We start from the raw sequence: 61,621 nt of genomic DNA, 5'->3' as shown, positions 1-61,621 counted from the left end.
TGAACAGGGAGACTTAAATTCTTTGAGGGGCAGTCTGAAGTCTTTGAGGTCCTGCTGATCCAGATTCCCTCTGAAGCGGGCCCCTCGGAGCAGAGGACAAGCAAGTGTCCCTGCAATGTCCCAGCCTCCAGCAGAGACACGTCCCACCTACCGCCCCAGCTGCTGGTCAATGGCGGCTGTTTCCCCTACTCCAAATTAATGCTTGAGGACACAGCTGTTCCTAGACAGCCTTATCAGGGAAGGCTCTTAATTTTACAAATTAAAGTGGTTTGAATAGGTATTAAATGCACATAATTCAAAAATTTAAAGGTAGAAAAGGGTATATAGTTAAAACTAAGTCTCCCCCTCGCCCCTGTCCTTCCCTAGAAGCAAGGAGTGCTTCTAGTTTCTAGTGATTTCTTCCACAGAGAGTCCACGGACATACAAGCAAACCAATTTAGTGTCAAACACACACACACACACACACACAAATAATTCCTACTTGGAAGCACATAATATGTAATGTTCTCTGCTTTACTTTTTTCACTTAAAATATATATATTGGAGGTCACTTTGTACTGTTGGCATAACTCTACCTCAGTTTCTATAGAACATTCCACTGGATGGATGTGCCTTAATTCATGTAGCCAGTGCCCTACTGATAAAAATGTAAATAGTTTCCAATATGTTCCAATTATAACTGAGGCTCCTTGAATATATATCATACTGCTCATGCACACGTTCACCTTTGGGATGAATTCTTAGAGGCGGAGTTGCTGAATTACAGAGTATGTACACTTAAACTTTTGGTAAATATTGCCAAGTTACCCTTGGGGCAATTGTCCCCACCTGTCAGTAGGGCAGCATATTTATCTTTTCTTGCTTATTAATGCTTCAGCTCCAGCTGCTTGGCCACCTCCTCACTGCCTGAGAACATTGGCTCTGAGGTGGTGGAGAGCTGACCCCACTGAACCCACTGGGTTTTATCTTTGGGTCACTGTTCTGTTTGAATTCCTGTGGCCTGTGCATGTAGGGGGCAAAGGGTGGGTGATACTTCTCAATGTGGTTGATACTGCTCTCTAGGTGACATTTTGGAAATTTATGAGGAATTTTTGGGTGAGCACAATAGTGGGCAGTGCCTACTGGCATTTGGTGGGAGGGGGCCAGGAGGCAGGGTGTCTGGCAACCTGCTGGACAGACAAGCACATGATGTTGGATGACCCCCGGTGATTCATGTGGGTGAAAATCTTGTCTATAATTATTCAAGCCTAGAAGCTAACTTCATGTAACATAAAAAAAACCAAAGCATTTTGGCACAGTTTTAAGATAACTGAACTTTCCAACAATGTTAAATCTACTGAAGATTGTACTTTGTTTTGTTTGGGATTTTAACAGGAGATGGCCACCATTTTGAAAACTCAGGTCACCAGCCCCAATGTTGCTTGTGGTGTTTGAGTTCCCTCTGTGACACACCTCTATTGGCCCATGTAGCTAGTTGTCCCACTCGCAAAATCCTCTGTTTATATTGTTTAACCTTTATTTCAAGTTATCAAATGTAAAGGAAAAATGTCTATAAAATTCAGTTGCAAACTGAGTTGCTTGTTTTAAATCCAAACTTACTCATTCTAAGTAGGTACAAACATCTGACAACTGTCTTCTAGTTAACTGTGCCTGACCATTTACATATTGAGATACATATCATTGTATTCAAAATTGCTTTCCTTTTATATTACAGAATATACTTTATATTATATTATATGTTATAATATGTTATATTATATTGATTTTTTAAAAATATTGTTTGTATAGGTATAAGAGTTATAAATGGTATTTTATTTTATTTTTTTTAATAAATAAATAAATTTATTTATTAAAAAAAAATAGTGTCAGGTTTTTTCATTTTAATTCTGTTAGTTTTTCTTTATGTATTTGGGACTTGCTTATACTACATTTGTCTTTTAAGTCACATAGGAGAAAAACTGAATTACAAACAAAAATACATTTATACTGTCTTTTGTATTTACTTATGTAGTTACCTTTAGTACTTTTTTTTTTTTTAACATCTTTATTGGAGTATTATAAATGGTATTTTAGGCCAATAAAGGGAGAATGTGAAATATCTATTATCCAGAGTAGATGTAGAGTCAGATGGGTTTGGGAATCCAGGCCTTCAGAACATGGATGTTTAAGGCCTAATCTTGCTCCACCTGTTTCTTGCTATCCTAACTCAATCTGGGGAAAATAGGAGGGCAAACATTGGGAGCAAGGATTAAAGGCAGGGACTCCAGAAAGACGGGGTGGAGTGTGTGGAGGGCAGGGAGTCAGGACGTGGTCACCGAAAAAGAGAGATGGTGCACAAACAGTACTGAATACAAAGTTCTTCTTCCTTCTCACCAAGCTACTGACCATTGGGCCTGACCACGGCATCCCATCTGCACTAGCTTCTCCTGGACAAGCCTGAGACCTGAGGGTGGAAAGGGAGATGTCAGATTTCAGCACAGAGATGGGCAGAGCCAGCTGAGGTGCTCCAGAGGTTCAGGGTTTTAGGAAAAGCAAGTTTGGGGCTACTTTGCCTAGGGATGCTGTTGAGCAATGTGCAAAGGGCGTGTCGATGGGAAAGGGAGCAAAAGGAAAAGAGAAAATCATTCAGTGCTAAAAAGCAGAGGGAATTTAACCATGAAAGTAAAAGTTCTATTTAGATTTTCACGACATCCATTCCTTAAGGAATGGCACGAACCTGCAGCATGTGCGGAAATTGGCAGCCCGGAAATGAGGGATCTGTGCACAGATTTTCCTAGCACGCATGATGATGAGTGAAGGAAGGAGTTTGTTTACCCCATTCTGAGACTTCCCTGGAGACGCTGGCAACAGACAGGCCTCCAGCTGAGCGGGGAGCGTCAGGGTGCTGGGCCCAGGGTCGCCGAGGACGTGCAGAGGAGTGAGAATATGATGGTGGCTGCCAGATTGGGTTTCTTATGTAAGTTTCTAGAGCTTGGAGTGGGGAGGAAAAAGAGACTCAGTCTTCAAGCAAGAATGTTGGCTTATATTTTGAGTCCCTTAGTTTGGGGCTCCCTGTAAACAGACCCTGAGACAAAGTCCAGATGCAGGTGGTGTGTTTGGGAGGGCATCCCAGGAAGCTGAACTGAGAATGTGGGAAGAGAGAAAAGTTGATACAACGTGGGTTAAAGAACAGGTTACTGGGACTTCCCTGGTGGTGCAGTGGTTAAGAATCCGCCTGCCAATGCAGGGGACACTGGTTCGATCCTTAGTCTGGGAAGATCCCACATGCTGCGGAGCAACTAAGCCCACGCGCCACAACTGCTGAGCATGCGCTCTAGAGCCCGTGAGCCACAACTACTGAGCCCACGTGCCACAACTACTGAAGCCCGCGTGCCTAGAGCCTGTGCCCCACAACAAGAGAAGCCACCACAATGAGAAGCCTGCGCACCGCAACAAAGAGTAGCCCCTGCTCGCCACAACTAGAGAAAGCCCACACGCAGCAACGAAGACCCAACGCAGCCAAAAATAAATAAAATTTAAAAAAATAAAATAAAGCAAAAAATGTCTTAAAAAAAAAAAAAAAGAACAGGCCACTGCTGGGGCCCACTGGGGTTCAAAGAAGCTGTATAGAAATCACTTCAAAATTTTCCCACTAGAGCGTTTATCCATGACTCCTATGTCCTATTGTTTGAGGGTTTCTGTAGCAGGTGTGAAAGAGGGGGACCTAACAGGCAGAGAAGAGAGATGCAGGTGTTCGGCGTGGGAAGCCATCAGCTGGTACCGGAAGTGTCCCCCACAGCTGCAGGTGAATTCAGGGAGGCAGAGGGGATATCAGGCGAAACATCAACAGCAGCTTCTGCAGCCCCTAAGTGCAAATCTCAGGAAAGACCCCGTTACATTCTTGAACTGTGAAAACACACAAATCTCCCTATTTTGTTCTTGTTTTGGGGGGAACACGTGCACCAATGTGTACAAATATTTTGACCTGGAGAAATGTTCAAGGAATATGTCCTCTTTCACGGTGGGCACTGTTCTCTTTCTTCTCTGACCCTGGGAACTTCATAGTGGAAATGATATTAGTTCTGAGTCTCAGGTCTCACACCCACTGTCCGTGTCACGCAGAGCAAGCCACTTTGGTTTCACGACCCTGCGTTTGCACAACCATCCAAGGTGGGGGAGAAATCACTTCCTAGAAGGGTGTAAACCGTCAGTGGGATAAACCTTAGCCATGTGAGGTGAGGGCTCGGGGACAAGAAAACTCGCACCTCCGGCCCTTTTCCACATTCAGCAATTTTGGGAACAAAAAAATTGATCTCAGAACGAGCTACTGAGTAGGACACAGCCCCTGGAAGGGAAGAGCAGAGGTGAGAGGAATCTTGGGAGTTTTTCAGTTTTACAGATCCAGGGCTCCTGAGTTCTATCAGTTACTCGGAGAACAGCAGCTCCACTGATGTCAAAGTGACAGAGAACAGCCCTCACGTCCACTGAAACCGTCAAGTTTTAGGAGGTTTATTCTGGGCTCCCTGGGGACGACCCCTTGTATAACAAGATGCTAATTTTAACGGGAAATCATGGATGCAGGGAGCAGGAGTGAACGTGTAGCTATTTCTTGGCAACCCTAATTGCCGCAAGAGTTGCCAGGCTGCTAAAGGCATTCGCCTGTGCTGTACACACAGCTGGGAAATCAGAAGCGAGGAGCTGGGTTTGTTACCAGCCAAAGCCCTGGAACTCACAAGGCAATCTGCTCTCCTTGAGAAGGTACAGATGGGTCTCAAGGATCTGTCTGGAGAAATGCTACTGGTTTCTTGGCGGTGGTTGTGTTTCTTTTTCTTCCGCCCATAACAATTTGCTTTCTTGCTTTAAAAAGGCCCACGCAATAGGCACTGTGATTGGAAAGAACTTGCCTTCACAGACCAGGCTCTCACATATTAGTATAGGTGCTTCATCAGATGGCAGGGGTGCCCTGCCCATGTCTCTTTAGCACTCACTTTCCTGTGTGGGTTGTTCTGACTTCCAGCTCCCAGCCCCCATGACTCTGCCAGAGTGCTGCCTCTCGTAGAGGGGAGCCTGCTTCAAGGGCTAAGGAATGAATGCCCCGAGGAGCAGCCCTCAGCCAGCAACTAGTGGGAAGTGGTGACCATGTACCTCAAGCTCTCTCATGCTGAACCATGTTCCGTGCTGGCTTCATAGGTCCCTAGCACAGTTCAGCCCTAATGGCCCTTGGTGGTATCATGCTCAGTAATGCAACCTTTATTGGCTGCCTTCCCTGCCCTGTCTCACTTCCTTATTTCCATCCCTGTGCTTCCTGGGATCACCTCCCACATTAACCTCTTGCCCTCAAAGCCTCTGCTTAAGGTCTACTTCTGCAAAAACCCAAACTACAATGGTTGAATTTTCAGCTTCCATCAACCTGAGTCATATTTCAGGGTTAAATGTATTCCTCCTGCTTTTTTACCCCTGTCCATAGGCTATAGACTCCTGCTGGCTACGTGGCTAAGAGACCTGCACAGTCCTGGGATGCTGTGGTTAGTAGGGTGTAGTGTTGGCTTCGAAGAGTCTACTTCTCCCAGGCGTCAGGGGCTGACGTGTAGATGTGAACACGAGGGTTTATCTTGGCAGGTTGCAGAAGCTTCCTTTTGCACAAGTTGGCAAAGCATTTGCTGAATGTTTCATGGCCCCTAATCCACAGAGGTGGCCTCAATCCAGCATCCAGACTTTCACGCTTTCTTAGGACCATCAAACCACAGGGTAACCCCCAGGTATATATTTCCTTGAGTCTGAATGCCATGTTTTGGACTAATCATTCTCCATGTGGAGTCCATGGATCCATCCCCTACTTCACAATCATCAGGGATGCCTATTAAAAAGGCAGAGTAGGGGGTCTCCTCTCAGAGCTACTGCAGCAGAACCTCTGGAGATGAGTCAGAGGCCTGCTTTTTAACAAGTTCCTGAAATGTCTTGGCTGGGCTTCCCAGAAGCCAATCTGAGTGATGCAGCAGGCAGTGTTTCCGGGGAAGACTGGTCGAAGAGTGAGGGAAGCAAGACAGGGATGGGGAAGCCAAGGCAGGGTGTGATCCCAGAGAAATCCCACACAGGATGGCCTCCACTTGATCCTCAGGGAAGCTCTGGCATTTAAGTTATATCTCAGTGATGTCCCTACTTGAGGCAAGGGGGCTGAGATTTCGTAGCTGCACCCGTCCATCATTGGCTGAGGGCTGTGTGGGCACTTCCGGTTTTCTGTAGGCGCAGGCAGAAACTCCAGTAGCCCGAGCACAGCCCTCTAGATAAAATCACAAGTGGAAGCCATTAGAAGCAACAAAACTGATCCGCCTTGGCAGAACACAGACCGTGTCCATGTAGCTGGTGATTCTTATTTGAAATCGGGCTCCTGGACTGGAATTAACTCCATGGAGTGGAGGTGGTGATAGGAGTCGGGCGGGGGGTGGGGGGTGCTTTGGGGAGTGTGGTTGGGTCAGACAATTCCAGATGGGCTTGGCTGTCCAAGCCAGCTCCTTTCGAGATCTCCCCACCACTGAGATGTGCAAACGTGCCTGATCACTCTTCCTGGTTGTCTGATGGGTAACTTTTAATGCACGAGCATGCGCACATGCCATTAGAGTAAACATAATTGGATGAAACCTTCAAAGGTTTTTCACCCTTCTGTCTGCTGGAAGGGAAAGAGGAGCCCCAGGGCTCTTTTGCCAAGTTCCTTCCCTCCCCACAGATACTACAAAGGACATCCCAATGCCTTACGGGGTTTCCCAGTGGAGAGGTGGGTGTAATTACTTGAACGATGGGAGAGAGTCACTTCAATGGCTGTATTTTTAAGCAGCTGCCTTGGTGTCAAACACTAAGACTGTCCTGGGAAAACCAGACTTATTATTATTTCTTTTGGGTGGGGGAGGGATTATGTCCACATAAAATAAATGTATTTTTGAATCATTATGAAAAGAAAGTGAAGAAAAAGCTTTTGACAAAATTCAACACCCATTTATGATAAAGACTCTCTAGAAAGTGGGCATAAAGGGAACCTACCTCAACATAATAAAGGCCATATACGACAAACCCACAGCAAGCATCATTTTCAATGGTGAAAAACTGAAAGCATTTCCTCTAAGATTGGGAACAAGACAAGGATGTCCACTCTCGTCACTATTATTCAGCATAGTTTTGGAAGTCCTAGCCACGGCAATCAGAGAAGAAAAAGGAATACAAATTGGAAAAGAAGAAGTAGAACTGTCACTGTTTGCAGATGACATGATACTATACATAGAGAATCCTAAAGATGCCACCAGAAAACTAGTAGAGCTAATCAGTGAATTTGGTAAAGTTGCAGGATACAAAACTAATGCACAGAAATCTCTTGCATTCCTATACACTAACAATGAAAGATCAGAAAAAGAAATTAAGGAAACAATCCCATTCACCATTGCAACAAAAAGAATAAAATACCTAGGGATAAACCTACATGAGGAGGTAAAAGATCTGTATTCAGAAAACTATAAGACACTGATGAAAGAAATCAAAGATGACACCAGTCAGAATGGGCATCATCAGAAAATCTACAAACAACAAATGCTGGAGAGGGTATGGAGAAAAGGGAACCCTCTTGCACTGTTGGTGGGAATGTAAATTGATACAGCCACTATGGAGAACAGTATGGAGGTTCCTTAAAAAACTAAAAATAGAATTACCATATGACCCAGCAATCCCACTACTGGGCATATACCCAGAGAAAACCATAATTCAAAAAGACACATGCGGGGCTTCCCTGGTGGCGCGGTGGTTGAGAATCTGCATGCCAATGCAGGGGACACGGGTTCGAGCCCTGGTCTGGGAAGATCCCACATGCCGTGGAGCAACTAAGCCCGTGAGCCACAATTACTGAGCCTGCGCGTCTGGAGCCTGTGCTCCACAACAGGAGAGGCCGCGATAATGAGAGGCCCGCGCACCGCGATGAAGAGTGGCCCCCACTTGCCGCAACTAGAGAAAGCCCTCGCACAGAAACGAAGACCCAACACAGCCAAAAATAAATAAATAAATAAATAAACCCAAAGTTTAAAAAAAAAGACACATGCACCCCAACGTTCATTGCAGCACTATTTACAGTAGCCAGGTCATGGAAGCAACCTAAATGCCCATCAACAGAGGAATGGATAAAGAAGATGTGGTACATATATGCAATGGAATATTACTCAGCCATAAAAAGGAACGAAATTGGGTCATTTGTAGAGATGTGGATGGACCTAGAGACTGTCACACAGAGTGAAGTAAGTCAGAAAGAGAAAAACAAATATTGTATATTAACGCATATATGTGGAATCTAGAAAAATGGTACTGGTGAACTGGTTTGCAAGGCAGAAATAGAGACAGATGTAGAGAACAAGGGTATGGACACTGAGGGGGGAAAGCGGGGGCGGGGGGGTGGTGGGATGAATTGGGAGATTGGGATTGACATGTATACACTAATATGTATAAAATAGGTAACTAATAAAAAAAAGAAAAGAAAAAAGTGAGAGCAGATAAATTTAGGAAAGGAGGCAGGGAGGATGCCAGGAGCTTCTGGACCTTGTTTCCACCCTCACACACATTTCTGTTTGTTGCTCAGAGCAGCCACCTCTCAAGAACACTCCTCAGAAGGGCTTGACATTGAGATCAGTGGAGCCTCTCTGTAGCTAGAACCTGATCACCACTGCGAACGAAAACATTCTCTTCCTTTCAGGGAAAATTTGCAGAGTAGACCTTTATATGGAGCAGTGACCAAAATTGTCTGATGGTTTGTTGTCCAATCTGGAAGGTTTTGACAGTGGAAATTCTGGCTGCTGGATTATTTGCATGTCTGTCAGGGCTTAGAAGCTCTGAGTTTTCTGGGTCAAATCAAAGGTGATTTTTTTCTCTCTCTCAGTCTATAGTTCAGGTTCTCATGGGCTCATACTGGGGCTGTTATCATAGCCCCTGAGTCTAACACTCCCCCCTCCTTCCCTTCCTTCCAATATCAATTGCTGCATAACAAATCACCCCAAAACTAGTTTTTTCTGGCAGTGACCCCCACATGCCCCTGACTCCACAGTTTCCCCACCTGCATCTATCCTCTGTCTGTGTGAGATCTGGGGCCAAACCAGAATAAGGGCATCTAAAGAAAAATATTTCCCTGACCAGGTGTCCCCCATTTTAAGCCTGGATTCTCTCCTTCTTCTTGGTTAGCTGAAATTTACAATTACCTTTCCCACTTGGAGCCAAAACGTGGCCCACGAACACCTGGGGGCATGTTCTCCTACCCCCTCTTAAGGCTAACATTAGCTTAAGGGACTGAATAAGCACTGGAGAGCTGGTAATCTTCACTTTGGGGATGGTGGCAAACCAGGTATGGACCAAGCCTGTTGTGTTTGGAAAATGGGGTACCAGCTGGGCTTTTCCCCATCCTCTGGGATAGGACACCTACTGCCAATAGTGGGCTCGCTGTGCAATCAGTGGTGTGAGTTTAGCATTAATTGCTCACCCTCTCAGACAGTCCCTTGGATGGAGCACGATTTTTCATTGAGTTGGCAGGTTATAATCGGAAGGGGGATCTTAGTTCCCCCACCAGGGATCGAACCTGCACCCCCTGCAGTGGAAGCACAGAGTCTTATCCACTGGACTGCCAGGTAAGTCCCTGTTTACCATATTTTATCAATTCTAAGATATAGATATTTTTTCACATTTTTTTCCCCCACATTTTAACATTTGAAATCAGGCGTCTCACAATTGCTGGAGACTAGATGGCTGTGGTTGTTCATATTGATATCGCTTTACCTAAGTAATGGCATTGTTGCGTGTTGAGTTTAAACACTATTTTCGTGTCTTTCATAAGGTTACACTACAATTTGACATCAAAATAAAAGGTTTTTCTGTGTTTCTTTTACACAGAAACAGCAGTAAGACCTAGAGATATTGTCAGTGAAGCAAATATTCGTTGTTGGAGAAATGATTGCAAGTCCATATTTTCTCAGCAAACGATAGTCAAGGGCTTAAAGTCATCCTGAAATCTCTGTCCTCATACACTGCTCCAACCAAGCCTAAGCTATTATTTTTTTTCTCTACGTGGCAATCAGGATACAGAACAGGGCAGAGGAAAGGACACAGGCATGCAGGGTTTTTTCTTTTTTGCTTTTTCTGAGTGGAATAACTTTGCAAGAGGACAAGTCCCTTCCCTTAGGTATGAAGTTAGGACTGGTTGAATGCCCACTCACATCATGGAGGCACTGGGTTCCCACAGAGGATCCTCATGGGAATGGAGCCCATATGTGATAATCAGAATACTTCCTTGTTAGGTAGGAATGCACAGGTCAAATAATCATGGTACCCACCTCACCACATATTTGTGTGTGCACGTGCAGGGACACACACACACACACACACACACTTCTTTCTCTTTCCCTTCCCCTGTTGTTGTCCTAGTTGTGTTGATGAGGAAGTAGCTCATACATCAGAGTCAGGAGAAAGGGGATGCAATTGTGCATGGATTTAAGAAAAGCATTTGATAAAAACACAATTCTTAGCATAGCACAGAGTGATATAAAATGTGTATAAATTCACATTTTAGGAGATTTGGATAACCTTCATTTGTATATAACACAAGTGTCATTTTATTAGTGTAGTCTGTTTAAAAATGCAGTTCTGAAAAGCTGTCCTAGGTTTTGGGGAAAGAAAGAAATTTGAGCAACATTTTCTGGTGTGTCTTCCTACCAAAATGGTCTGATTATTTCTACCTGCCCTTTAGGGAATAGGCTTGGAGATATTACAGTACTTGTCCGAGGCCACATAGCCAACAAATGGCAAAGCAGGGACCAGGGAAATGGGGGGTCAATGGTAAAAGTAGAAGCTTTAGCACAAGCTAGACTTGCTTTCAAATCACAGGAATATCAGCTAAAATTTCCTTTCTCTTAAGTGGAATAGCACTGAATAAGGGAGGGGGAGAAAGAATCTCAAGTTATGGACTTTCTGAGAACATAAACCTCAGGCACATAATAGAAGATGATTACAGGTGCCCGTTTCCTCCATGAATGTCATCACTATATGTCTAAGTCTTCCAGGTCAAGGCCAAGAAAAATGACATTTCATTCATCATCACTTCTGCCCCTCTGAGCTATTTTCTTCTCTGTGAAGGTCAAGTTTCTCTCTGCTCTGAATGAATCACAAGTGGACATCGTTATTTTACTGTAAATAGGGAGGACAGTCCAATAGCCTTTCCTCCTGCTGCAGAAGCAAGATAGCACAGGCAGAGGCAGGGCACTAGCCTTTCTAGCAGAGTTGAAGTATCTCCTTTTCCCCCAGATGAATGAGAACTGTGGAGGTTCACAAGAGAGAAGACGAGTTCTGTGACCCTCCAGGAGGTAGCAAGTGGAGAGAGTTTTATCCTCAGGCAACAGCCTTCTGGTGTGATGCTAGCAATTTCTCTTCCTCTTTCTAGTGGACCATGACAGCTTCCCAGAATGCCATCTCCTCTCCCATTCTGCTAGCAGAGCTGCTCTTTACTGTGGGGAAACCAGCCCATGTGGTTTGGATGGGTCTATAATTCCCCTCCTCACCTACTCCCTCATGGGTGGGCCATGGCAGTAGGTATGGCCATTCTCCTGGCTGCAGTGATTGGTTCCCAAATCAGCACTTAACCCAAGCAGAGCCAATCAGAGTTCCTCTATAAGACTTGATATATTACCACTGAGGGAGCTGGCCTGTCTTTATCTAGGATACAGTAGGATCAGTAGGGGCCTTTGTAATCAAGAGCTGTGGGTGGTTGCAGAAATGCAGGAGTCTGCCTGAGAATTCAGCCAGTACGGAGGACTGAGAGAGAGAGACAGGAAAGAGAGAAAGAGATGGACAATGCCTTTTAACTCCTGTATCCATCTGTGCCTGAGAAGACCTACATCTGGATTTCCTAGTAATGGTAGTCAATAAATTCCAATTCTGTGCCAGTTTGTTTGAGCCAGGCTTTTGTCACATTCAATTCAATCTGAACCTTGACTTCTATCAAGTCTGTCCCGCCTTGTTTATCCAGGTGAATGGAGGAAGAAGCATTTTTTTCTTGGGATAGGAAGGGTATTTGTGATTACAATCAACAACTCACGCCACTCCTTGGAAAAGGCAGCTCAGACGTGGATACACGTGTTCATCATCATCTTCTCCTCCCTTCTACCTTGCCTTAGAGCGAAATGCAATTGGAGCCTTCGCTGTGGAAGGCTCTGGAGGTGTTCTAAGATGCTCAATGTTCTCATGTTCTCTCTTCACTGCTCCCCCGTGAAGGGGATGGAGAAAAGGGACTGATGGGGACTGATTTGGAAGAGAAAGCCTTAGATTCCCTTCCCTTTAACACAGCTGGGATGCTGCCGGGAAGGAGACACTGGGTGAACCCCAAGGCCCCTCAACAAACACATTCAGAAAGGAAAAGGCTTAGTCATGGCCTTGAGGAGGTCTTGGTGGGGGTGGTGGTCCATATACCTGAAGTTGAACGTCCTCTTCAGAATATTCATCTATGAAATGTCCATTGTACTGCCTCTCCGATGTCAGAGTGGCCCACGCCCAGCTTAACTGCAAGGGTGATGCTGTCTGGCAAGAACAAATTGCAATTGACTTAATTTCTCTGAGCTTCATTGACAGTGAGGTGGTTACATGATTACAGGGAACTAAGGCTGTCTTACAAAGCAGGGCTCGCTTAGGATGTTACAGCTGTGGTTTCCAGCTCTGGGGACTGGGGAGACAAGCTATTGACTGAGGGATTTGGCTTTCCAAATCAGTAAACCAAGGCTTTTGAAACTAGGCGAGGTCTGAAAGACGTTGAACTAACAGCTAAGAATTTATTAAATAACTTTATTGAGGTATAAAGTACAATAAACAGCCCATAGAGTATACAGTTTGATCACTTTTGACATATGTGTACACCCTTGAAGCCATCACCGCAATCAAGACAACAAACATTTCCATCTCCTGCAAAGTTTCCAAGTATCTCTTCCCACATTCCCTCCCAAGCCCCAGGAAACCATTGATCTGTTCTTGTCAGTATAGATTTGTTTCCATTTTTTAGACTCGCTAATAATAATTTTAAAGTGAGTTGAAAACAGCGTTTAGATAAGACAGTGCTGCCTCCTCAAAACAAACGGGGAAAGCTCCCCTGAACTGGTCGAGTTGGGAGCAGATACCCTCTCTGCCCAACAATAAATTCCTAGATGTTTTCCTCTCACTGTCCCTTGAGAAATGAGCCATAGGCTAGCCCAGGGGGTGGCATGTGTTTGGAAACTTTGCAGTAAGAGTTATCCAAGTAGAGCCAAGGCTATTAGGTGGATGGAGAGGAAGATGAGGGGGACGAGATGGCCAAGGGACTGATCCAAGTCCCTTCATTTTGCCAAGATTAGAACCAAAGGGACTAAGTTTATTCTGAAGCACAAGGAATGTAGGAGGAAGCCTTTAAATGTTAATGTCTCTAAACAATGGAGCAAATTAGCAGAAATGGCTAACTAGCTCTTGGGGCAATTATCATTATCACTGATTTTTTTTTTTTTTTTTATGAAGGGCTGGGATGTAGCAGGGATAGGATAGAAGGGGGAATTAATTGTAGCTGTCGTTTACTCATTTTCCTTGCTTGGTTTATTATATTTCATTGAATGAATATATCTTACAGTTTATTCTGCTAATTGTCATTTGAGGGTTTCCAGTTTTTGGCTACTACACATAATGCTGCCAGGAAAAAAGATAAATTCTCATCTTTCTGAGTTGAAGTAGCCATGGTCCGTCCAGTCTAAAGGCAGAGGAATGGACTACAGACATCCTAAATCTTCATCCAGGTCTGATTCAATCATAAAAAGTTTTACAGTGTTTTACATAAACATACTTTGAAGAATAGCTTATCAAGTGAACATTTAAAAGTGTCTGAGCCTAACTTGATAAGCTCCATTTTGAGATTATGAACAGCAAGGCTTTGTGTTGAGAAAGGTCAGCAACGAGCAGATCCTCTGATGTAGACATGGGTCTATTCACACACCTGGTCCCATGTGCTTGCCCTGCTGCTAACCTGGGCCTGGTGATGGTGTAAACTTGACCAAACTTGGTGTAAGCTTGAAGTAAGCTACCTTTGGGACATAATTTTAGTCTCAGAGAGAGTAAAAAGGCATCATTAAAAACTGATAAGATTTGGACTTCCCTGGTGGTGCAGTGGTTAAGAATCTGCCTGCCAATGCAGGGGTCACGGGTTCGAGCCCTGGTCCGGGAAGATCCCACATGCCGCGAGCAACTAAGCCCATGCACCACAACTACTGAGCCTGTGTGCCACAACTACTGAGCCCGTGGGCCACAACTACTGAAGCGCTCATGCCTAGAGCCTGTGCTCCGCAACAAGAGAAGCCACCGCAATGAGAAGCCTGCATACTGCAACGAAAAGTAGCCCTCGCTCGCCGCAACTAGAGAAAGCCCACGCGCAGTAACAAAGACCCAATGCAGCCAACTAAATAAATTTATTTTAAAAAAACTGATAAGATTTACATCTACAAATAAATCATGCTCATTTCCCCCCATACATTTTCTCTCAGGCCATTAAAACTTGATGGATCCAATTCTATTGTTGAACAAATATCATCTCCCATATCTTGGGACTCTTCAGTATTTCAGAGCTACAGGTTTATCAATATGTGCTACCTGAAAAATCATTTTGTTTATCTTTTATAAAACTACATTGCAATTACATTAGAAATTAATGTCAAATGAATTGGAAATCAATTCATCTGGGGAGGTTGTGGGGCACGGGGGGAAGTACACTGAAATCATTAAAGATGGGAAATCATCCTCATTGTGGTTTTCTCACATTGTGAACTAAATGTGTTTGCATGTTCCGCCCAGCAGATCCCTAGGCAAATGCCACATTTGTTTTTAGGTTCTTAGTTCCTAACCTAATGTCTAGCACATAGTAAAAGCTAAATAAATGTCTACTGAATGAAGGAATGAATGAACCAGAGTTACTACTTTAAAAAAAAATTTTTTTTTTAAATTTATTTATTTGGTTGCACTGGGTCTTGGTCGCAGCAAGCGGGCTCCTTAGTTGTGGCATGTGAACTCTTAGTTGAGGCACGCATGTGGGATCTAGTTCCCTGACCAGGAATTTAACCCGGGCCGCCTTTATTGGAAGTGTGAGTCTTAACCACTGCACCACCAGGGAAGTCCCCAGAGTTCCTACTCTGGAACATTCATATTATTTCCAGTGTTTTTTTTTAAGGAGGTAAGGGCCTAATTTCTTCGTGAATAGATCTTTTTCCTTTAAGTTCATTATTCCCTTAAAACATAATTCCATGAATTAGATTATTAGATTAAAGAATGTCAATATCTTCTTATCTTTCTTATATATTTTATATATTTTTAAAAGTGAAAAGGAAGAAGTAAAACTGTCACTGTTCGCAGATGACGTGATACTGTATATAGAAAACCCTAGAGAAAATCCTAAGTTTTTTGGTGGTCCAAAAAACTATTAGAACTCATCAATGTATTCAGGAAAATTGCAGGATGCAAAATTAATATACAGAAATCTGTTGCATTTCTATACACTAATAATGAACTATCAGAAAGAGAAATTAAGAAAACAATCCCACTTACTATATGAGTAGCTAATAGGGAAAGAGTGAGAGCTTGACACCTGGGCGGGAAACATTTTGGTGGCTGAACCCAACAGTCTTGAATCCCCAGATTCCCTTGAACTTTCCTGGCTGGCAAAAGCAACCTCCTCCCTCTGCCAGAGGAGATGGTCTCCCCCGGCCTGGAGATCATGTTGACCTCACTTGAATTGGTGCTTCACAAAGACATACTAATTCTCTTCAAGAGCTGCCCAGCCTGAAGGAGTTGGGAATTCAGGATGACGGGTGTTGTCATGACTCCCTGTGAGCACCGATGACTAAGGACCAAATAGGGTTCCCCTACCCCAATGCCTTGGCGCTGTGCAAGACCGTGGATTGTGGGACCACCTAGAGAGTGGGGTTTCCCAGGAAGGACTGAGGTTGTTTTTCCTGTAGCCCAGCAGAATGGGGACGTGAGTGAGAAATTAAGTGGAGTCATGGGATATAAAGCAAGTTCTAGTTCTTGAATTCTTTATTTCAAAAGATGAAACTTATGCTTATCACACACCCAAGAACATTAAACATCCCCTCTCCTGCCCCTACTCCACCCCACCTCCTTTCCTTGCACATGGACTGAGACGGGGTGAGCTGACCGCTACACTCCATCTGGTTTGCACTAACTCCTACATGCTTGCCCTCAAACTCTCCCCGTCCTGTACAGCTGTGTGCCTGGCAAAGCGAGGTCAGATGAAGCCCAAAACCATGGCAGAGAGAGGCTAATCCCCTCCCTGAATGCCACTGGACACTTGCCAAAATGTGGCTTTTGGGACAGACAACCCAAATAACATTCTAGGACCATTTTTCTGAATATCAGAAAATTATTTAAGTGACTCAAATAGAAATTAAAGACTTTATTCAACTAAGGCACGTCAGAGAGTACCTAAAGGACAGGTGACCCTGGATTAAACCACGGTCAGGGTTTTTATAGGACGGGAAAGCTGAACACGTGGACGTGTGGTTTGGGTTTAGGCAACAGTTTTCACCTTTGATAGAAACTCATGGTTTAAAAGTCACTCCTGGTTTTCTGCCTCTTGCTCATGTCATCAGTGCAATCCCAATACCATCATCAGTATAGTATATCCCAAGAAGCATTTTTGTAAGCCATGGCTTATCCTCTAGTCAAGGTTTCCAGCATGAGGGAGCTATATAGCGAAGAAATAAGAAAAAGGGACAAGGTTAGAAGGCAAGCAGGAAATTGGAGGGGTCCCTCTCATGCAGGTTTTAGTTCTTATACTCAAGAATCACAGATTGCACCACAAATGAGAGCATGCAGGCAAGAACACTTAGGAAACTGGCAAATGCCGCTCACCTGCAGTGTTCTTCTACCCCCATTCTTGAAGGTCATCACTGCAGATCTTCCTGTAGGCTCTAACTTCTCCCCCCATCTGCTCAGGAAACATCTCTGTCCCCCTGCTCAGACCTAGGGGCATCCTTTGTGACCATCTTTATCGGGACCGAAAGACAATGCTCACCTCTGTAAGGCCCAGGGACAGGTATAAAGATCCTGAGACTCTGCAGCCCTGCCTAGCCCAGCCTTTCCCTGTCAGCCTCTTGTCACCTTCCTGGCCTCTCTTCCTGATGTGTAAGGACACTGCTTAGCCTGCCCGTCCTGCTGGGTGAGCTTCACCATCCTCTCCTGTGACCCCAGCCATCTTCCCATTTCTCCAGCGTGCTCCCCAAGGCTGGTGTCCTGGGCCGCTCTCTCAGGCTAGTTGGTGGTTCCCTCTGCTGGCCCATCAAGCCCTCAGGTCACCCCTTCTACCAGCCCTGCCCCCCTTTCCTCTTTTCCTAGGTATTCTCCATCAAGGGTGTGGCAGTTCCATCTGGAAAATCCCAGTTGCCCTCTGGCGGATGTCTACATCAGCCTGGCCCTTGTTTCTGGTGATAATGAAAAGGTAGCCATGGAGATGCACCTGTGGGAAGCCCTGGTTTGGACCTTAGAAATGCTCCCTCCCCCTCAGGCCACAGAGGCCTTCCATCTGCTGGAAGAGGAGACACCACCTCCTTTTCCAAAACAGAGATCTGGCAACACTCTTCAGGCCTCCATTTAATTTGACTAGCATGTCTTCTGGAAGCAGAGGATGATTTTTGGATTCCCTCAAGCTCAGTCTGTTTTACCCTTGGCTGTTTCAGGAATGAGGAAACTTAACCCTATCCTTCCTGGATGACAGGCATGGAGGTAATGATGACTGTGACGTTTCCCTGTTGCTTTGTCCCTTTCCTCCGTGGTCAGAGGTGTGAGCAGGGCCCCAGTTAATACACAAGATGAATTTTTAAAAGGCACCACCATGTTAATCTAAATAAAGGGGTGAAGTTATGTTATCAAAGGAGAAGATATTTTTTCAATCGGGGCTCTATAATCATGCCATAAATGTTGCCTTCCCTGACTCTCTCATTCACTCACTTATTAGGTAGCAAACTCTTACTGGTTACCTACCACATGCAACAACTGTGCCAGGCATTAGGGATAAAAAGGTAGATGAACATGGACATTATCCTGGAATTTCATGGAAGCACACTTTTAAAGGGGAAGATGGATTTAGAATTACACCCTCTGCCCAGGAAGGCTGTAGGGGGAAGCATCAGAATCCCTCTGGGGACTTGGAGAAGTCTTCTAGGAGGAGATGAAATATAACCTGAATTTTAAACACATTTGGATGTAGCTAGATAAAGGTGGGAAAGGAGAAAGTCATGGGCATTTTAGACGGAAAGAACACCTGCATGAAACAGCTTGGCTTTTCTGATGTCTGAAGGCAAATTTGGTATTGCTAAAGCCAAGGATGCTTATAAAAAATGGCAGGAGGTGAGGTAGGGGAGTCTAGATCATGGATTTGTTTTAGGGTTAACCAAAGAGTTCCTGAGGAAACAAGCGGTCATCAAAGTTTTGCAGGCAGAAGAGTGACATGGTGAGCTTTAGGAAAATCATTCTGGCTGCAAAGAAATGGGAAGTGAGATGGAAGTGAAGGAGCCCACTTGGGAAGCAATTCCAGCCATCTGGCTACAAGGAAATGAGGACCCCAACTGAGACAGTGACAGTGGAGATGGACAGAATGGGGCAGATCTGAGGTGTCTAGCAAGTACAGTCTACAAAACTCAGTAACTAACTGATGGTCAGAGTGAGTAAAACAGAAGAGTTTAAAACATTCCTGGGTTCCCGGAATGACTGACTGGGTTGAAAGGTAATTTGTGGTAATTTCCTACAGTAATCCTGGGAAACCAATACAATGGTGAATTAAGAGTTGGGCTTCTTGTTCTTGGTTGTATTAGTTATCTATTGCTGCATAACAAATTACCGTGAACTTACTGGCTTACAGTAACAAACATTTATTATGTCACATTTTCTGTGGGTCAGGAATTTAGGACATTCTTAGTTGGGTAAGTCTGTCTATAGTCTGTCATGACACTGCGGTCAAGATGTTAGCCAAAGATGCAGGGTTTTGAAAGCTTGACTGGAGCTGAAGGAACCACTTTCCACTTTCAAAATAACTCAACAGACGAGTTGAGTTGATGAGATGAGAGAGAGACCAAGACAGAAGCCACAGGCTTTTCATGACCCAATTTTGTAAGCTACACACTTCTCCTTCATTCTATTCATTAACAGCAAGTCACTAAGTTCAGTCCATACTCAAGAGGAGAAGAATTAGACTTCACCTCTTAAAGGGAAGAGTTTCAAAGAATTTGTAGACATATTTCTTAAACCATCACACTGAAGTATCTGTGGGAGTTCCTTGTAGGGACACCCAGGGGACTTTTGGCTCCATGGGCCTGAAGACTAGCAAACTGGTCTGGGCTGTAGACATGGATTTGTGATGGAAGGGAGGACCTAAGAGGGAGGACCTAAGAGAAGGACAGGAACCTGCAGTCAGGTAGTTTAAGGCTTTAGAGTTAAAGCAATGGCAGGTTATGCCAAGTTCTAGGGTGTGGACATGATGTTATTCCTAAAGCATTAGGTTGAACTGTATAAAATGACTGATTTTGTAGGTCAAAAGCAGTAGAATATCAGGAGTTACATACGGTTCAACATACAGAAGCATTGATGGAAGTCGCTAAAGTAGAGTTTTTGAACTTGGTTTCAGGCTGAAGACCCTTGTTTGTATATTCTCTGTCCTTCTAACAAAAGGACCAGCTAGTTTTCCCTTTTCACTCTTCTGTGTTTACCTTATCTGACTGCTCATTTGCTTTCAGAAAGCTGGCTGTCATGCTGGAATAAGTGGATCTTGTCTGCCTTGGTCCTTAGAAAACTTCCTTTGAGCTTTCCCCATTTCAGTTGGGTCAAAAACCATGTGATTGAAAGGTTTCTGTATGTGAGTCCATGTGATTGCAATCTAGGAGCTATCACTCCTAAATTGAGAGTCAGAAATAAAATTTAAAGACTATTTCCTTCACAAACATATTGAAAATAATTACTTTTAAATGGCAGCAAAATGCATCCCTGGTGTCTGAACCAAAGTTAGTGTGTACATTTTGAGAGCTCCTGCTAAGCTGACTATTGCATTTGTTGGAATACTGCACTAAAGGGAGGAATGGCATTCTCCTAGACCAGATTCTAAATGAAAATCACCCCAAAGAATTACCATAATATCCTTCATATCTTATTATTTTATGGACTGACGCAAGTAGCTTCTTTCTGTCCATCACAGGCTTTATAAATGGCATGGAAAATAAGTACCCCATGGCCAGCATCTATTAACAAGATGAACATTCTGGGCACACTGTTTCAATAACTCCCACTGGCTCCCAGAGGTATAATTAGGGTTGAATTTTTCATGAACGCAAACGTCATATTCTTTGTCCACTATGCTGTGTTTTGTGCTTGACTATTTCCAGCACTCCACTCAGGAAAACAGAAAGGGAGAGAAGAGAGTCATGTCCTCAGCAAAAGGAAGTGATTCTGGGGCTTGCTGTAAGTGTCCCTCAGGCCCTGCCATGCCACTGGGGCCACTTCCTGACGAGGTCTGCCCACTCGAGCTCACGCTGGGGTCGGATGAGGATTCAGCAGCCTCCTGGAGCTGGATCTCCCCGGCAAGACTTTCAGGTTTTGAAAAAAACCTGAATATGTCCTGAAAATATAGAAAAAAAAAAAAAAGAAAATATCCTTCACGTTTAGTCCTGACTAGATTTACTTACTCCATAATTTTTAAGACATTAAAGGAAAAAAAGTGACATGGCTGCAATTTTTTTTTCTGGACCGATCTTGTTCATCCTCCTGGCTTATTCAGTGGGGTCGTATCTGGTCTGATTTGCAGTCGTATTGGAAATGTTTTGTTAATGGAAATCAACCGCCATTGCCTCCAGAAGAATCTTACTAAAATATAAATCTAATCATGCCATTCTCCTGCTTAACACCTTTTGGTGGTTTTTTATACTATGGAAGAAAGTCCAAGCTCCCAAGCACAGCCTGTGAGGTCTTCATGATCTGCTTCTAACGGTCTCCATCCCCATTTCCTGCCTCTCCTGTAACAGGCAACCTACTCTCCTGCCACTTACAATTATTTTAAATTACTTACCGTTCTCTAAATGTGCCTTTCTTTTACACAATCCTGGAACACAATTTCTGCTAATTCTCCAGCTGGCTAAAGAATATGTCAAAAGTTACATCACGTTCTGATAAAATAGATGTTTCAACCCAAAGCCAGCTTCTTATTTAATGGGGAAATACTGAAGACATTCCTGCTCAGGATAAGAACAAGGCAAGAAAGAAACTGTTGCCACTACACTTTAGCATCAGAAAGATAAAATATCTAGAAATAAATTGAACAGGAAATGTGTAAACCTTTATGTGCAAAACTCTGAAACACTCCTGGAAGTCAAAAAGGCAGGCCTAAACCAATGAAAGATATAACGTATTCCTGGATAGGAAAACAACATGATAAAGATTTAAATCCTGCTCAAATTATTTAAAGAATTTAATGTGATTTCTACAAAAACACAAAGCTTTCCTCCTAACCCCACCCCTGCCCCCCAGGAACTTGCAAAGATAAATATGAAGTTCCTATGGAGAAACAAAAAGGCAAAATTGGCCAGGAAAACCATGAAAAAAAGAAAAATACTGGAGAATATGGTATAGCCTTATCATATATTAAAACATACTAGAAATCCTCAATATTTAAACTAATTGTTGCCTGAAGAGACAGACCAATGGAGCACCATAGAAAGACCTGGAGTAGGACCCAAGTACATATATCAATCCAGTACAGGATAAAGGCGGTGTCTCAAATCAGTGGGGAAAATGGGATGTGTAATAACCGGTTTGAGACAACTGGCCAGCCATTTGGGAAAAGATCACACTGGACCTATACTTCATATGTATAGTAAGATAAACTTCAAATAGATCAGAGATCTACATGTAAAAAATGAAATCATAAGTACTAAAAGAAAATATGGATGGATTTCTTTAAACACCTGAAGCTGGTTTTTTATTTTTATTTTTTTAATAAATTTATTTATTTATTTATGGCTGCATTGGGTCTTCATTGTTGCGCGCAAGCTTTCACAAGGTGCGGCGAGCATGGGCTACTCTTTGTTGCAGTGCGTGGGCATCTCATTATGGCTTTTGTTGCGGAGCACAGGCTCTAGGCGCATGGGCTTCAGTAGCTGAGGCACGCGGGCTCAGTAGTTGTGGCTCGCAGGCTCTAGAGCGCAGTCTCAGTAGCTGTGGCCCATGAGCTTAGTTGCTCCACGCACGGCATGTGGGATCTTCCCGGACAAGGGATCGAACCCGTGTCCCCTGCATTGGCAGGCGGATTCTTAACCACTGCACCACCAGGGAAGTCCCCCTGAAGCTGGTTTTCAAGCTAACCTATTCTTGCTTAGTGTGAAATTCTCTCTCATCCTTCTGAAGTTTTATTCTCTTGATTAACTGTGCTTCCTCTGGTGTTCATTCTTCTCTCTTGTTCATTAGTGCCTCTCTTATGTGATCTTGATTTTTTTCAGGTGTTTTGTAAATTTGGTTGTGTGTTCAGTTTTGCAATTGAGTTGTCCTGAAAGCCTGTCTGTGTGTGTGCTATTATTTACCACAGTTTATCATCGCTGATGCAGGCAATGGGTGACATACAGCTGCCTGGGGAGAGTCCAGATTTCTGGACGTGGGGACCACTGGTTTCTTTCTGAGTCATCGGCCAGGAAGGATACTGCCTGCCTGGTGACCTAAGCATCTACACTCACTGCTCCCACCTGAACACTGACACTTCTGTCACCTACTAGTAGCATAAGCAGTGGAAGGTGGGAGATGTTTTGAACCACCTGTCTGCTTCTCCTGTCATATCCCAGCCAGAACCCCTTCAGATCTCTGTACCCACCTCTCCCCGACTCGGAGGTCCCCCTAGAATCCCTTCCTTCTTTTTGAGTCCTTTCCTTCCCATATTTTGGAATTTAGTTTCCTCCTTCAAATCGATCCCATTTGCTTTCTGACTTTCAGGTGTCCCTCACAATTTCCACTAATGGCACCATCTCTTGTTTTCCAAAATAGTTATGAATTTTAAAAAGATACATTTTCTTGAATTTCTAGGGATTTAAATGAGGAGACTGCAGTGGATACATATAAGTCTCTTGATCCAAGGTTATACTTTGTAAAAAGTATAAGCAGGCAGTTAGGCCGCATTGACAAAATTGTCCTTGGGTTCCCAGAGTAGGAATGGAAACTGTAAAATTAGGATCTGGACTATTTCCCATTAATGATCCTAAGACTGCAAAGGAAGGACCCTAGGGAATCATGGTGTTCTCGAATCCCATTCCTGTCAGGGATTCCTCTAACATCCATTGTAATAACAATGACTTGGTTGCCATTTCGTGATGTTACAGTTGGCTGGAAAACATTCAGATCCGTAGTGCTCAGAATCTAAATCAATCCCATTGATCATAAGATGATAGATGATCCCAAGTCACAACCCATATACCTGGTAATTGTCACTTTATCCAAGGAAGACATCTTTAAACAAGCTTTAATAAGAATGTTAAATGTTTTGCAGGTAAGAGCTTGAGAATTACAAATGGGAAGCAGTCATCATGGCAGAAAGAGGTTGAATTTATCTGCAAACTGATAGGGATCTGTGTGGTACAGGAGAAATTGCCCATGAAAGCAGTAGAGGTAATAAGAATACCCACACTATTCTACCTTTCCCAGCTCCTCTGAGAAGGAGAACTAAACAGTATCCCTCACCACCCGTGGGCTCCTCCTGCCTGGTTCCTGACCCTACAGAAGGTAAGAGTGGAAACCACAGCGCTGAGAAATTCTCAACTTCATTTGCTGGTGGTGCTGGAAACTGGGTGAGCTCCAGGGACCTGGGTGAGCTCCTGGGTGAGCTCCAGGCATGTCTCCAAACTTTGTCTTATTGGCTTCATCCCAAGCTTCTCAGGCCAGGGCAGGTGGATCTACCCCAGTGGAGCTTCTCAGCATCCCAGGAATATGAGCAGCTGTTACATAAAAGTGCTGCTTTTATCTAAAGTATAATTTTTCCAGAAAGCTTCAGGGGAAAACATCACAATTTTATGTAAACAAACAAACATAGACATATTATGGAGTAGAAGGCAATCTCACCATTAATTTTTAAGATAAAATATGAGATGTCAAAGAAATGTTAGAATTATGGAGGGTGGCTTTAGGCTATTTGTCTTCACAGCTTTCATAGTATTTATTTGATTCTCCTCTTACCTTTTTTCTTGAAAGTTTCACTGGAAGAGTTTGGGGAGCCACGGGGGCAGATACTGTAGACGGACTCACTCAATACCCACCACACACTTTCCTCTTCTGCTTGCCTTCTGGTCCTGCAGCCTCTGGAAAACTAAAAACTACATTTTCCAGACTTCTTTGTAAGTAAGGTTTTCTAAGTTGTGCCGAGCTAATGTACCCATTTGAGACTACCTGAAATCAAGGACAAAGGTGATTTGTCTGTGGTGTCTAGAACAGTGCCATGGTGCCCTTCTCTTGGCTAAGGACCTTATCTCTCCTCCCCCCACCCCTCCCTGCAAAGATAGTGTAAAGAGCATAGATAAACACCCAGTTCTCAGTATGGACTGGCCCCTACTGATCTTCCTGAGATTGTCTATTCACTCATTGTTCAAGGAAATACCCTAAATCCATTCACTTGGAAGTATCGAGGCTGTAGTCTGCTGTCAGGATCCAGGAGAGAGATGATGAACTTCTTAACCATCAGTGGTCCTCAGATTGGGCTTCCCTGGTGGCACAGTGGTTGAGAATCAGTCTGCCAAGGCAGGGGACACGGGTTCAAGCCCTGGTCCGGGAAGATCCCACATGCTGCGGAGCAACTAAGCCCATGTGCCACAGCTACTGAGCCTGCACTCTAGAGCCTGCGAGCCACAACTACTGAGCCTGTGTGCCACAACTACTGAAGCCCGTGCGCCTAGAGCCCGTGCTCCGCAACAAGAGAAGCCACCGCAATGAGAAGCCCGCACGCCGCAACGAAGAGTAGCCCCTTGGGCTTCCCTGGTGGTGCAGTGGTTGAGAATCCGCCTGCCAACGCAGGGGACACGGGTTCGAGCCCTGGTCTAGGAAGATCCCACATGCCGCGGAGCAACTAGGCCCGTGAGCCACAACTACTGAGCCTGCGCGTCAGGAGACTGTGCTCTGCAACAAGAGAGGCCACGACAGTGAGAGGCCTGCGCACCGCGATGAAGAGTGGCCCCCGCTCGCCGCAACTAGAGAAAGCCCTCACACAGAAACAAAGACCCAACACAGCCAAAAATAAATAAATTTATTAAAAAAAAAAAAAAGAGTAGCCCCCGCTTGCTGCAACTAGAGAAAGCCCGCACACAGCAACGAAGACCCAATGCAGCCAAAAATAAATAAATAAATAAATGTATTAAAAAAAAAAAATGGTCCTCAGATTGAAGAGAGTGAATAGATTTCAGAGGTATTCAGGAGACAGAATCAACTGAGCATGGGAACAAAGAAGTGACGGTCAGAGTGATGACACTAGGGTTTCTGATCTGGCCAGTTCCCAAGTCAGGTAATACAGGACAAGGAACAAGTCTGGAGGAAAATAATGAATTCAGCACTGGAAATGCTGAATTGGGTTTTGTGAAGAAAATCCCAGAGTGGAGATACCTAGTAGACCAGTGAAATACAGACCTAGAATTTGGGAAAGTTATTTGGTCTTGGGAAGTGGATTCGAGAATCTTAAGCACATGCAAGTTAAAATTACAGGTCCTCACGGGTAAGTAAATGACCTGGTGGGTTTTTTCGTGTGCCTTTCCCGTATTCACTATAAGTGAATAGTGCTCACTTTGCATCTTCAGGACCCTGAGCTAACTGTTTAACTGTGTATAATATTTTTTTTAGGGAAAGAATACATGGTTGCTGAGTTTAGGCAGCATCTAGGTAGGAGGTTTTCTCCGAAAACCACTCTTTTAAAATTTAAGCTGGTAAAGAATTACTAAGTTCAGAACCTGAATAGAGCAAAGCAAGGAAATGGAAATGAGAAAAATTCTATTTCCAGGCACTGTTCTGGGCAGTTTTGATGTATGCAAGGGGTAAATAATATGTGGGATCAGAGGGAGAGGATGACCATTTATTGAGTGTGCCTAGCCTTGGGCCAAGTGTGTGCTCTCAAGCAATCCTCCCAATAACTTGGCTTTACAGGGATCATCAATTGATCAGTCAATCAATCAATTTATCAATCCTCAAATACTCTTTGAACTCTGAGTCCAGGGCTTAGCCATACAGAGCAAGACCAGCCTAGATCACAGGAGTAGACCCAGTCCCTCTACAGCCAGAGAACACAGCGGTTGTGGTTTGGCTGCTTTTCTTCCTCCTTTAAGTCCCCAAACCTGCAGGAACAGGTCACATGTTCCAGAATGTTTCTGACCTCAAGAAAAAACTCACCGGGAGGTCCCTAGGATTAGCCAGTCTTTGGGGGACTTTACCATCCCCTCTCCAATAACTGCCGAAAGCCCCTCACCAGGCCATTCCAAATAAACCATCTAAGTAAAAGGCGTGCCCTTGTTATGCAAACAATTATTCTTAGCCTACCCTCACTCCACCTACCTCCCCCAGTCAGCTCATGGAGAAATTCTGAAGCCACAGCAGTAAGCAATTTGGGATGGCTCAGGATTATTTTATTGTTCATTTTCACTTCTTAATTATGGAAAATTTCAAACACATATAAAAGTAGAGAAAACAGTATAAACAAATTCTCATTTACCCATTACTTGCATCTATTTTTATTTTTATGCAAATCCCAGGGAGGGTGCTTATCACTTCATTAGTAAATCATGCAGTAGGTATCTCTAAAATACAAAGATTCTTTTATTAGAAGCATAACCACGATACCATTATCAACATCAAAAATTCTCAATAATGATCTAATATCATCACACTTATGTTTATTTTACTCATTGGCACTTTTCTACAAAAACAAGCAATGCATTTCCATCTTTCTCTTCCCTCTCCTGGCCTGGAAGCAGCCCCCTGTTGCTCAGGTAAATCACCTGGCCCAGCTATACAGGTGTCCCCATTTACATCCCTCCCCGTGTGACTCTGGTCCAGGGACAGTCTTTTATTCCCTTACTTGAGGTTGTTTATTATATCTAAGGGAAATTCTGAGTTGCTATCAGAGCTCTCAAGCTGGACAGAAAATAATTATAACGAATTTGAAATTCCAGCCCTGACTTCAAGATCCCTCCAGGGTATTCATTATTTTATTTTCACCGTGAGCTTTAAACATTGGGTCCTTTACTTAAAAAGCACCCTTGGGTTTGGTTTTTACCAACAGCCCAGTAAGCAGTTCCAAACTCTGAAGTACAAAACCAACGTTATTTAGAACAGCTTGTTAGCAAAATCCTCCTGCGATCAGGCTGAGAAGCTGGCTGGAAAAGAAAACTCTACCCAAAGGCCTCATTCACTCAACTGAAACTTACATTGGGCATCAACGACATGTATATCTGGCATTGCATAAGGGCTGCGAGGAAGTCCCTGCTTTCAGGGACTTTCCACTTTAGTTGAGAGGTAAGACGTTTGCACAAAACAGATGACTAACACTCACGGGCGATCTAAGGGCTAAAGGAGCAGCTCAGATCATGGTCTGAGCGTTGTTCCCTCAAGCTGCAGTGGACTGGACAGGTTCCTGGGGAGGAGGGAATTGTGCCCGGAAGGCTGGGACAGTCTGGTGGGAGCAGAGGTGGCACGGGGGGAGGGGAAGGACAATGGACACCACAGGACAGTGACAGTGACACTGGGAATAAGTGGTGGGTTTCAGGCTCCAAGCTGTGGCGAGTTATGGTAGAGACCAGAGCTCTGGCAGGCAGGGTGACAGTCCGGAGGTCAGAAGCTAACTTCTGAGTACAGGAGCCAGGTCCAAAGCCAGAGCAAGCAGAGCCCAGCATTGGAGGACAGTGGGCTGGGTCAAGGTGGGAAAAGAGACCTTGGGAGAGCCAGGGCTGGGGTGCAGGAAGAACAGGCCCCTGACTCCCCACCCAGCCAGGAACGCCTGCCCTGACTGGCAGCCCTCAGCCCAAGGGCGGAGCTTTGTGAGCCCTTCCTGCTGGCCTTGAGCTCCACTGGGTTCCCAGGCTCTGTCCCCTCCCTGACCTCTGCTGACCCAGACCTTTGTCCAAACTCCTAGGTTCTTGCTCTCCAGTCTCCCACCCAGCACCCCTAGTCCCTGCTCTCGCTGGAGCCCTGGATGGAGACCTGATTGATTTAGGGCCTCCGTCTCCTCCATCTTTTTTTTTTTTTCTCTTCTCCACCTTTGACTGACCTTGGACTCCTCCTCTTGCCTCCTGAGCTTCAGACACCTTGCCCTTTCTCTCCATTTTTGCCCTTCTTTCTGAGCCTGACCACTGCCCCTCGGTCTGCAGCCCTACATCTACTTCATCCTCACTTCCTGACAAACTCAAACTGTGTCATTAAATTTTAACATGAAATCTGCTCTAAAGTGAATTTTAATAAGATGATGGTGTTTGGTCTAAATAAGAAAATGGGCTTTTTGAGTGGTCCCTGCATGGCCAACCCATGGCACCTTTGACAGACAACCATGTGGATCTGGTTTTCCATGCCACCCTACACTTCTTTGGAGTGAAATCAGAGCTTAGTACTGTTATTTCAAATGTACAGGAAGGAAAGTATTTTTCTTTTTCTTTTTTCATTAACTCAGTTTGGAAAATAGAAGCTCCTGAGCCAGATAATGCCTTAGATTTCTTCCAGCTTAAACATTTGTTTTTACGGTCTTGCTTTTGCTAAATTGAATAAGTTGAATAAATTTCACATAGCTTTTCAGAAACGAACAGTGTTTTGTGTAACTTTTTATCCTCAGTTCAAGTATTCCATGGCTTTAATGAGTTCGCTTACTCTACACTTTATGTCTGAGCATCTGAGACATTTTCTTTCTTTTTTTTAAATAAATTTATTTATTTAATTTATTTATTTTATTTTTGGCTGCGTTGGGTCTTTGTTGCTGCGCGGGCTTTCTCTAGTTGCAGCGATCGGGGGCTACTCTTCATTGTGGTGCGCGGGCTTCTCATTGCAGTGGCTTCTCTTGTTGCAGAGCATGGGCTCTACGTGCGCGGGCTTCAGTAGTTGTGGCACACGGGCTCAGTAGTTGTGGCTCACAGGCTCCAGAGCGCAGGCTCAGTAGCTGTGGCACATGGGCTTAGTTACTCCGTGGCATGTGGGATCTTCCCGGATCAGGGATCAAACCTGTGTCCCCTGCATTAGCAGGCGATTCTTAACAACCACCAGGGAAGTCCTGAGACATTTTCAAGTAAGAAGCTGTGGAGATTGAAATAGTTACCCCTGCAGCAAAATCAGCCTCATGTTACAGGCCAGCCTGTGACTATGAGCCCCGAGACACTGGGGTCCCATCCATGCTCATCCCTGGTGAGGAGTGGACTCAGTACAGATGTTTCTCAGGGCCCAGCACACCTGTGTGCAGAATCGGCCACCTCTTACCCACACTGAGGTTTATGTAGCTGAGGAATTTCTGGAAGTCCTGTTCAAAAGTAGAGTTGGAATCATAGCCAAGGTAAACTCTACAAAAACAGATTGCTCATCTTGCTATACAAGTCAGGATATTTTCAATTATGAGAGAGAGAGAGAGAGAGAGAGACTCAAAATAAAATTTATTAAACAAAAGAATTAATTGTTTGGCATAACCAAAAAAGTCCCGGGAGTATATGGCTTCAGGCATGGCTGAATCAGGGGCTCAGATAATATCTACAGGAAACTTTCTCTACCTTTCTTGTCTTTGCTTTCTTTTGTGTTGGCTTCATTCAGAAATAGACAAATATGACCACTAGCAGTTTCAAGTTTTTATTCTACCAGCTTAACATCAGAGGTAAGAGACCGACTCTTCACTTTTTGTAAGAGCTTCCTTGAGATATAATTCACGTATTAAACAGCTCACTCTCTTAAAGTTCACCCACTTGATAAGTCAATGGTTTCTGGTATATTTATTCACAGAATTATGCAACCATCATCACAATCAATTGGGAGCATTTCATCATCACAAAACAAAACTCTATATCCTTTAGCAGTCATTCCCCCTTTCCCCGAACTCCCACCTCCAACCCTAGACAACCACCAATCTACTTTCTGTTTCTACTGCTTTGTCTATTCTGAACTGTTCACATAAATGAAATCAAACAATGTGTGGTCCTTTGTGACTGTCTTCTTTCACTTAGCATAAGGCTTTCAAGGTTCATCCATATTGTAGTATATATCAGTATTATATTATATTCGTTTTTATTGTCTAACAATATTCTGCTGGATGGATATACAACATTTTATTTGTCCATTCATTAGTTGATGAACATTTGAGTTGTTTCTAATTTGGGGCGATTGTAAACAATGAAGCTATGAACATTTGTGCACAAGTGTTTGTGTGGACATATGTTTTCATTTCTCTTGGGTATATACCCAGGAGTGGAATTAGGGGGTCATACGGTAATTCTGTGTTTAACCTTCTGAAGAACTGCTAGACTGTTTTCCTAAAAGGCTGCACAGTTTTACATTCCCATCGGCATCGTTTGAGGGTTTGTTTCTCCACATCCTCACCAACACTTGTTAGCTGTCATTTTGATTACAGTCACACTACTGAGTGTTAAGTGGTAGCTCATTGTGGTTTTGATTTGCATTTTCCTTGGAAAGGAAAAGGGGTAAGGAGACTTCTTGAGAGGCGAGCATCGTCATTCCAGACATGAAGTTTGAACTTAGAATTAACTGAAAATTTACACAAAAGAGGCATTCAAATCAGAAGAATTTGATTAAAAGAATTAATTACCTTTAATTGATAACTGTAAATGTTTTCTGCCCTCAGAGGGAAATGACTCTGAAGCAAGATATGGTCATATATATTTCTCATATACATCATACACCACACACACACACACACACACAGATACATGCATACACACACACAAAGAAAATTACATTTTATGCCTGAGCTTTGGTGGGTAAATATTGATGCAGCTACATTTGACACAAATGATATACCAGACACTTGATTGTTATGATATCATTCAAATATCTTATTTTATAAATTAAAAACAAAACCAAAAACAAGCTGAGACCCAAAGCTGGTAAGGGACAGAAAATTGGAGACAGGTCTGGATCTTCCAGTTTCCTGACCAGTGTTCTTCCCACCACACTACATGCCCATCCTCTGAGTCCTCGGGGTGCTCTGTTCCTGGTTGATATGGTGAGTTGAGTTTGATTCATTTCTAATCATGAAGCACTGAAAGGTACAAAATTGCATAGAAATAAAAGCCTAGGACGATGACAGAAACAGAGTGATGATAAATGCTAACTCTTACAGGAGAAAATGTTCCTCATTTATCTGTATGGATAATCAACTCCCACAGGCCATCGCATGAATGTACTCTTTGTTTGGGTCTCCAGCCTCATGCATTATGGATGAAGGTTGTCAATGTGCAGACTGCAGGGACATGGCTCCTCCAGAGCAAAATCAACACTCAACTCAACAACCACCTACAAACAGCTTGTAGCCCTATAGTCCAGGGCTTGAAAGACAGTAAAAATGAATCCGTGATAAGGGGCAGGCTTATCTTCAGGGCCTCACGTCCAAGGGTGAGGCTGAAGGTAGGAACCCCACCCTGGGTTATCACCTCACATTCTACAATCCCCTGGGTTTCTTAGCAAAAGAGAAAAGCCACTGCTAAAGCAGCCATCACCCAGGAGACAAGGAGTCCCGCCCTGGTTCTACGTGGAGTTTACCTGGTACATGTGTGCGCTCAACTCATGAGAACTGGCCCCTCTTCCCTGCACACTTTCCTACCACATCCGGAGAAGGATGGCTTGCAGGATTAAATGCTTTCTTTTTACTTAACTAACATCCCATTGTTAGATAGATATTTTTTCAAATTTCTCCCTTTTTATAAATACTGCTGCGTGAACGAACGTCTTTGTAAATAAGGACATCACGTTACTCTGTCAAAAGATGCTTATATGTTTACCATTTTCAATATGTGGCCAAATTGCTTTCCAGAAAGGTCTTCTCTATCCTCATTCCAACAGTGTATCAAAAAAGCAGATATTCTGTATATTTGACCATCCAGTATATTATCATTTTTAAAATTCTTGCCATTTAATAGTTTAAAAATGCTTTCTCGTTATTGTTTTAATATATTTCCTCAGTTGCTAATGAATTGGGACTTTTTTCATTTGTTTACTGGCCATTTGTGGTTCTTTTATGAATCGCCTATTCACGTTCTTTGCTCATTTTTCACTTGGAATGCTCATCTATTCCATATTGGTTTGCAAGAGCCTCCATCCAATTTTCATGAAAAGTTTAAATTCCTGATGCAGCTGTCAGAACTGCTTACGGCTGCAGTTCTCTGCAGATCTAATTGTTTTAATAAGTCTCACTAATGACTCAGTGGTTAATGAAGGTGTAGATCTGATTGTGGGAGCTTAGAAAAGTGATGTAATTAGAAGTTTCCTCTCCCGATCAAAAGACCCAACTATATTTATCAGTTCAACTTCCTACTTCTTTTCTCTATTTTGAAAAATACATTTAAATATATCCCACTGGTCTTGGCAGGGTGGTGGGGAGGGCATGAGGACCGTGTCTGGCTGTTACATAACCCTTCAATTAATTTAGGGTCGTATTTCCTCTTTTAGTTTTCATATTTTGTCTTGAAAAGGGAAGCTTCAGATTCTCAGGTTCATATCTGCCTTGGCTGCCTCTGGAACCGGGAGTGAGGCTATCACCTAGCAACCAACGCTCTGCTTATAGAAACCTAAGCTGTGGCCTGGCCAAGAGGGGAAAATCACCCATTGGAATGAAAAGTTTTAGCTTTGAACTTGAGAGCAGCCAGAGGCACAGCACTGAGCGAGAAGGAAGAGCCAAGATCGTTTTCCCAGGGGAACCCTAGGCTCACTGAGTCCTGAGGCAGAGTTGGGGTGGGGCGTGGCTTCAGGGATAACCTCTGGGAGCTTTGATCCCCACCCTGAGGGGTGACCAGAAGCTCGGTATTTTCAACTTGGGTGCCGCAACCCCTGAGTGATCTGAGACAGGTAGCTGAGGCTCTTGGAACCCTTGTTGCTCCCCAGTGGTCAATACTTGGGAGCCACAGGGCTCAAAGCTTCACTCAAGAATGTGGGCATGCAATGAGGTATCACCTCACACCGGTCAGAATGGCCATGATCAAAAACTCTACAAACAATAAATGCTGGAGAGGGTGTGGAGAAAAGGGAACCCTCCTACACTGTTGGTGAGAATGTAAACTGATACAGCCACTATGGAGAACAGTATGGAGGTTCCTTAAAAAACTAAAAATAGAACTACCATACGACCCAGAAATCCCACTACTGGGCATATACCCTGAGAAAACCATAACTCAAAAAGAGTCATGTACCACATGTTCATTGCAGCATTATTTACACTAGCCAGGACATGGAAGCAACCTAAGTGTCCATTGACAGACGAATGGACAAAGAAGATGTGGCACATATATACAGTGGAATATTACTCAGCCATAAAAAGAAATGAAATTGAGTATTTGTAGTGAGGTGGATGGACCTAGAATCTGTCATACAGAGTGAAGTAAGTCAGAAAGAGAAAAACAAATACCGTATGCTAACACATATATATGGAATCTAAAAAAAAATAGTTCTGAAGAACCTAGGGGCAGGACAGGAATAAAGACGCAAATGTAGAGAGTGGACTTGAGGACACAGGGAGGGGGAAGGGTAAGCTGGGAGAAAGTGAGAGAGTGGCATGGGCTTATATATACTACCAAATGTAAAATAGATAGCTGGTGGGAAGCAGCCGCATAGCACAGGGAGATCAGCTCGGTGCTTTGTGACCACCTAGAGGGGTGGGATAGGGAGGGTGGGAGGGAGGCGCAAGAGGGAGGGGATATGGGGATATATGTATACATTTAGCTGATTCACTTTGTTATACAGCAGCAACTAACACAACAGTGTAAAGCAATTATACTCCAATAAAGATGTTTTAAAAAGTAATAAAATAAAAGTTGTGCAAAAAAAAAGAATGTGGGCACGAAGGCTGCTTCCTGGGGGTCCAGCCTTATCATCTGGGTCTGAGCAGTAATGTGTAAAACCACCTGAGGGTCTCCCATACCATGAGGCTTAGGGGGGGATTTTAGCACTTCCAGGGCATTCCCTAGGAAGTGGAGTTCTGAGGAGAGTAGGGGGCTCTGGCTGGTGGTGTAATCCTACTGACAAACTGCCCCTATTTGGTAGTTATAGTATCTTTCCTTGAAAAACCACCCTCCCCTCCCCCACATACATATCCACACCCCTCATGGATTCCCACCTTCTTATTTTTCCTTCTCTTTCTCCATGAGACTTGCTCTGGCCAACGGAATATTACTGAGCTTGACAGGAGCAGAGGTTTCAAATGTCATTCTGTGGTTTGGCTTACTCTTCTGTTCTCTGTTATGAAAAGACAAGCCCCAGGTGGCCCCAGGTCCAAGGAGAATGAGGAGACATGTATTGCACAACCTGAACTTAGCTGTAGCCTGAAACAGAGCCATCCCAGCCAACCCCCATGCCCAGGACAAGAAAAATGAAAGGTTGTGAGTAACTGAGATTTGAGGACTGTTTGTTGAGCAGCTTTATTGCAGCAAGACCTGACTAATACACTGCTCTTTACTCCTACCACAATTTTCTTCTAGATGTCCTGGTTCCTGCATTTTCTGAGGCCTGGTTGGTCAGTTTTCCTTTCAGTTCTGCAAGCTTCATCATACCCTCCTAATAAATTCTTCTCTTTGCTAAAGTTAGTTGGAATTGATTTCTGTGGCTTGTCACACAGTCCGGATTGTAGAACTCATGGGCCAAGTTTCCTCTGCAGAGTTGCCCACTCCTCGGGCTGAATTCAGAAGCTCTATCATACGACCTGAATGCTCCATTCCAGCCTTTCCCCACCATCCTTTTCTTTTTCAATGGCCTCTGCTGCTTCCAACTGAAACAGTATGTGCCCTGGACAATGTCAGGGGGCTTTGTATACAGTTGCTTTGCCTGGATCATCCTCTTCCATCTCCAGAGGCTGAAGTCCTGTGCACCTTTCAGGACTTCACCCAAACACCATGTCTAGGTTCTCCGGGCATCCCCTCTCCCCTCTGCAATACTGGAAGCAGTTGCCCCTAGTCCGGAGGCAGCTTACCTTCCTTTACGAGCTGTATGGTTTATTCCCTTACCAGGGTGGACTCATTGAGACCAACACTCAGGGGGAGCAGGGGGAGCCCAAGACATTTTCCATCACATTCATCCCTGTTAGTCACTTTCCAGCAGCATTTGGGGTGCCACTGATGCTTGGGGTTAAGGGTCTTGTAGTATCTATTTTTGTATCCATGGTGTCAAGCTCAGAGCCAAGAGCAAAGGTATACTCTAAAGAGCTGTTGGTTACTTGAATGCAGGCATGAACAAATGTCCATCTTTTCTAGAATCTCAGGTCAGAATAAGCACATAATAAAAACAAATTTGGGGCCAGTGATGTGCTTCCTTCTATCCTGAGATGGGACATGGCTATCATCTTATTTACCCTGTCCAAGGATGAAGCTGGGTCTGGGGTCAGCCACGGGCCAAACCTTATGGAAAAACATCCGAATGAAGCCCCCAACACTTAAAATTCACTCAAACCTTCCTGCTGCAGTTGAGGGGACCATGGTGGCCTGTGCTCATAGCTTCAGCACATGGAACCCATGAAACCAAGGTCCAGAGTGGGGAAGCAAGAAACCAAAATTCACACAGACAATAAAGGGAAGCGTGGAAAGTAGAAGCGCAGACTCCAGATTGTTTGTCCTCTATTTCTTACAAAGAGTGACAGACAAGAGAGGGTCCAAGCTGGGTTTTTCCACTGGGTCTTCCTACACAGCCTGTCTCTGGGGAGGGCATCAGCATCCCTGTGCCAACCTCCACAGACACAAAGGCTGCTATTCTGTGCCCAGGAGGATTCTCAAAATAATAGTGCTGCCTGCCTCTGTGGGCTGGAGCCAGCTGTCTTGGTACACTCGGTTCCTGAATTACAATTTCCTGCTCTTCACTTGTGGTGATAATTGGTGTCACAGTAACTGGTCAACCATGCCCACTTGTCTCCCGGTAGCTGAGGCTTGAACAGGCAGGAGAGACATCCAAGATGGAAGGAACCAGGTGAGTGTCTTGTGATGGGACAGGCAGGACTTTTGGAGCCAGAAAGATCTGAGTTCAAATCCTGACTCTGCCACTTGCTGGCCCTGTGGCCTCATTTTCTCACTTGAAAAGTGGGAGTATTAACAACATCCACCCCGGGGAGCTGACGTGAGGTGAATAAAGGTGGTCAGTGAGTATTATCTTCCTCTGTAGAATAAGAAAGAGGGCAGTCTCAGGCTGGGCTCCCCCAGAAGCAGACCCTGAGCCAAGGAGTTTATTTGGGGGGGTGATCTTAGGAAACACCAGGATGAGAGTGGGGAAGTGAGTCAGGAAAGGGAATGTTTTAATGTGCAGCCTACCCCTGCGAGAAATTGGAGTTCAACCCCTTTGGGACCTCTGGAAGGCAGGTGGAACACACCTCAGATCGTCCCTCCAGGAAAGGGTGAGGAAGTTGGAATATTTATCCACCCCAGTGACCATCCACCATTGGTTGAGGGCTGCCGGGGGGCTGGGCTTAATTTCCCAGCACAGCTTGCTCCTTGTGCCAGCTCAGTGGGTGTAAGTAGCCAGAGAAAGCCTTCTTCGGGCAGCAGGTTGCAGCCGCTGGGGACATCATGGGGTCCACGTGGATGGGAATGGTCAGGGCAAGCCAGCCACAGTATCTGCTACAAGGCAACACAGCTCATGAGGAGAAGTCAGATCTGTCCTATCAGGTCTGAGCTTGGGCTAGAATTAGGATGCGAAACCTAAAAGCCAGGAGCTGGTGCAGGTGGCCCTGGGAGGTGGGGAGTGAGCCAGGAATGAGGTGAGGGGTCCTGGATGTTTGTCATCAACTGTTCTGGAGCCCCAAGTCTTGTGTTCCTGGGCACTAGCCACAGTGTGAGGCAGGTCAGCTTTCTCTCTGCCGGGATGACCTGGGACTATGTTGAGAGATTTTCTCAGTCTTTTCAAAACATAAGGGTCCCTGTTTCCCACACATACCCTCACTCAGCACTCAGTACCAGCTCTTTAGGTTCACCCCAAGCATGAGAGCGGGAGAGAGCGTGCATGTGTGTGTGTTGTGTGTGTGTGCGCAGGTCCTGGGAGGACTGCCTGGAGGACGACCACTTCTCGCGTCGAATACAGTGATTGCAGACTGGGCTGAGATGAATAGCACAATAAGAGATGGGCAACATGGAAGGGGCAGAGAACAGAATTAAGGAGCCCTGTGCAGGAGAAAGGGGCTGAATTCTGTGTGAATCCTCCCAAGGCACAGCCTCCCTCAAAGGCCAGTGGATAACAGTATTTGGAGATGCCTTATGCTGTCTAAGTCAAGTGTCAGAAATTCCCACCCGGTTTGGATTTGAACGGATTACTTGGGTTCCCTGAATGCTTTGCAGACAGAATTACAGAGACTTTGTGACTTCCAAATGTAAGTATAATGAAATGAGAAAGTAACATCAAAACGCCTCGTCATTCTCATGGAAAAATCACCCAGGAAAAGAGCTTTTAGGGGACTTCCCTCCAGTGGTTAAGACTCTGCCCTTCCACTGCAGGGGGCACAGGTTCAATCCCTCGTTGGGGAAATAGGATCCCGCATGCCGCGTGCTGTGGTTGAAAAACAAAAAAAGGAGCTTTTAGAACACAAGTTTCATTAGAGTTTTCCTCAGAGTTTATAAATACAGGTACTGATAATAATCAATATTATCAATGATAACAATCACTATTGCTATTTTAGCAAGCAAGATTCTCGAGAATCTCTCATGTGCCAGTTATCTTGATTTTTGTATCTTATTACATTGAAGCCTCACAAGAATCCAGATATGAGGAAATAAAGGCACCAAGAGGTTAATTGATTTGCTCAAGGCTGCACAGTGGTTAAGTGGTAGGGCTGGGATTCAGCACCAGACTTCTCAAGTTGCAAAGCCTGATCTTTAAATTCTTCACTCCATGTACAAGGTGATATATTTGAAACTGATTTCCTTTTAGTGGTAAAATGGTATTCTTGTAAGTATTGAGGTCATTTCTTGACCGCTTTATCTACTCTTTATCATAATCAGAATTTGCAGAATTCCCACAGCCACATGGAATCCATGGTTTTGATTCGACTTCCAGACTTGGTGATGATTCCATGCCAACCAACTGACAAGGCTGCAAATTTATAGACCAGATCCAGCATGCAGATTTGCTTACATTGGCCTACATGGTATTTAAAAGTAATTTGAAGTTACACTTACAGCTTGGGAGATTTGATATCAAAATCAAGATTTTCAGCTCTTTGTGAATAATCAGAGGATCTACAACACTGATGGCGGCTCCCTCTTCTGTTCACCACAGTCCCCACCCATCTCTAATGCCTCCCTGTCATTGGTGCCAAGTGACAGGAGCCAGGTAGCATCACACTTTGCACTGTGTTTTTTCTTAGAGTAAATTAGATTTTTCTAATTCCTTTACCCCCTCAATTATTTTCTCACCTTCCTGGCCTCTGTAGGCATTTGAGGTTTTGACACTTAAAAATCAACATCTTTAGATGAATTCAATGCAATGGTTATTTGATACTCTCTATTACCCATTTAAAAATTAATAAACAAATTCCTCTTTAACTGTTTAAACAAGAAAATCAACTTCCCCAGTTCGGTTCTTTAGAGACACCAGGAAACCATCCTAGGTTTACTGTCCTCTCTCCTGTGCTCTTATCCTGCTGAATGGCACAAAGACACCAACTCACCCGCGAACGAGCCTTTTTAAAATTGTGGATCTCACACTAGTTACTGTGACCTCGGGCAACTTCCTTAACTTCCCCAGCCTCTGCTTCCTCATCTGGAAAAGGACTCCAGGTCACTTAAAGTGGGCAGTTAGACAAAAGGCAAGCCAAGTGCTCAGTTCTCCCAAAACACTGAGAGCCAGTCTGCCAAATGAGCGAGTCACCAAATCATTTGATTCTTTGAAGTATCCTGTTTCCGTTGATCAGCTCTTGTCTTGTCCCCATATCAGGATTTTACGGGATATTTAGCTCTTGTCTTCCCCAGCTCTCCACTGCTGCAGCTGGAGACTGAAGCACCAAGTCGGGGAGAAGATTACAGGGGAGAAAGGGGATTAAAGAGAGGCAGGCTGGGGCGGGGGCTGGGGGCGATGCATAAAGAGAATACATTCATGAGACTGTGTTCTTTATTATGAAGACTCTCATAAATACATTATCCATATGAATAAGAAAGCATGAATGAAGAATATGCTCATAAGAATTCTCCTTATTAAAGAATATATTACTCTCCTTTCCCTCCACCTCCCCCTCTCCACGCTTAGGCTCCAACAGCAGCAGCAGGAAACGGGAGCAAGGACACTCTGAATGTTCCTTTTAAATGCTGCTATAAAGACAAAATGAAAACTTCAATTAAAATGAAATGATTAAACAAAACAAGTGAATTTATCAAGTTGCCATTCAGCCTAGTGGGAAATATACTGGTACTTTCCTCATTGGAACACTGGGAAGATTAAACGAGATGATGATTCTGAGGTCCACAGCCTAGCACTCCATACACAGGGGCTATTGTCACACAGCTCAGAACGGTGCCACCGCCCAGCCTGCCACCCAAATCTACGATCTGAGTCAGCCTTGACTCCTCCCTCCTGCCCACCCTCAAGTCCAGTCCAAACCAAGATTCTATCTGCATGGTGACTAAAAGAGACCCCCGAGGGACTTCCCTGGTGGTCCAGTGGTTAAGATTCCAGGCTTCCACTGCAGGGGGCGCAGGTTCCATCCCTGGTCTGGGAACTAAGATCCCATGTGCCACGTGGTGCAGCCAAAAAAAAAAAAAAAAAAAAAAAAAAGAGAGAGAGAGAGAGACCCCAGAGAGCATGGGAAGGAAGGAATTAAGGATGTCTTGAGACTTACACCAGAAAATCAGCTCGTAATCAAGTGAACAGAAGTGCAGAGGCCCCAGGCCCACGATGGAATCACCCCTTCGTAGGGAGAATGGGTCCCTTGGTGAAGGCTGATGAACCAGGGAAGCCTGAAGGAGAGGCAGAAGTTGCACATTGGTGGGGTCTGCCCACCCACTGCCTGAGAGAGAGGCTGGAGCCATTAAAATTTCGCTTTCTGAGTTCACGTTCACCAAGGCACCATCGGATAACGTGGCTTCCTGAGGAGCAATGCCTCCAAGGAGAGAATGTTCTCACCCCACTGCTGTCAACCTCCAGGCTGCTTGAAATTAGTAATTTTCTTTCTGGTTTGTTCTCAGGTCCCGCATGGGTTATGTTTATTCAAGCATCAATAACTTCTGGGACTGAAAAGATTCAATCTCTGAGCTTACATGGCTGAAGGTCAGAACCAGATGAGTGACTCATTCTCCAGGGTCAGTGTTCCCTGGTGGGGGCCTCTCTGTATGGCCAGTACCAGGACCCCCAATGTGATTGAGGGCTCTTTCCCCTAGCAGCCTCAAGCACCACAACAGGACATCAGGTCTGGGGCAGAAAGTAGGACCCAGTACTGCTGCAAAACAGAATCAGGTTTGAAGTTCCCTGTGAGGCACCAGCAAATGTTCTTGATCAGGACTTACGGCCTTTCCTAATAGTGTTGGAGAGGAAGGGGGAAAGTTCTTCCCCAGATTAGCCTTAAGATCTAATCGAGGAAAATTTTGTTGCCTAGACGATGGCATATTAAAGTGTTTAGCAAAAGCCAGAATTTATAAAAAATTGTCCCTGATCTATAAGAACTAGGGAACTTAATAAATCTTCCAGGATTTTTAGCCACGCTTACGATATATCATACTGAGAAATTGCATTAGTATGTTGATGAGACGGGCAGAGGGCTGCGGGCTCCCGAAGCAATAGGACAACACTCCAGAGCATTCTTGCGGTAATGAGTGTGTCTCTCCCGAGTAGGGTACCCGAGAGAAGGAAAGGGGGAAGGGAGACGAGGTACGTGTTGGGTGTCCTGATGACCTACTTTGTGCAGACACAGGACTGGTAACCTTGACTATATAATAGCATCTCTTTGAACCCTCACTGTGTAAATCATTTGCTGTTTGTTTTTTTTTAAAATATCCATCATATTAAGTTTCTTAGGGTGGCAAATGAGAGAAGCCAATTCTGGCTAGCTTAAACAAAAAGCAGTGCTTACTGTGTAAATACTGCTGGATCCCGCAGAGTAAAAAGGAACAGCCAACCCAAGGCTGGAGAAGGGCAGGAGCCAGGGACAGGTCTGTGGACTCAGCAGTAGCTTTGCTGCTGACCTCTTTGGTGAACTGACTTGTCCGTGACTCAGCAACCCAAGGTCCAGCCCCTCAGTTCAAGGGCAGAGAACGTGATGGTCATAGCCAAAATTGGGTTCTCCCCTATATCAGCCAGGGATGGCCAAGAGGGTGGAGACATGCAGTGTAGACAAAACCTGTGAGGGCTCATCCATGCTGGATTTGTGAGCTGTTGTTCTCAGAGATGCCGTAGTGGCAAGGTCCCCAGGTTTCCCAACACCAGCTCCTGGTGTGATGTTCTCAAAGCACCATGAGTGCGTTACGACGAGCGCTCATCCCTTTCACCACAAAACCTATTTTGCTCTTTATATTATGAGCTTATATAGCGATGTAAAAATTAATAATTAAAAGAAACAAACCACACTAACAAAGTTTTTCGCTGCAGTAAGTACTTAACAAATTAACCTAATTAAATCAGACCTCTCTGAGGATTTGTACAATCCTTTTTGTCTCTTTTCAAGTAAATGAATTTTTCCCACCGAGGAAAAGATGGTGCCATGAGCAATACCCTTGCTTCTTTGCTTTCCCTGGGGTTGGAGGAGCTGGGGGCCTGGGAGGTACCTGCACCAACAGGGTTCCAGACGCAGTTTTGGTTTCCCCACTGAGCTACATTTGCAGAAATTTAGAAGGCAGAAGGGAGGTAATAGACATTCTCCATCTCACAGAAACTGGTGCACATTGAGACTCCACAGGCCAGAGTTCTTTGCAGCAGCTATGACTCAGTAGATAAAGGGCACGGCCTGGGAATCAGCATTTTTAACAGCCACTCCAGGTGATTTTTATCATGACACAAGTGTGGAAACATTGCAAGTCACCCGCTGCCTTCTCTATTGATTTTCTTTTCTTTTTTATTTATTTATTTATTTTTGGCTGTGTTGGGTCTTCGTTTCTGTGCGAGGGCTTTCTCTAGTTGCGGCAAGCGGGGGCCACTCTTCATCGCGGTGTGCGGGCCTCTCACTATCGCGGCCTCTCTCGTTGCGGAGCACAGGCTCCAGACGCGCAGGCTCAGTAGTTGTGGCTCACGGGCCTAGTTGCTCTACGGCATGTGGGATCTTCCCAGACCAGGGCTCGAACCCGTGTCCCCTGCATTAGCAGGCAGATTCTCAACCACTGCGCCACCAGGGAAGCCCCTCTATTGATTTTCTGTAGCTGAGAAAGTTACTTCATCTCCTGGGACCTCAATTTCCAGCCTTTGACTTGGGCACTAGGATAGTGACCCATTATTATGTGCCAGTTGCCTAAAACTTCTTCAATGCAAAGTCTTTAATTAAAAAGCTGGAGACCCGATTTTCCAGCTAATGAATGGGATGGAAAATTAACACCAGTACTGTACCAGAGTTTGGAGGGGCTGTGTGGGGAAGCTATAGGTTTTGGGGAGATACCCATTCCATCTCCATCACTTACCAGGCTGGAGTAAAGCCAAGTTATTTAGCTCCTCCAACCTCCATTTCTCCACCTATGATATAGTTATGATTCATACCTTCATACCTACCCTGTAAGATTTTGCAAGGTCTGAAAATACTGCATGTAAGGGCCTATGTGTACTATTCGTAAAACTGGCGTTAATATGGTAGCTGCTGGTGATAGAAGTAATAGTAACAGGAGTCATTATTAGTGATTTTTTTAAACCTAGCTTTGATCATTCTGTAAAGCAGACGGGGAGATCTGGCCCTGGGGTGAATGCTCATCGTAACGCCCATTATCAGTGGCTTTGAAGCATCACGCCAGGAGCTGGTGTTGGGAAACCCTAGAGAGGCCGGTCCAATCAATACACTAACATTTGCTTTGTCCTCAAGCCTCATGCCCATGTTGACACAAGTGGCCATTAGAGGACGATGACGAGCCGTGGCAGAAGTAATGGGCTGGAAGGAGGCGGCAGCACGCTGGATGTGGCACTTGAGGAGATAGTGTTTTAATCAATTGTAGGTGGTCATTAATGTCTGGGATAAGGTTGGCTTGAGGTCAGGTGTGTTATCGCACGCAGACCCAACCTCGGAAACAATGTGGGTTCCCAGCTCAATAAGGAAGGGGCTCTCAAGGTCTCAGAAGCTTCTCAATGACCTCAACAGCAAGGGAGGCCACCAGCAGGAATTTTACTGTACGATTCATGCTGTGTGGGCAGGAACTATCAAATACCTTTTTTCTCTAGAGGTAGGGGAAGCCACGCAAAACCAACTGATGAAGCTAATCAGTCAGTACTGAGAATGATGAAAAGTTCTGCCCCTGAAATTCTAACTTGCAGCTCTTTCTTCTCCTTTCTGAAAATGACCAGGATGCAAACAAAAGGAAGGGCTGACTTGCTCTCAGTGTTGCCTGCCTTTCAGGTGGCCATGATTCACTCATATTGTTTACTTTCTGTCTAGATTGAACGGAGAAACAAGAGGGGCTTATATACATTATAGTTTGTCCACTAAGTGGATACGGTACAGTTGTTAAAAATGGTTCTGGGATCCCTGTCATAGGCATGGAAATATTAGACCACAAAATATTAAGTGAAAAAAGCAAGATACAGAACTGTATACACAGTAGTAGTTCATGTTTATAAGGAAAAAAATGCGCCCACACCCACAATGAAGTCGGGAAGAGCACACATGAAGAGATTCACACCAACCACCCCCGCGGCAGGGTGCCCTCAACTGTGTCTACGTAACAATAATGAAAACTTCTGTTTCCAGTGGGGGAATCATGAGCATTTTAAATTTCCTTCCTTATGACTCTCTGTACTCTCCGAGTTTTCCTTATGAAATGTATGTCGTTTAGCTTTAAAAGTGCAGAAAACGAAAAGGGGGCAGCCACAAACAGGCACTACAGCATTCTTTGTAATGGTTTAAAAAGTGGCAGTATCTAAAAATCTGACAGTAGGGGGAAAAGTTAAGTAAAATCTGGTGTGTTCATCCAGTGGCATGTTAACTGGCCTTAAGATTTCATTCTGAAGGCTCTAGCACCTTGGTGAAGATGTTGCAGACAGGCTCTCTCGGGGCCACTTCCATTCTTTCCCTCCTGTACAAGGGTCCCCCGTCATAGCTTGGGTTCCCGCAGATGAACTGGCTTCTGAGGAGCAGGTCCTCTGCTTCTACTATTGCTCCCGTGTCTCAGGCATGTGCGCCCTGGGAGCCCAGACTGCCACCTGCAGCTCCACTCCGTGCAAGGACTCTGTGAGCCACGAAGCTTTGGAAATAAACCCCTTTCTTCTTACAATGGAAATACACGTAGGGAAAGGTTCATTACCATGTTCTTCCTTTCTAAAAAGTGAGGTACAAAACTCTCTCTAGAGCATTATCACAGCCTTGTTGGAAATGAAGAAAAAACCCGATCAGAAAAAAAGACCGAAAGGGAATGCAACCAAAGCATGACAGTGACTGATGGTCTTTGGCTTCTAAGATCACGGGAGGACTCTTCTTGTTTACGTTTCTGTCTTTTGCACAATTTCTCTACTACGAGTACGTGTTGACAAGTTTTTAAAACTTAACTTTTTATAAGAAAGATCAACTGTCACCGGAGTCTCTCCACAAAAGTGCAGAGAGGACTTTTGTGGTCTCCTCACTGCCACCTGTGTGTCCCAGTGTGGACACCGTAGCTGGAGCTGGGGGTCCTGCTGGCACTGGCATCTCTTCCTCTCTTCTTTGACTCCCCTTCCCATCCTCTGTATCTTTTCTTCCTTTCTCTATTAATATTGACATTCATGGGCACGTCTTATTTTCCAGATGTTTTCCTTCCTTCGAATCCTCCACCTGAGATTAAATAATAAGGAAGCATGATAATGGTAAATAATGATTTTCATTGTAACAATCACAGTATAATAGGACAAGTGGAGCCCTTTGACCCAGGTTGAATAACTAGTGGTTTATTCTGCATCCTGCATCCCTGGATGAAGCAAATTTTGCCCTTTTCCATCTGGAGCCATCAAGCAGTGAGATAATCAATGGGATGAGTGAAGGCAGTGAACAGGAGAGCATCTTCACCAGGAAGATGCCAGCGGCAAGTGCAGCGAGGGCTTCCCAGTAGCTACAGCTTGCATCCGTCCAACCACCGCTCCAGAGTGTCGGAGTGCTGGCAGTTGAGGGTCCAGGAGGTCCTGCGGGGAGGAAGGCCAGGGAGAGTGAACCGGAGGGGGCTTCCCATAGTCACAGCTCGGCATCTCCAGGGAGCTCAGCCCCCGCTGGCCCATTTACACCCGCTGCCTGGCCCCTGGAGCATTTGAGTGGGCGCAGTTCTGAAAGCTTTCTTGCATCCCAAGTATGTCTCTCTCGCTGGCTGGCTCCACCACCCGCTGGCATGAGGGCTGGTGCTCCCTCCATCCTGCTCACAACACCTCCCCTTCCCATAAACCCCACACTGCAAGATGGGGAGGCTGAGCTGTGAACTGCGAAATCCTTCTCCAACCCTGCAAAGCATTTGTAACTTCTCTGAAGTGAGCATCAGAGAAGCTCTGTGACATGTATGGTGAGTACTTGGCAGATCCTAGTTCTGAAACGGGAACACTTGTCCCAGGGCCACGGCCTCTTGTTACCTTTCCATGCACCTGCTTCACCCCTCACCTTCCAAAATTCCTTCCAGCTCCTCAACCTAGGTCAGCTGGACTGAGCTTCTCTAACCTTTTCTCCTGGTCCCCCAAACGTGACCCTCCTATTCCCAGCCCCTTGGCCAGAATCCAGACCCCAGGTCCTCCTCTCCCATCCTAGAAGTGGCGGGAGTCACCAGGCCACTGCAGACCATTAGACATCAGTTCGTCCCATCCCTCGACCGGGCATGAAGCTCCATGAGTCTTCCAGGGTAGGGGGTCACACAGTTGGAGAAGGGGCGGTGACCCCCTGGCCCTCATAGTTACAAAGCAGCAGGGAAAACACACACAGACATATTTTCAGAAATTGCAGCGCCCTCCATAGCCCCTGGCAGGCACTGCAGAAGGGACTCCTTGGGGAGGCGGGTGAGGGGGGCCTGGGTCTTCTCCCTTCCTGTCCGCCCCAAGTTCCACAGAGCAGCCTGATCTGAGCTTTGGAAAAGCTGTGGCAGCTTATTAGCTTAATAAGAGCTCACTTCACTGGGAATCCTGAGCAAGTAAGAGGCCTTGATCAGACTGGCCCAGCACATCTCTATTTAGTGCCATACAATGAAGATGGTTTTAGCTCATTAGTGCTTACCCTAGGGGGCCAGCCAAGCTTCCAAATTAATTGGAAGGTCAAGACTATGCACGAAAGATATTTCCAACACTCGGAAGACAGTTAACATTAACAAGAGGATTCCCACTTTAAAATGCAATCTATTAAATTAGTGAGAAAAATAGGTTAACGAATAAGTGGTGTTGAGACCACCGACCAGCCATTTGAAAAATATGAAGGTGAATGCCCTGTCTCACTTTTTAATACCAAAATAAATTCCAAGAAGGACCAACATTTAAGTATAAAACCATGACAATTCTATTTTATAATTTATTTAACAAAAACTTAACACAGGGTATTTTGTGCCAGGGACTGTTCTAATATAGAGGAAAACATGGCTTGATTTCTTTAGAATCTTTCATCTTAATCTTGGTTGCTATAAACTTACAGTCCCAAACCAGTGGGACTTGATGAGTGGGTGAAAGTCATCAATACATGCTACTTACCACGCTCCCATTCCTCTTTTTCCTTTTACAATTTTCTTGGCACATTCAATTGTCTCTTTTAAATTTGGATTCAGTAAAGCTGTGAAGAAAATGAAGTGGAATGATACCATGTCACCACTCGGCAGCTAAGTCAGAGTGATGTCAAGGAAGCTACCAGGGGCTCACGTTAGAGAGGCTTCCATGTGATTCCAAGAATAAATCTATCCCTGTATTTTTCTCAGACAGCACTGAGAAGCAGCAGGATGTGGTCATCTTTTACTAAATCTATTGATTTTTTCTTATAATTCTTATAATGATATTTTCATTAAAAATGTATATGATGGGGACTTCCCTGGTGGTCCAATGGTAAAGAATCTGCCTTCCAATGCAGGGGACATGGGTTTGATCCGTGTTTGGGGAACTAAGATCCCACATGCTATGGGGCAACTAAGCCCGCGCGCCACAACTAGAGAAGAGAAAACCTGCACGCCACAACTAGAGAGAAGACTGCGCGCCACAAGAAAGAGCCCATGTGCCACAACTAAGATCCAATGCAGCCAAAAAAAATGTATATGTATAGTGAATATCCTGTGCTAGGCTATAGAAGAAGCAGTGGAGATAGAATGAGAAACACAATAAATCCATCCCTGCCTTCATAAAGCCTACAGTCTGGAAGGGGGTAGATAAAGATTATAGACAATTATAATACAAAGGATACCTGGAACCATGGGGGAATGCAGCATTGAGTGGGGACACCTAATTCAGAGTTGAATTAGGGTCAGGGAAGGGTTATTGGGCCAAGTGACATCTAGTGGAGTAGGTAAGGAAAAGGGGTTGAGGACATCACAGAAGGAAAACTGTTCCAGGCAGAAGGAACAGCATGTGAGAGGGCCCAGAGGTGCCCCTGAAGAACCAACATGTCTATGCATCCATCCTTCCATTCCTTCCTTGGACCGTGAAACCAAGACCTCCCACCTGGGACCCCCTCCTTCTTGCCCGCACTACAGTCTCCCCGCTTCCATAACCTAGTCTGATTGCTTCTCCTTAAAACATTACTTCATTGCCCCCTCGTTGCCCGGAAAACAGAACCTCAAATCCTTGGCTTAGTCCAACTTTGCCCAACGTGGCTTTCCACTTCCACTGCTTTCCTCCATGACCCCACCATTCAAGACATGTCAAGGGGCAGGAGGCAAAGACAGTGCCAACCCTGATGGTACCGATACCCACAGCTTGGGGGTCATACACAGATCCTCTTCCCAGACTTTGTTCACACTCATCTCCCAACCTGCATCTGCTCATCCAAAAGTACAGTCCTTAAAAGTCTGTCACTGACCACCTAGCCCACTGCGCCCTCTCCCCTTTTCTGAATAAAACGTCACTTTGATTCAGCACTTATCTGTTATATACATGCATACAAACATACTTACCTGCATAGTATGCATGCATACATACATGTATCAGTCCTAATGCCCAACTATCTTGTAAATTCTTTAAATAAAGGAAAATTGTGTTCATCAAGCACCAGACACCGTGCTCAGGACTTAAAACTTGTAAAAGCCTTGTGGGAGCACCGCTCACTCCCCCCAAAAAAAGCCTCATCCCTATTCTGATCTGTAGCTCATGGATTAGTTTTGCCTGTTTCTAAACTTTACATAAGTGTGTTCATATAGTACGTACGCTGTGTGACTACCTTATTTTATTCAACATTATGTGAAATTTATCCATGTTGTTGCTTATAGCTGTAACTTATTCATTTCCATTAATGTGTGATTAGAAAAAAAAAAGAACATATTTAGGAAAACATTCCTTCATGCACTTTGGTTTTTAAAAAGAGTCTGCAAATAAGAATATACCATGATCTATTTATCCATTCAATTGTTGATGGACATTTGCTCCAGTTTTTGGTTTTTATTTTTTAAAAAAAAAAAGCTGCTAAGATCAAATAAAATAAAATAAAATAAAAGCCTTGTCAGGTTGGTACTATTATTAACTCCATTTTCTTTTTTTAATTTTATTTATTTATTTTTAGCTGTGTTGGGTCTTCGTTGCTGCGTGCGGGCTTTCTCTAGTTGCGGTGGCTTCTCTTGTTGCGGAGCATGGGCTATAGGCATGCGGGTTTCAGTAGTTGTGGCACGTGGGCTCTAGAGCACAGGCTCAGTAGTTGTAGCCCACGGGCTTAGTTGCTCCATGGCATGTGGGATCTTCCCGGACCAGGGATCAAACCCGTGTCCCCGGCATTGGCAGGCGGATTCTTAACCACTGCACCACCAGGGAAGTCCCATAACTCCATTTTCTAGATAAGAAAACTGAGGCTCAAATCACATAACTAGTAGGAGGTAGAGCCAAGGTTCTGTCTGGCTTCAAAGCCTATGCTTTTTCTGTTCCCCAGCCTGCCTGACAGGAAAACTATGCGATTCCTCTGAATTGCCCCCAGTACTTAGCACGAGGTCTAGCCCCTCTAGATGGTGCCTTGTGAGTCCTGTTGGCTTGTGGTTACAAATTCCCAGGGAAGACTGCCTTCCCCCTGTCTTTAGAGTGTCTTCCCTTTGGGGTTTTCTAGCTCATCCCTTTCAGCGGACACGGTAGCTCTCAGGGGTCTCAGGTCTCTTCGGAGGTCGCCAGTGCACCTCCGTACCTTGCTCAGACCCTGTCTACACAGTGACCTCAAACCCCCAGGGTCATCATCAGCTTCAGTCTTCACTCATCTATCTGCATTTTTGCTCCTCTTTTTAGCCTCTAGGGATTTCTTACTTTCTTGCCAGCTCAGCTAGGTACTTTAAAAGATGGGGGTTTTTTGGTTTTGTTTTTTTACTTTTTTTACATTTTATCTAGTGGGAGGGTTTTTCAGGATATCTAGTCCACCGTATTTTCATCACAGCACTCAATACCACTTCTATTACAGATAATTGTATTGGACTCTGGAGATAAACATACCTAACCTTCTTATGAGACATAAATGACAGCCCGTCTTCTCCCGGTGATCACTCTGCCTGTCAAAGTGGCAGCCTCCGCTCCCCTTGAAGAAGAGTGTCTTCTATATTAGGCCCAGCCAGAGCCCTCTGCCCTCACCCGTCAGGCTCCTCCCTGCCTCCCCCTCTGCCCACCTGGACGTGGGTCTCCATCGCCGCGTCCCAGGCTGCCCAGCCTGACTCACTGCAGCCCCTTCCCCTCGCGGACCTTTGGCAGTGCAGTGTTCTGCCCGGCCTCCCTGGGGTCCACCCTGGATTTGGCTCAGCCCCGTCTTTGCCAGGCCCTCCTCCTCCCGGCTCCAAACTTGTAAACACTGGCCAGCCCTCTGAGCTCAACGCGGCCGCCCCTGGGGCCCCAGGGTGGAAGGAGGGAGGGACCTACCAGAGCAGGACACATGGCAGCGGTTCTTGCCGTGGTCACACCAGTCACTGTTGCGGATCTGAAAGAGGCCGTAGCCGGTGTAGCCACCGCGCAAGCTGTCGTAGGCAGCAGTGGGGTTGAACTTGCTCTCAAAATAAGCCAGGCACACCCCTAAGATGGAACGGGAGGGGTGTGGCTCAGAGGAGAGCTGGGGAAGCCTGGGCAGGGGGCAGTGGGAAAAGATGTGAGGAGTGGGGCTGAGAGGGGCTACTCACAGTTTTCGAGGCTGTAGCCCTCAAAATCACTCAGGCCTCCTTCGTGGAGCTTCTTAGCCACCACGCAGCGCCCCAAGACAGCAGCGCCACTTGGAACCACCAGGTACCCAATGAGGGAGAGCACCATGGACGCCTTCATCCTCTCCAGCTCAGGGTGACGGCCGCCAGGTGAGTGGACGGAGTCACAGGTAATTCCCACCGAGATCACTGGGACTCTGGCCGAAGAGAAGGGCGCTGTGGGACTGGGGGTGTGCAATTCAGTGTTCAGAAAAAGGGGATGCCCTCCTGGCTTAATCACAATACTTCTTCCCATCCTAATTCTGTGTTTCGTGTCACTGCAAACCCATGGTACCCGAGGCCCTGCCGCTCCTCCTCCCCTTCACCTCCTGTTTTCTCAGGAAACTGCTCTCTCCAAGGTCTCCTTCCCACCCCCCCACCCCCATTCTTTCCCTCCAGCAAAACCCAATGGATGCTTCTTGGTTTTTTTCGCACTCATTTCTCCTTGACAGTAGATACAGATGCTCAAATGCTTTCTTCCTCTTTACTGTGAAAGCAGAACTTGTTCACGAAACACATTTTGGAAAATAGAAAATGAGAAAAGAAAAAAATAATTCATCATGGTCTCACCATGATAGGCACAACAGACACTGTCATGTTGAATTACTTCCGCCGTTGCCTTTTATCCTGGAATATATTCTGAGCTGTGGTCTTAACCTTTACACAGTCTTGACTCCAGATTTTCTACAAACCAAACTCCAGTGACCTTTTCTCTCGCTGTCCTCACGAGGAGACCTGGTCCAGCCCGGACCTGCCAGTGATTAGCTGGGTCGTCATTGGAAAGAGCAGAGAAGTCTCTTAGCCTCACAGCGCCTCTACTTTCACACCTGTCTTCCTCTTGTTCACCTTCACACCGTCACATTCACCTTGCGCATTTCTTTGTACCTGCCCATCTCATTCCCACCCAGGTCCTTTGCACCTGCTATTCCTTCTACCCGGAACGTGATTCCCCCAAGCACCGCAGAGCTTGCTATTGCCTGTCATGGTCTCAGCTCAGGCAAGCTCACCACTTCAAATAGGATTGTCTGACCACTGCCCCATCCCAGAAAATAGTTCTCATTTTCTTCACAATATAAGTCAGTTTCAGAAAGTTCCTCGTTCATTTATTCGTTCATTTGTCTACCTCCCATACCAGAGTGTAAGCACCAGGCATGCAGAAAACTGGCCTGTCTTGTCCTCTGCTTTAGCCTCAGAACTTAGAACAGAACCTGGGGCACAGTAGGTGCTCAGTGAACCTTGGATGAATGAACGATTGAACAAAAACCTACTCTTCCCAACAGAAGTGTCATCGGATGAGCAATAAGTGAATGTGCTGATGAGCATCTCCTGCAGCTGGGAATAGTCATGCCTGTCCCAGTTTGTGCCCACCGTACACCCACGTACCGTCCTTCTGCAGGCTCTTGGTGCCTCCTCGGGGGAACGGAAGAGCAGCCACTGCAACAGGCTCAACGTTTATTGCAGGAAAGTCGCTCTATCTACACTCCGCTCCCTGGATTTTTCAGATGTCACTTCCTTGATAACCCGTTTGCCTTCACCCAAGAGCTTCCAAACCATAAGTCCTTCTTCGTGACCTGCTCTTCTAGAATCTTTTCTATGACATCAGTTGCTATGCACCAGGGTATTCTGAAACAGGGAGGGGTTGGTCACCAGCACATTTGTATTAGTTTTCTATTGCTGCTATAACAAGTCACCTCCAACTTAGCAGCTAAAACAACACAAATGTATGAACTTAAAGTTCTATAGGTCAGAAGTTTAACAGGGTTCACCAGGCTGAAAGCAAGGTGTTGGCAGGGCCATGCTCCTTTCTGGGGGCCCTAAAGGAGGATCCACTCCTTTGCTCATTTGGGCTGTTGGCAGAATACAGTCCTTGTAGCTGTGGCACCGAGATCTCTGTTTCCTTGCCAGCTGTCAGCTGAGGGTCATTCCCAGCTGCCAGGGGCCATCTGCATTTCTGGGCTCTACCTCCGTCCTCTAACTTCAAAGACAGCAAGGGTGGGTGAAAACTCTCTTTCACGCTGAATCTCATCTGCCTCTCCTTCCATTGTTGTATCTCATGGACTCACCTTCTGCCTCCCCTCCTGCTTTTAAAGACACATGTGATTACACTGGCTCACCCAGACTGTCCTGAGGGTATGTTCATTTCTACTATGGGGTACCCACATGCTGCTTCTGGGAGGTTTTCCAGGGGACCGGCCCTGGCTGGGTCCTGGGATCCCCAGTAGCTCTGATGCTGTAATCCCTCTCCCAGGAATAATGCATCAGCACCCATTCCTCACTGACCATGACCTAACTGAATTTGCATGAGGGGAGAAAGCTGTGGGCTTGGGAGTCAATATTATAAGTGCTTATTGTTATCCGGACATTCTCTGGGTTCCGGGAGTGGGAGGGCATGTGCTTGCTCTGAGGAAGGCGCACTGTGGGACCATCCTCTCCTGCAGCCCTAGAACCTGATGTAGTTTCCTTCCCCCCCTGGCCTGTATTCATTACAAAGGGGGAAATGTGCTTTGCGTGGAGAAATCTGGATGGCACCACTCTAACCAAGGTGTCAGGCTTGGCACTGACAGTAGTGGGATGGCCTGACATTACGTGTCACTCGTGCCCTACGGGGGAAGCTACACAACATCACACTGGCCCCTCCCCTTCTGTTCCCCAGGCCTGGTGACCCAGGAAAAGGCATCAATCATTAAGCTCCATGGTCCTGAGTCTTCCAGCAAAGCTGCTAGGATCCCTCCTCCCACAAGTGGAGAACACCTGCGTATACAAGAAGGCCACCTTTAGCTCCAGAATGCAGAGATGTGCGCATAAGGGGGCCCCTGCCAACTGTTCCATCACAGCTTTGGTTTTTGTAAAGATCATTTGTCAACTATAATCCAACTGTAAGATAAATTTGGCTGCTTCAAGTCCCAAGTCCACTACAGGAGCCAGGATCCCTGAACTGGGGCCAGGATCAGCCACTTCTAAGTCGGGGATAGGGAGCCAGCCCTGAATCCCTGAGTTTCACCTGCTCTCACAGGGCTGAGCCCTCTCAGTTTGCCCCAGCCCTGGGCCCTAGCTGGATTTCTCCTGAGCCTTCCCCAACAGATGGATCTCCATCCGCTCCTCAGACATCGCCCAATAACACAATCTATAATTACATTTGTATGTGTGTCAATATCTGCATCTATATCTGTACAGCGTCTGCAAAAAAAAAAAAAAAAAAAAATGCCTGGAGACAAGAAAAGATGCTGGCCAGCCAATCCTACAGACACTCAAAAACATTCAAGGTAGAAGTTCCCTTTGAAATGATCTAGTTTACCTGTTCTCAAAAGTGTTTCTTGCCAGTGAAGCCAGTCTCATGCAGAAACCTTCGATGCCAGCTCACCTTCTTTGCTGCCTTTGCAAGTGGCCCATAGGGATGATATCAGGGCTTGAGGAAGATGCATCCAGTTCATCATGTTATTCATATCTAAGGCAGAAACAGGACCAGGTCCGGAACTCAGGGCTTCTGAGCCCAAAGAAAGAGGTCTGAGAATACATTTTTGGTCATCCAGCCAAAACCATTCCTCCCTAAAAGAACCTCAGTAGTGGGCAGAGAGCCCTGAATTGGGCAGGACCCCTGTCTCTGGCCTAGGGATGGGTGTATGACCTAGTTCTGGCCCATAGGAGGTAAGGGGAAATGCACTGAGGAGAGGGCTCCTGGGAATGATTTCCCTTTGGTAACAGAGACAAGGAAGGAGAGAGTCCCATTCAAGGCCACCCTGCTTCCTCTTTGAACTGAGCCGCACAAGGCATGATGCTGCCATTATTTGACATGAGGGGACCTAGAAAATGACACTGATACCAAATCAGAGCCGGACACCCCGATCCCTGAATCACTATCAGCAGGTGCCCATCTCCAGACTTCTTCTTATGAAAGAAAAGCAAAGCTCTGTGGCGTGAGCCCCCTTTTGTCATGCATTGTACCTGCTGCTGAAAGCATCTCTGACAGATTCAAGGGATTTGTGTAAATCTGCCACACGTTTATTTTCAAATCCAAGCATTTTTAGCTGTGGTGTTGCTTCCCTAGTTTAAAAAGATATTTTTAAACTTCATCTGAAATGGCATCAGAAAGAAAACAGCCCAACTTTTGTGTACTCACTGAGTGGTTGTCTGAGGCAAAGTGTGTTCGCGGAAAGGGGGAGGGGAGACGAGGTGTTTTCTTTTATGAAGATTTTTGTGGTTGCCCGTGTAGGACAAAGCCTCCCACGGCTGCGGAGATGGAAGGAGAAAGACTTCAGCTTGAGCCGAGACAGACTCTGGGCAGGAAGGAAGCAGGGGACACATCATGACCATAAGTGACGGCATCGCAGGAGGCAGCCACCGATCCCGACCCGGGAGCTTTTGGGCCCCCATCACAAAGGGGCTGAGAAACCACCTCACAGCAAAGGGCCCACATCACAAAGGGGATGAGACACCACCTCACACCAAAGGGCCCACATCACAAAGGGGATGAGAAACCATCTCACACAACAGCGCCCACATCACAAAGGGGATGAGAAACCACCTCACACCACAGGGTCCACCTCACAAAGGGGATGAGAAACCACTTCACACCACAGAGCCCACATCACAAAGGGGATGAGAAACCACCTCACACCACAGGGCCCACGTCACAAAGGGGATGAGAAACCACCTCACACCAAGAGCTCACATCACAAATGGGATGAGAAACCACCTCACACCTCAGGGCCCACATCACAAAGGGGATGAGAAACCACCTCACACCAAAGGGGCCCCATCACAAAGGGGATGAGAAACCACCTCACACCAAAGGGGCCCCATCACAAAGCGGATGAGAAACCACCTCACACCAAAAGGACTAAATCACAAAGGCGAAAAGAAACCAACAGACACCACAGGGTCCACATTACAAAGCATATGAGAAAACACCTCACACCAAAGAGCCCTCATCACAAAGGGGATGAGAAACCACCTCACACCACAGGGCCCATATCACAAAGGGGATGAGAAACCACCTCACACCACATGGCCCACATCTCCAAGGTTATGAGAAACCACCTTACACCAAACGGCCCACATCACAAAGGGGATGAGAAACCCCCTGACATCAAAGAGCCCACATCACCAAGGTGATGAGAAACCGCCTCACACTAAAGGGCCCACATCACAAAGGGGATGAGAAACGACCTCACACCAAAGTGGCCCCATAACAAAGAGGATGAGGAACCACCTCACACCAAACGGCCCAAATCACAATGGGGATGAGAAACCACTTCACACCAAAGAGCCCACATCACCAAGGTGATGAGAAACCGCCTCACACTAAAGGGCCCACATTACAAAGGGGTTGAGAAACCACCTCACACTAAAGGGCCCACATCACAAAGGGAATGAGAAACCACCTCACAACAAAGGGCCCACATCACAAAGGGGATGAGAAAGCACCTCACACCAAAGGGCGCACATCACAAAGGAGATGAGAAATCACCTCACACCACAGGGCCCAGATCACAAAGGGGATGACAAACCACCTCACACCAAATGGCCCACATCACAAAGGGGATGAGAAACCACCTCACACCAAACGACCCACATCACAAAGGGGATGAGACACCACCTCACACCAAACGGCCCCCATCACAAAGGGGATGAGAAACCACCTCACTCCAAAGGGCTCACATCAAAAAGAGAATGAGAAACCACCTCAGACCAAAGGGCCCCCATCACAAAGGGGATGACAAACCACCTCACACCAAATGGCCCACATCACCAAGGTGATGAGAAACCACCTCACACCAAACGGCCCACATCACAAAGGGGATGAGACACCACCTCACACCAAAGGGCCCCCATCACAAAGGGGATGAGACAGCACCTCACACCAAAGGGCCCACATCACAAAGGGGATGAGAAACCACCTCACACCAAACGGCCCACATCACCAAGGTGATGAGAAACCACCTCACACCAAACGGCCCACATCACAAAGGGGATGAGACACCACCTCACACCAAAGGGCCCCCATCACAAAGGGGATGAGAAACCACCTCACACCAAAGGGCCCACATCACAAAGGGGATGACAAACCACCTCACACCAAAGGGCCCACATCACAAAGGGGATGAGAAACCACCTCACATCACAGGGTCCCCATCACAAAGGGGATGAGAAACCACCTCACACCAAAGAGCCCACATCACAAAGGGGAAGAGAAACCACCTCACACCAAAGGTCCCTCCATGGAGAAGGCAGGCAGAAAGGCCCAGAGACATCGGGGTTGTATATGGAAGGACTTCTCCCAGACGCATGTGGTCAGGGTTGGGTGACCAACTATCCCCATCTGTCCAGGACTGAAGGTTTTCCAGGGTTGTGAGACTTTTAGAGTGAAAACTGGGAAAGTCCTAGATGTGGAGCTTCTAAAAATGTAGTTCCCTGCATACATGAGATTCACATGCGATGGAGCCCCGACCTCCTCATCCCTCCATCCGCCACCATGGGGAGAAATAAGCTGCATAGCCAGCCTGCCCTATGGTTTGGGGGATTCAGGCTGAGTTGTCTTCGGTCACTCCATAGCGTCAGCGCGAACAGACAAGCACTGGTGAACCCACTACCTCCCCCAGCAAGCCCTCTTGGGGCAAAGGAAAACTCATTTGAGGCCATGAATCCAAAAAAATCACATTCACACACATTCCATACTCATACTTGCACCTTTCTGCCTTGAAGGAAATTGCCTTCCATTTGAAGAGTTGTTGTGAGCACTGAAAAGATGAGTTACAATCTAGAAGTCTGAGCCCAGTGCCAAAGCACACGGGCCCACGGGAAGTACTATGGTGTGGAGACTGCCAGAACCTGTCCTGGGGCCCAGGCTCTGGGGGCATGACTTACACTGATCATGTCATTTTATGCTCCTGACAGCCCTGAGAAGGGGTTCCATTTTACAGAGGAGGACCCAACGTTTTCAGGATCAGGGTAACCTGCCCAAGGTCACACCAATAGTGAGTGGTGGACACCAAGGTCACACCAATAGTGAGTGGTGGACCCCAGGTCTGTCTGACTCCAGAGGCCATCCTCTTAAACCCACGCTCTGCTGCTTTTGTGCTCCAGGGACAGAAGACCTGGGTGGGTCCTGATACTGCTGTTTAATAGCTGTGTGACCTAGGACAAGATACTTCATTCTCCAAACCTCAGTTTCTCTGCCTGCAAGATGGGGATAGAAGTAGTGCTGACTTCATCAGGTTATGTGGAAAGTTCTAATCCATAATAAGCTCTCCATGAATGCCAAGGGCAAAGGAGAAGGCAATCCAGGAGTGCAGTGCAGAGGTGGTATGAGCGAGCCAGACTGGCAGTGAGGGGAGTTAACAGGCAGAGGCTGAAGGCTAGGGCATCAGCCCGATGGATCTCAACCCTGGCTGTATGTCAGGATCATCTGGGGAGTCACACCTCAAACCAGGTAATTATGAACATCTGAAAGTAGGACCCAAGCATCGGTATTTCTGCAAATCCCCAGGTGACTCCAGTGTGCAGCCAGAGTTGAAAGCCATTGGCCTAGCCCTTTGCTCTTAGACGTGAGGACCTTCGAGAAGCATGGGTGTCACTGAGAGCGTGTCGGAAATGCAGAATCTCGGACCCACCTCAGATCTGCTGACTCGGAATCTGCATTTGAGCAAGATCCCTGGGTGATTCGTGTGCACATTATTTTTTTTAATTTTGATTAATTAATTAATTTTTTTGGCCACACCACACAGCATATGGGATCTTAGTTCCCTGACCAGGGATTGCACCTGTGCCCCCTGCAGTGGAAGCACGGAATCCTGACCACTGGACTGCCAGGGTAGTCCCTTGTGTGTACATTAAATTCTAAGCATCCTTGGGCTAGCCTGTGGGTCACAGATGGGGAAAATCAGCAAAATGCCAGGCTTTGAACCCCATTAAAAGCCAAAGTGCAAGTGAGGGGGGAAATGAGGGGCGGCTATTTACAGCAATCATTCACGGATAACCTCATCTCCTGGCAAATGCAAAGGGCAAGGGTGGGGTAGGTCTCTATATGTTTAAACTTCAATGAATCCACGATCGCGGACACTCAGGAAGTTGGGGATTCTACCAGCCGCCCAGTGTTTGCTCATCCACCACTGTATCAGCCAGAAGACTAACATTATCTGGTGTCAACAATGTACGTGGCCTGGGATTAGCAGGAAGATATCAGCCTGCATGAAGCCTTGGAATCATGATAGGGAAATAATTCCCAAAGGGCCTTTTCCTCACCTAGAATGAGCAGCTCTTCATCGTTGGGCAAACAGGGGCTGCTGAGGCAGGGTCTGAGGAGAGTGGGTGGTGGCTGGGTCCCAGCAGGGCTATGAGCTCAACCTCTGTGACAGAGCTTGGGGCAGCCTCTGTTGTGGCCCCAGAAACAGGACTTTCTTGGGAGGGAAAAGGGGTCTACAACGTCTGGAACATGAAGGAATGATATAAAGTAAATTTTTTTAAAATAAATGTATTTATTTATTTTTGACTGTGTTGGGTCTTCGTTGCTGTGCACGTGGCTTTCTCTAGTTGCGGCGAGCGGGGGCTACTCTTCGTTGCAGCGCACAGGCTTCTCATTGCGGTGGCTTTTCTTGTTGCAGAGCACGGGCTCCAGGCGCAGGGTCTTCAGTAGTTGTGGCTCGTGGGCTCTAGAGCGCAGATTCAGTAGTTGTGGCACATGGGCTTAGCTGCTCCGCGGCATGTGGGATCTCTCCGGACCAGGGCTCGAACCCGCGTCCCCTGCACTGGCAGGTGGACTCTTAACCACTGTGCCACCAGGGAAGCCCTATAAACTAAATTTTAATCAGTATTTACTATCTCTGGTAATCCCGATGGGTTCAACATCATTTGATAAAAGGCAGCTGGAAAGCAGATTCTACATCTTATACTGAAAGCATTCAAGAAGACAGTATAAACACGAAGACTCAGTTTTAAAAAGCAGTTCAGTCTGGTTCAATATTCACCGTTATCTTAGCAGAGTCAATTCTTTGGGTTGGCCTTTGATAACCTAATCAAAGCTATGGACCCTCTCTCTAAAAAATGGACATAGGGCTTCCCTGGTGGTGCAGTGGTTAAGAATCTGCCTGCCAATGCAGGGGACACGCGTTCAAGCCCTGGTCCGGGAAGATCCCACATGCCGTGGAGCAACTAAGCCCATGCTCCACAACTACTGAATCTGTGCTCTAGAGCCCGCGAGCCAGAACTACTGAAGCCCGCGTGCCTAGAGCCCGTGCTCCGAAACAAGAGAAGCCACCGCAATGAGAAGCCTGCGCACCGCAATGAAGAGTAGCCCCCGTTCGCCACAACTAGAGAAAGCCTGCGCACAGCAACAAAGACCCAATGCAGACAAAAATAAATAAAAATAAATACATTAAAAAAAAAATGGACATAAACACAAACTACCTACAGAAAGTACCGGCAACTTCAGGGAATCCACAGACCCCTGAATCACTTCCTTTAATCCATCTTAGGGTGTCCTGGAGCAGACCAAAATGGAATTGTGCTGGTTTGCTTCCCACCATTCATTAGCACTTCTGATAATGCCACATTTATTTCTTTCGGGGTCCACCTACGTCCAGTTCCTTACTCAAGGTTGGATCATGTGACCTGGGGCTGAGCCACGCAGTACATCCCATACTCCTGGCTACAGTGACTGGTCAAGGGATAGACACATGGACCCATTTAGGACCAATACGTCTCAGTGAAAATTAAAGGAAGGCCCTTTACTCTTTCCTATTGATGTGGAACAGGAAGGCTGTAGCCACAGCAGCGAGGAGCTGGCAGTTGCCATCGTTGGATCACAGGGAAGAGTCTTTGTGCTAATGGACTCAACACAGGGTAAGCAGAGCCCAGAAATTAAGAGAGAAACCAGGTCCTGAACACGACATTTGAGCCTTGAAGTCCTATCAGATCTATCTTTGGATGGTTTAGTAAATAAAACCATAAGCCCATGCTTAAAGCAGTTTGAGTCACGTGCAACAGAAAGTGCTCAGATGGATAATCTTCATTAACCCATTGGATAGCCTGATGGCCCTTCATGCAGCTACCAGTTAAACAAATAATGTCACTACACAAGTGTTCTTTATGACTTGTTTTGGCCTTTCAGTTTCAGTAAATCTCTTCATCCCTACAGTTAATCCTCTGCTTATCCCAGACTCCTGTATAAATAAACCCTTTCCGATACAAGTTTCCTTCACTTACATGTACCAGTGATGTTTATCATGTACCACAGAATTGCAAATTGTGATATCATATTGCAATAGGTGAATTGTGTAAATCTGATTAAAGCAGCCTAACCTGAGGTCCAAATTTTGGACCTCAATACTTAACAACACAAGTATTCTGAAATCAAACAGTTCAATGCTATAATTGTCATTAAATGCAACTTTAAGCAAGATCATTCTTAGGTCTCAACGATACACATGTCATTTTTTTTCAGATTACAGAATGTTGATTTCTAGCAAGCCAGAGTGGGAAGAGGCTTCAGCCAGCCAGATCCCAGATTTAGGTGAATTCTCTTCAGCCCTGTGAAAAAGGTTGTGCCATGCAATAAAGCCAGGCAGACCTGAGATAAAATTTGGCTCCTCCGGGCTTCCCTGGTGGCGCAGTGATTGAGAATCTGCCTGCCAATGCAGGGGACATGGGTTCGAGACCTGGTCTGGGAGGATCCCACATGCCGCGGAGCAACTGGGCCTGTGAGCCACAACTACTGAGCCTGCGCGTCTGGAGCCTGTGCTCCGCAACAAGAGAGGCCACGATAGTGAGAGGCCTGCACACTGCGATGAAGAGTGGCCCCCGCTTGCCACAACTGGAGAAAGCCCTCGCACAGAAACTAAGACCCAACACAGCCAAAAATAAATATAAAAATAAAATTGAAAAAAAAAAATTTGGCTCCTCCAACTTGCTAACTCATGCTGCATCCGAGTCTCCGGTTCCCCATCTATAAAAATGGATGTATTCACCACTATATATAAAAT

The 61,621-nt window shown here is 45.7% G+C and overlaps 1 protein-coding gene across 1 annotated transcript; it reads right to left on the bottom strand.

Moving 5' to 3' along the window:
* Window positions 1–45,404: 45,404 nt before the first annotated feature.
* LYZL4 (lysozyme like 4) lies at window positions 45,405–50,727 on the bottom strand. Its single transcript, XM_061195274.1, has 4 exons — window positions 50,589–50,727; window positions 50,335–50,484; window positions 47,005–47,083; window positions 45,405–45,474 (listed from the first exon to the last, which is right to left on the bottom strand). Exons 1-4 carry the CDS (start codon window positions 50,725–50,727, stop codon window positions 45,405–45,407), a joined length of 438 nt encoding a protein of 145 aa, XP_061051257.1.
* Between the last annotated feature and the right edge of the window lie 10,894 nt (window positions 50,728–61,621).

The sequence above is a fragment of the Eubalaena glacialis genome, chromosome 7, assembly GCF_028564815.1.
Source record: "Eubalaena glacialis isolate mEubGla1 chromosome 7, mEubGla1.1.hap2.+ XY, whole genome shotgun sequence".
Classification (NCBI taxonomy): Eukaryota; Metazoa; Chordata; class Mammalia; order Artiodactyla; family Balaenidae; genus Eubalaena; species Eubalaena glacialis.
The sequence above is the reverse complement of the archived record's forward strand: the minus strand, read 5'-3'. Positions and strand labels throughout refer to the sequence as shown.

Coding starts and splice junctions, on each gene's coding strand:
- LYZL4 (XM_061195274.1), bottom strand. CDS start 50,727: ATGAAGGCGTCCATGGTGCTCTCCCTCATTGGGTACCTGGTGGTTCCA. Junction 50,485..50,588: donor GGGCTACAGCCTCGAAAACT/GTGAGTAGCCCC, acceptor GTTCCATCTTAG/GGGTGTGCCTGGCTTATTTT. Junction 47,084..50,334: donor CTGCCATGTGTCCTGCTCTG/GTAGGTCCCTCC, acceptor TTTTCTTCACAG/CTTTACTGAATCCAAATTTA.